Source organism: Pelobates fuscus, chromosome 5 (genome assembly GCF_036172605.1).
Source record: "Pelobates fuscus isolate aPelFus1 chromosome 5, aPelFus1.pri, whole genome shotgun sequence".
NCBI classification, from domain to species: domain Eukaryota; kingdom Metazoa; phylum Chordata; class Amphibia; order Anura; family Pelobatidae; genus Pelobates; species Pelobates fuscus.
This window is the reverse complement of record NC_086321.1, coordinates 280188869-280260957: the sequence shown is the minus strand read 5'-3', so window position 1 is coordinate 280260957 and position 72089 is coordinate 280188869. Positions and strand designations below refer to the sequence as shown.

Below are 72089 nucleotides of genomic sequence, written 5' to 3'. Positions count from 1 at the left end.
GCCATCAGACCGTCTGGATGGAGGAACAGCTAAGTCTCTACCTCTTTCGGAGGTAGAGACCACAGGTACCCTGACAGTACCCCCCCTCTCAGATACGCCCACCGGGCGGAATGAACCGGGACGAGATGGGAAGCGAGAGTGATACGCCCTGCGGAGACGGGGAGCATGAACATCCTCCTGAGGTACCCAACTCCTCTCCTCAGGACCATATCCCTTCCAATCAACCAGATATTGTACTCTCCCCCGGGAGATTCGAGAATCAATAATAGAGTTAACCTCATACTCCTCCTGACCCTCCACCTGAACGGGGCGAGGAGGGGCTATTGTGGAGGAAAATCTGTTACATATGAGTGGTTTCAGCAATGAAACGTGAAACGAGTTCGGGATGCGTAAGGTATTAGGAAGAGCTAAACGATACGCAACTGGATTGATACGGGTCAGCACCCTGTAGGGTCCAATATAACGAGGAGCGAACTTCATGGAGGGCACTTTTAAACGGATGTTCCTCGTGCTCAGCCATACCCTATCACCTGGAACAAAGACCGGAGCCGCCCTTCTACGTTTATCAGCGTGTTTCTTGACCAACATAGAGTTGTGCACAAGGATTTGTCGAGTTTGATCCCACAACTTCCTCAAATTGGCAACATGAACATCAACCGACGGCACCCCCTGGGAAGGGGAATCCGAAGGAAGAATAGACGGATGAAAACCATAATTCATGAAGAAGGGGCTTGAATGAGTAGAATCGCAAACGAGATTGTTGTGTGCAAACTCCGCCCAAGGAATCAAACCGACCCAATCATCCTGGTGTTCAGAAACAAAGCATCGTAAATATTGTTCGATTTTCTGGTTGGTACGTTCAGCAGCTCCGTTAGACTGAGGATGATAGGCAGAAGAAAAGTTTAATTTAATACCAAGTTGAGAGCAGAAGGACCTCCAAAAGCGGGAAACAAATTGGGAGCCTCTGTCCGATACAATTTGAGAGGGTATCCCATGTAGGCGAAAAATCTCCTTAGCGAATATCTCTGCCAATTCGGGAGAAGACGGGAGTTTAGGCAGGGGAATGAAGTGTGCCATCTTAGTAAACCTGTCAACCACGGTGAGGATAACAGTCTGTTTTTTAGAGATAGGTAGATCGACAATAAAGTCCATGGCCAAACAGGACCATGGTTTTTCTGGAACCTCCAAGGGGTGCAGGAATCCACATGGAAGCGTATGGGGTTGTTTGGTTTTAGTACAAACTTCACATGCAGCGATGAACTCCTCAATATCCCTCCGTAAAGCAGGCCACCAGAAGTCCTTAGAGATCAACGCGTAAGTTTTGCGAATACCAGGATGTCCCGCCATCTTGCTATTATGTAAACACTGTAAAAGTTCCAGTTGAAGAGCAGGAGGAACGAAATGACGGCCCGCAGGAGTCTGTTTAGGTGCTAGATGTTGCAACTTAATGATCTCGGCCAGTAATGGAGAATGAATCCTGAGATTCGTATTAGCAATGATATTGCATTTCGGAACTATAGAAGAAAGAACTGGTTCAGGTACAGTAGAAGGTTCATATTGGCGAGATAATGCATCGGCTTTAGAGTTTTTAGAACCAGGTCTGTAAGTCAGTACATAATTGAAGTGAGTCAGGAATAAGGACCAACGAGCTTGTCTAGAGGATAAGCGCTTAGCCTCCCCAATATAGGACAAGTTTTTGTGGTCCGTCAAAATCGTAATAGGGTGTAGGGTCCCCTCCAACAAATGTCTCCACTCCTTTAAGGCTTTAATGACTGCTAACAGTTCCCTTTCCCCGATGTCATATCTGCTCTCAGGCCCAGAAAATTTCTTAGAGAAAAAACCACAAGGGTGTAACGGTTTATCCACCCCTAACCTTTGAGACAGAACAGCCCCAACTGCTGTCTCAGAGGCATCGACCTCAAGCAAGAAAGGCAGAGTCGTATCAGGATGGACTAGAATGGGAGCCGAGGCAAAAAGTTCCTTGAGAGTCTTGAAAGCACCAAGAGCTTCCTTAGACCAGAACTTAGTATCAACCCCTTGTTTGGTCATATTGGTAATAGGCGCAATGATAGAGGAGTATCCTTTAATTAAGCGCCTATAGTAGTTGGAAAAACCAATAAACCTTTGGATAGCCTTGAGTCCTTTGGGCAAGGGCCAGTCTAAAATAGATTGGAGTTTTACAGGATCCATTTTAAAACCCTCCCCAGAAATCACGTATCCAAGAAAGTCTACCTGAGACTGATCAAAACGGCACTTTTCCAATTTGCAATATAGACCATGTTGCAGCAGCTTGTGTAATACCTTTCTGACCTGTCTATGGTGAGTCTCAATCTCCTTAGAGTGTATTAGTATGTCGTCCAGGTAAACAATAACACAATCATGCTGAAACTCCCTAAGTACCTCATTAATCAAATCTTGAAATACTGCAGGAGCATTGCATAGTCCAAATGGCATAACAGTGTATTCGTAATGGCCATACCGGGTATTGAATGCCGTCATCCACTCGTGACCTTGCTGGATTCTCACCAAATTGTAAGCCCCTCTGAGATCTAACTTGGTGAAGATTTTGGAGCCCTTAAGACGATCAAATAACTCGGTAATCAGTGGGATAGGATAGGCATTTCTGACAGTTATTTTATTCAAGCCTCGGTAATTGATACAAGGTCTCAGCGTGCCATCCTTCTTCTTAATGAAAAAGAACCCAGCCCCGGCCGGAGAAGAAGACCTCCTGATGAATCCCTTTTCTAAATTCTCCCGAATATACTCCTCTAGAACCGAGTTTTCCTGAACAGACAAAGGATATACATGGCCCCTCGGAGGCATAGTGCCGGGTAGCAGCTTAATCTTACAGTCAAATGACCTGTGTGGAGGCAAAGAATCTGCATTCTTCTTGTCAAACACTACCCTTAAGTCTAGGTAAAGGTCTGGTATTTGTCTTTCTGTGGACTGAGTAGGATTCTCCGGTATGTTAATATTAGCTAATGGAGAAACCTTGCACAAACACCGATCCTGGCAGCCCTGGCCCCACGAGAGTATCTCTCCTAACTCCCAATCGATAATAGGGTTATGTTTTTTCAACCATGGGTACCCCAGAACTATGGGAACGGAAGGAGACGAAATGAGCAGAAGAGATAAATTCTCCACGTGTAGGATACCAACATTTAAATCAATGGGTACGGTCTCACGAAAGATAACAGGGTCTAGTAGTGGTCTACCATCTATGGCCTCAACGGCCAAAGGTGTCTCCCTTAGCTGGGATGGAAAATTGTTCTTACTAGCAAAGGCTTGGTCGATAAAATTCTCAGCAGCACCGGAATCTATCAATGCCATAGCCCTTACTACTTCCTTCCCCCAAGTTAAGGAAACTGGTAGCAGAAGCCTGTGATCCTTATAATTAGGAGTAGAGGACAAAATAGAAACACCCAAGGCCTGTCCTCTAGAGGGACTTAGGTGCAAGCGTTTCCCGGGCGGTTAGAACAGTTCGAGAGTAAATGACCCTTGGCTCCACAATACATACACAAACCCTCTCTTCTCCTGTGCTGTCTTTCCTCCTCAGAGAGGCGGGTATACCCTATCTGCATAGGTTCAGTAAGCAAAGATATCGTGGAGTCAGGACTTGGAAAAGCAGGAGCTAACCTAAAAGAAGGTCTCTGGTTCCTCTCTCGAGTGTTCTGTCTCTCTCTTAGACGTTCATCTATACGAGAGATGAACGAAATTAAATCCTCTAAATTCTCAGGGAGTTCTCTGGTAGCAACCTCATCAAGGATTACATCAGATAGGCCATTCAAAAATACATCCATATACGCCTGCTCATTCCACTTGATTTCTGCCGCCAGAGACCTGAACTCTAGTGCATAATCCACCAGTGTTCGGTTCTCCTGTCTCAGGCGCAACAGTAATCTGGCTGCATTAACCTTTCTACCTGGAGGGTCAAATGTTCTTCTAAAAGCAGCTACAAATGCGTTATAGTTATAAACTAATGGGTTATCGTTCTCCCATAGTGGGTTGGCCCATCTCAGAGCTTTCTCAATGAGTAGGGTGATAATAAATCCTACTTTTGCCCTATCTGTAGGATAAGAGCGAGGTTGCAATTCAAAGTGGATACTAATTTGGTTTAAAAAACCACGACACTTCTCAGGAGCCCCACCATAGCGTACTGGGGGGGTAATGCGAGAAGAAGCACCCACTGTGGCTACCTCTAGACCTGAACAGACAGGAGAAACAGGGGTATTACGTATCTCCTCTGGTGGGTTATTGGCACAAGCTAATAGAGCCTGTAGCGCAAGCGCCATCTGATCCATTCTGTGATCCATGGCTTCAAACCTAGGATCAGGAGCAGCCAGCTGACTGTTTGTACTTGCAGGATCCATTGGCCCTGTCGTAATGTCAGGATCGGGACAGGGATCCAACACGCAGAGTACAAACAGTAGCCAGATACGTATACCGGACCTTAGAATGGCCGGACTAACGTAAGTAGTACAGTATAGAATGGTCAAAGACAAGCCGAGGTCGAGGGTAACAGAAGACAGGTAAGCGAGAGACAAGCCGATTCAAGGGTAACAGAGATAAGCAGAGTAAGGTAAACAAGCCGGGTCAAAACCAAAAGGGATAATAGAATACACAAGCACTGAGTGACTAGAACAAGCTAGAACCACGACAGGGCAATGAGCTAATGAAAGAAGCTCTGTTAAATACCCTGTTCAGAGCAGTAACCACGCCTCCAAGGCGTCCTGATTGGTCCTGCAGCCATTGACTGACAGGTTGTTCCGGGGGAGTGTCCTGATGACTACTTCCTGCCTAGATGCTGTAAAAGGCAGTCACTCCCTCGCGGCCGGCCTAGCATGACCGGATAGACCGCGGGGAAGGGAGCCATCAGACCGTCTGGATGGAGGAACAGCTAAGTCTCTACCTCTTTCGGAGGTAGAGACCACAGGTACCCTGACAGTCACAAACTCATACAGTTCACTGGTTAAATAGTCGGCTTCTAAGCTACTTTTAAGTATCTGATCCAAGTGGCATTGTAGTTGTGCCGTGGGGTCCTTGGGGATCTGAAGATACGTTTGCCGGTCAAATAGTTGGTTGAGGATCTCATCTCGGTAATGTGCATAGTCCAACACCACTATGCCTCCCCCCTTATCGGCTGGTCTTATCACGATTTTATTGTCACGGGACAACGATGTAATTATTTCTCTGTCCCTGGAAGTACAATTAGAGTGCACCTTTTGCTGTGTTCTGAAGATATCTTTGGCTTCTTTCTCCACTGAGCGCAAAAATTTTTTAATCGTGGCCTGATTAGACATTGGGTCAAACGTACTTTTTGGTTTAAATTTTGTTCTTTGATCCATCTATGTGGATGGATACTTCTTAAAGAAATCTTTAAGTCGCATGGTTCGTCAAAATTTGAACAATTCCGTTTCCCATTGAAGTTGGTTGGGACCATTGGAAGGAACAAAAGATAGGGCTTTGCTGAGTAGACTTAATTCGTCAGGGAGGAGTTTTCTAGAGGAAATGTTGAATACTGGTATCATGGTTGAAATCTTGGAGGTCTCCCTTCCGGCCACATCTCGTGATGAGCCTCTTTCTTGTGCCTGATTTCTGTATTGATTCCTCGTCCGTATCCCTGGGTATTCTACTTGTGTCCCTTCTAAAAAAGGCACAGTACTGGTATTTCTTTCGAGATAAGTATCAGACCCTGAATTGGACTCCCCCAAAGTTTTGTCAATGGTGAATTGCCTCGGTTTGCGAACAAACTTACTCTTTCTTGCAAATCTTGGACGTTCACTATGACCACTCAGCCATCTGTAAACCGTATGTTCTTTATAGTCGGCCGCTACTTTTTCTTGTTTTTCCCTCTTAAAACTTACAAGATCAATTTTGTATTGTTTAACGTTATCCTCCAATTTTAAGAGGGTTGGTACGGCTTCTATGGATGACAAAAGTAAGGTCTGTTGTGTCTCTAGTTCTGTTATTCTTCTGCATATTTGAACCAGATCCTCCCTTACATCTTCAATAATTACCAGCATTAAATCAAGTGAACATTTTCAAAGTAACAGTGATATTCGGCATGTTAGAGAAGTAACTAGTAGGACAGTAAGCATATGGATCTTGGTCCATTACCCTACAAGTCTTCAGTTGAGTCTTGGTGATACAAACTAACGTTAGTGCAGGGTGTCATGCCTTATTTTTGACAGTAATACTGCTTTGGTCTCTTAAGATACAAGGGGGTCACCATATTGAGCAGTATTTCTAAAGGTTTTTAATATTAAGTTCTATGAACTGTCCTCCAGCAGAGTTCATTGTTTTTAATATGAATAATTAGTATTTCTTTTTATTTTTTTCACAGTGGGTGTGTATTACTTTAAGTACATTTATATTATGTGCTGGTTGGAGGCAGACAGTTTTAAAAGCCTTGGTCCGTGCCCAAAGAGCCGCCGAGGCGTCAGGTTGCTATGGATACACCCAATGAACGGCCGGGCACGTGATCGACACATGCGTAATTGACGCATGCGTGATGACGTCATCCGCACGCGACAGGCATTTTCGGCGCGGCAATGGACCGGACGGCTTGTGGAGGTGTGCCTCTAACCAGGTGGGGTAAGTGCATTGTTTGATTGTTGTTTAATGGTACAGTATCTATGTATATTCTGAATACTGGCTAACCTTGTCCTGATGAAAGTCTGATTGTCCAGACTGAAACGTTGATGTTTTAACTTGGAGCATTAAAAGTTAATTTTTACCTGAAGATAAAGACCGTGGAGTGCTATCTACTTTCATATATATATTTGTGTATGCATATTGGTGAAATTCACACTTATTATGTATTCTGCCTAAGTTTTTTTTATCTCTGACTGCTATTTCCTATTTTGTTTTCCGCACCTACATCTTTGGTTTTAGATAGACTGTTGTCGTCCTTTATGTTTTACAATTGTATTTACCTTTTCTCAGGCTTCTCAGGATAATTGTGTAGTTTTTAATTCTGCTGTTGTCACATACACCTTTCATGGTGTTGACAACACACATATGTTAAAGACAGTAGAAACATAGAAACATAGAATGTGACGGCAGATAAGAACCATTCGGCCCATGTAGTCTGCCCAGTTTTCTAAATACTTTCATTAGTCCCTGGCCTTATCTTATAGTTAGGATAGCCTTATGCCTATCCCACGCATGCTTAAACTCCTTTACTGTGTTAACCTCTACCACTTCAGCTGGAAGGCTATTCCATGCATCCACTACCCTCTCAGTAAAGTAATACTTCCTGATATTATTTTTAAACCTTTGTCCCTCTAATTTAAGACTATGTCCTCTTGTTGTGGTAGTTTTTCTTCTTTTAAATAGTCTCCTCCTTTACTGTGTTGATTCCCTTTATGTATTTAAATGTTTCTATCATATCCCCCCTGTCTCGTCTTTCCTCCATGCTATACATGTTAAGATCCTTTAACCTTTCCTTGTAAGTTTTATTCTGCAATCCATGAACCAGTTTAGTAGCCCTTCTTTGAACTCTCTCTAAGGTATCAATATCCTTCTGAAGATAGGGTCTCCAGTACTGTGTACAGTACTCCAAGTGAGGTCTCACCAGTGTTCTGTACAATGGCATGAGCACTTCCCTCTTTCTACTGCTAATACCTCTCCCTATACAACCAAGCATTCTGCTAGCATTTCCTGCTGCTCTATTACATTGTCTGCCTACCTTTAAGTCATCAGAAATAATCACCCCTAAATCCCTTTCCTCAGATGTTGAGGTTAGGACTCTATCAAATATTCTGTACTCTGCCCTTGGGTTTTTACGTCCAAGATGCATTATCTTGCACTTATCCACATTAAATGTCAGTTGCCACAACTCTGACCATTTTTCTAGTTTACCTAAATCATTTTCCATTTGGCTTATCCCTCCTGGAACATCAACCCTGTTACATATCTTAGTATCATCCGCAAAAAGACACACCTAATATCACTAATAAAAATATTAAAGAGAATGGGTCCAAGTACAGATCCCTGAGGTACCCCACTGGTGACAAGCCCAAGCTTAGAATATACTCCATTGACTACAACCCTTTGTTGCCTGTCACTCAGCCACTGCCTTACCCATTCAACAATATTGGAATCCAAACTCAAAGATTGTAGTTTGTTGATAAGCCTTCTATGTGCAACAGTGTCAAAAGCCTTACTGAAAGGCATGATGATGCCTTGACTTTATAGGTAGCAGGAATGGGAAAGAAAAGTAATTTGCATCTTGATACAGAAGAGAAATCATTCTAAGGAAAAATACGGTATTTTAGTTCCTAAAATGTACTATTGATCACAATACGTGAACAGAGAAGAGGGCTGGTAATTGCAAAATAACACCTAAAATAAGCTTTATTAACAACACAAAAGGAATACATAATAATGATATGAGTTTTGAAGGATCTGTTCGTAAAGTTTGGGACATGTCTTGTTAACGTGTATTAAGAATGGAAAAAATGGAGGTCTGTGTAAATATCACTATAGAAAGTATATCTATAAGGTAATAGATGGGGATATCCAGGTAAGAAGAAAATGGATGTTTGGGGGATGATATTTCTGCTTTTGCAGCTCTCGCTCAGTTTCAGGTTCTAGTAGCAAGGCTATAATCAGCACAATGTTTAATATTTGCATTATCATTCAGAGGTTGCGCTTTTGTAACGTTTAGGAAAAATAAAAGGGAATGGTAAATTTACTGTTATTGGCGAGATTAGAATTAATTAAATTAAATATAATCCAGTAAAGGAATCTTAGTGATACCCAGGCATGGAGACAGCCAGGAAAATGTAATTCCTGTATTGGTTTCACAGCGATCTATTAAATGATTTTCACTTTTCAATGATATGGTCAGAAGAAGTACTAGGTTTAAAGCTAAGTGTATTTAGAGTGTTTATGGCTAGTAGACAGGGATTAAGCCTGGTCTGATTGGGAACAGGGCTTAAGTTTGGGCCGGTAGGGCAAAGTTGTTCAGAGTGAAGGTGGCTGAGGAAAAGTTCCAAGTCCCCTAAATTCTCAGGCACAGTAATTCAAGAATAGGCTAAGTTACCATGAAGGCAAAAATCTCCCTCTATCTTTCATTCGCCTTGGCTCCTGTCATCAAAGTATTATTTTTTTTCCCTGTTATAAAACGACATGCTCTTCCTCACCACTGCTTGCTGTGCCTTGATTACATCCTCCATGTTCCATCAGCTTAAGTGATGTCACATTGTCCTTGTGATGTCACTATGCAAGCCTATCCATAGACAACAAACATAGCTGAGGTCCATGCCAGTCTATCCAATACATTGATATAGCAAGGATACACGAGGACACAATTAAAAGGCATGGAGATGATTTAGCTATCATTTAACAATGGAGAAAGATGGCTGATGATTTTAAACCTACCGGCAGCATTGATAAGGTAAGAAAAACAAAACAAAAAACAAATATGGTTTCATGTCATGAAACTTCTGTGCAGGTGACACAGAAATCTATCTTCTTGTAAGCTCTCACCATCCCTTTTGATTTGTGTTTTGGATTGCCTCTCTGCTATTTATAGCTGGATGACTACTCACTTTCGTAAAGTCAACCTCTTCAAAACAGAACTTCTCATAATTCCTCGATCAAGCATAGCAATCTGCTTCTCATTGGCCTCATGCATTCCCAGCTCAACCCACTACAGTTTATAATGAATTTTGCAGCAAGGCTCATTTTCCTATCCTTTCTGCACACACCTCCCCCTCTGTCAGACTTTACACTGGCTTCCCGTAAGATAAAGGGCTCAATTTAACATTCTGGTACTTGCTTAAAGCTCTACATAACACTGCTTCTACCTACGTATCCTAACTAATACACTGGTCTGTGAAAGACCTGTGTCTATCCTCTGTTTGCATTCGCAACTCTGACACCCACCTTCAAGACTTTTCTAGGACAACATCGTTCCTGTAGAACTCAGGAAGGCATATTAATACAACTGTTACTCCTCCTACTGTATCATCAATAAATGTATAATTTCCTGTAGCAAACTACTTTTCCCATATATGAAATACATTTTACACTACTCCTCCTAGAAAGTAAGCTTGTTTGAGCAGGGCTCTCAACACCCTATTTTCCTGTGATTCCAATTTCTCTTGTTGCAGATACGTGTCTGTTAGCTCACCTTTTATAAAATGCTGTGGAATTTGTTGGCACTTTATAAATAATAAATTATAAATAATAATAATAGATTTTCTACTATGCAATCACCTCAATGTTGGAGATGCAAAATTTAGTTACCTTAGCTGATTTATGGTGTTGCTGTACTAGGCTAAAGGCCACTGGCAAGATGTCCATTAGGTTTTTAAAACTGTAATGGGGTTAACTGTATATAAATACAGACAATCCTCACTTACTGACCGAGTTCCGTTCTTAAAACTCACTCGGTAAGTGAGGATGCGCTACAGAGCAGGTCTATGTTCGGGGAAATGTCCCTGAATATAGACAAGTGCACCAGAGCAGGGAATCCCTGAGGTCTACGTTCAGAGAACATTCCCTGAATGTTTATTTTTTTTTATTTGAGGATTAAAATTGCAATTGTAAAACTAAGATCATGATTTACTACAGACTTTTACACTATGGCCCCTGATCACAACAATCTATTGTCCTATTACAGATTTCACCCTCCACATGTGAGTTGCTCAGTAGGGAATGTTGGAACCCTGCCTTGATGATATGAAGACTAAAATTAGGGCCAGATGTTATGTTAGAGGAGATGTTAGAACCATTAAAAAAAAATCCTGAATATGGAAAGAGAGAATCTTCTGACACCAAGAGGCCATATTCATAGACATCATACATAAATAAAAATTACTGCATCCTATTTGTCTGCTCCTCAGAGTCATCTTAGTGTCCATGCGATACGCAAATATTGGTGGAATTTTACAAAAATAACAATCAAATGTTCAGAAATTCTGCCAACCCACACTACTCTCCAGATGAAGTATAAATATTAATGTTAAAATGGTTAAGGCACATTTCCATGCATGGGATGTGGTTCATATAATACAGTTATCAAAGGTAGTTCCTTCAGACACCCTAGGACAGATTCTATATCGTTTTTTTTTTTACCTGAGAATCCAGTTTTGACATCTACATACAAAAGTGTCCCTTTTGGTCGATAAATGTCAGGGAAACTACCACTAAAGACTGTTTCAGTAAATATGTCTCATTATACTACTGCTTTTGTTATTTTGTGTAGGGGTATCCTATTGTGTGACTGTATATATTTCATTTTTTAAAATTATGTTTATTTCCGATCTACACTGTTATCCACATGGCTGCTTGTAGGTCATGTGACCTTGATAACCCATTTGCTTATGGGTATATATTGTGCTTGTGCATGGTGTTTCTCTATGCACAAGTAAAGGGACACTATTGGGGCAGAACCAGCACCAGCAGACTGAAAGAGAAAAAAAAAAAGTAAGATTTTACTACAATTAAGGCAAGGGAGGCCTTTAAACACTATAGGGTTAGGAATAAGTTTGTGTTCCTAAACCTATAGTGTTCCTTTAAGGTTATGGCCTAAATGTTGCTTTTGTATCACTGGTTTTTTTTTTACATTCAAGCCCAATGAAATTACAACTGCATTGTCTTGATTTGAGGGATTGGCGACTTTCTTGTATCTGGAGGGTTGTGCTTAGGACGGGGAACGAAAGTGCTGCAGCTGTAGGAGGTGGAGGGCCTCGTAAGGGGAGGATTAGGGTGACACAGAGCGGGAGTTGTGTCACAGTGGCAGTCTGGCACCAGAATGCTGTGTGTGCTGACATTCAATTCCAATTCTGCAAAGAATTTACATAAGCCAGCCAGGAACTTTGATCTGGGCTGACTAACGACGCTCACAAAGGTGGAGTTGATCTCTGTACAGAGACATACAGACTCCATGCAGCATGAATACTTTATATCAGTCAAAAATGGTCATGATCCTTAAAGTACCCCTTTAAGCCTCTGCAGCCAAGCTACTGTGAAATCAGTATAAACCAAGAGGGACATTCTGCTTAGTATATGGAACAGTGGCAGGCCTAAATGATTGTCAAAGACAGGGCAGGTGGAAGGGTTATGTAATAAATGGTGAAGGGACTGCTAGAGGGGCTGAAATAGGCGACAATGCACATAGTAAAAGTAAGAAGCTGGGTGACTCAGAAGCTAATTTTAGCAAAACCTGTAGGTACCCTTGATACTTATGGACCATTGAATGGGAGGGCTTGTTACATAGATAACCTTCACCCCTACTGACAACAGGTAGGCAGCACAGACATACAATATGTATGACATTTCCATTGTATTTGTCCAGTAATGAAAGCAATCACAACGTACCAAAACTGGTGCTGTGATGAGTTTAACTGCTTAAAGACTGCATGTTTTGCCAGGACTCACTTTTTTGTTCTGAAACCCAGGTCACATAATTCACACTAAAACAACACTTTTTTTTATGTAATACATGATGTCAGGGTATTTATATCGGCAGACATTTTGTGCTATGATAGAAATTAAAAGTGTATATTCTGAAGAGACCAGACTCCATTTTGTTATTTTCAAGTTAACAAAGAGACATGAAATTTCTATCCTTTCTCTAAAACTTTACCAGAGCTGAATGGAATGTATAGTATAAACAAACCAAGTGATAAGAGACTGTCTAAAATGCTAATGGAATAGAATAAATTCTAAACCCAGACATAGGTGACAGAGAAGATTAAATAATTAAATTTTACTTTCTATATCTAACAGATTCCCATTGTATTGAAGCAGTCATTTTAGTTCACAAACTGTCATATTAGAAATTACAGCAGAATTTGGAGACACATAGTCTGAAGAAAGCCCAAAGAAACTGTTAGATCTGACGAGAAAACGTGAGTTATGGCAACATATAGATAAGCAAAAATGACGTCAAAATAGCCACCAGGAAAAGTTAACTCTTTCCTGGATAGGTATGTTTAGTGGGATGAGACTGCCATCTATAGTCCAAATACTAAAATGGTCACCTAGAAGGGAACCACACCCCTAGTGATGCTATTGGTTCATAAACTAGTGACGAACAGAGAATCTGTTCCTTTAAAAGTTAAGACAAAGGGAAGAGAGATTAATTCAGAGAATCAGGGCAATCAGCAATCAAAGATCAAGGGCATGCAAAGGAAGCAGAGAAGTGAGCAGTCGGGGACAATGCAGAGAGGCCTATGACACTCAGAAACTCTTACACTCCATGCAGAGAAAGAGACCCATGACAAACAAGTTCCTGAGACTACCTACCAATCTTATGAAAATATCTACTTGCTGGTAATTATACTGGTTTCATTTAATTAAATTAATTTAAATTTTCTAATAGCATGATATATGACTGGATAAATCACGATCAGATTTCGATATTCAGAAATCTTAATTAACTAAGAAATATATATTTATAACCATTCCATGCTGCAGATGGAATCAGGATAAGTATGTATTAATGTGACATATCACATGTTAGCAGATCGTGATATTTATCCTGCTGTATTGATTTGCTATAAAATAAGATTAAATATCTATTTAGGCAAATTAAAATATCAACTTATAGAACATGTAGATTTCTCTTATTGGATGGATCTAGGAAATAACTAATGACTGGTTTAAATGTTATTTTATTTAAAATTACATAAGAATAGATCTTAAATGCCTAGAAGAGGTCTAGCCAGCATTGAAAGGGTTATTCTGTCAGCTAAAGTTTTTATGCTGCACTCTAAGGAATTCTGTTCTCTCTGTGAAAGACAGTCATAAATCTTCTTGACAGCTAATGTTGTAGATTCTATACTGTATTAACCAGTGGAAGTTTATATTACCATATTGTATTGCATATTCATATTATACTGAATATTCATTGATTATTGTCATGCATGTTACTCATTATTATTTAAATTGTTAAAAATAAATTTATCTATTTTTATATGGGAGAGCATACGTTTTAAAGTAAGCAATGCCTTTTTGCATTTATAGTGTATTCTATCTACACATGCTTCTAAATTAACAGGTGACTGAATGCCTTTAAGTAAACAAAATAGCCACCACTTGAACTTGTTTTCATTTTGTAAAAATAAATACTCAAATAAAAAGCATCAAGTCACATTTCCAGGTTTAGCATAATTGAACTAGAAAAACAAAATGGATGAAGTACTGTACTACCTTCCTTACCATTTTTCACAGATAAAGTTGTCCTATAATATATTTCGCGGCTACACAATTGAGAGAATACAGAATCGGATTCTGAAATCTATACATTTAAAATAAACCAGTCACTCACAAAATGAGTGGATGACTAAATTCAGCACATCGTGCTGCCAAAATTAAGCATCAAATAAAACTAATCCGAAACCACGTCAATGATTACCATTACATGTACCAGCCTCTGCCTGTGGCATTCACAGGTACCTGTGGAAGCTAAATTTGTCAATTTCTCCATGTTGATGACAGAGTAAAAAGGAAATGTACTTATTTCCTAGCAATTTGGAAATCACAAAGTATAACATTACAATTTCTGGTCCATGAAGTGATGCCATGCCATTTGTGCACAATAAGTACACTTTACACTCAAATATTCTAATGTAAGCCAAATAATTTACTTTAAATATGTTGCAACATCTCCTGCCCCTACCCCTTTTTTCATTATTGAAGATAGAGCAAAGCAAGATTTACTTTATAAAATCAATATCTGATGCAACATATCTTCTAAAACGAGCCATTTAAACCAAACATTTGTACATGAGCATTGTCCAAATGTTGTCTATAGCAGATGGATTCAGGAATTAATTCTAGTAGGCACTCAACATGTTAACCAAATCCATGGAACATACTTTGGCATCACATTAAAAAGGCATTGTTCAAATCTATATATGTTTATAGCATAAATATATACAGTATGTCAAGAATCTTTTCAACAAATTACAATCTTGTATTATGTTTTCTTTGTAGAATAATAAGAAAAAAAAAATAGCCTATTGCTTTAAAACAGATCTTTTTTTCTCTCATCTGAAAAGCAGCGATATAACCATTATGCAGGGAAACGTGTACGCAAAAACAAAACAAGTAAATAAGCTTTTTCATAGTCAACGCAAATTAAAAATGTGAACATAAAAAACAACTTTTTTGTCTGTTTATGTTGCTAAACACAGAATGATCCAATTTTATTTTTATTTATTTTTTTAAAGGCAAATAGATGAGGGCAACAAAATGAAAAATGTTTTAAGACATAAATTAATTTGTAGGATTTCTCTTTGCACTTTGTTCGGCTCATCACCAGCCACCTTTCCCTCCTTTCTTTTTCTTTTGCTGCTGCTTTTTCTTGGTACCGCCAGCTCCCACGGGTTTTTGATGTCTGGGTGGAACAACATTGCTGGTTGATGCCCCACTTCCTGCTGTGCCAGGTCTTGGAGATGTAGGAGGGCTGCTTGCTGTTTTACTAGCATCACTAAATTGGTGAATGGAAAATGAACAGTTAGAAAGTGCTGCTTTTAACCGTATCCCCTTCTCTCACCCCCCCCCCCCTTAAAAAACAAACGCCTTATCAAAGTTTCATAGGGATACCACAACAGCCTATATAACCAAGTGAAACAGGCGATATACCAGGAACATGGACAGATTTAAGTCTCCTGCCCATCCATCTACTTGTATAATATGTGCCAAACATGCCAGTGCAATATATACAAATCCTACTCTAAATAGGCAACTACAGAGCATAATTTGTAGGAGATATACTTGTGTAGACAAAACATATATATGATTCCATTCAGCGTTCAGTAAGCTGAAAGAAGCAGTAGTGTGATGTCCATCAGCCTAAGCAGCAGTTTTATTTATTCTGTCAGATGAATTAAAGTGTTGCTTGTGCAGAACTTTATATCCCCTTCAGGGGTTCGTGGTATATGCTCAGTTGCACTAAATACCAAAAGGTAAGCTAGGATTGTAGGGGGTATAGCAGTTGCTTTTTCCTAGTCTGACCATAGCTTTTTGTAGGAAGCAACAAACCTAATTTCCCAAGGTTTGTTTGCTGCTTCCTGCAGAAAGCCCTGGTCTTTTTTTCATGTCTCTGCACAATGCCTATAAAATGCGTAAAGACAACTTAAAGGGACACTATAGTCACCAGAACAACTACAGCTTATTGAATTTGTTCTGGTGAGTAGAGTCATTACCTTTTTGCTGTAAACACTGTCAGAGAAAAATACAGTGTTTACATTACAGCCTAGTAGTAGTAGTAGTAGAGATCGTTCCTGGGTCATGCCTGCCTAAAATGCATCCAAACATTCAGTATCTCCTCCCTCTGCATGCAGACACTGAACTTTCCTCATAGAGATTCATTGATTCAATTCATCTCTATGAGGAGATGCTGATTGGCCAGGGCTGTGTATGAATTGTGCTGGCTCTGCCCCTGATCTGCCTCCTTGAAAGTCTCAGCCAATCCTATGGGGAAGCTTTGCTTGCCACTTCTGCTGATGGCAGTAGGTAGTGGGCAGGTCAAAAGGAAACAGCGACAAAACCTGCAGCTTCAGGCTTGAATACAAGTAGGACATTACTATATTTAGGGAGGCATGAGGGGGCAGGGGGGCTAGATGGTGGTTTTAAAACAATGGGGTCAGGAATACAATTTTGTGTTCCTGACCCTATAGTGCTCCTTTAAACCGTTTCTTTAAATCAAATCAAGCTGAAGAAACCTGCTATGTATATACCACACAATTGTCATCAACACAGGGAAACTTGCGGATGTTTGTGAGTGACACAAGAAAGGACAGAGGACATTTTATAAGATCTATGACATTCTCAAAATATTTGTTTTACTTAACACACTAAACACCATTCATGTGCCCAGTTTATTATGCATTTATTAGACCTTTTTTTCTATGTTCATTAGTAGCAGCAGTCATTACATTTACAGAATATACAAGTAACCATGGTTTTAATTTTATGCTATTAAGCCACAAAACATAGGTTGAGCAGAATGGCCGTTTGACCATCAATACTTACAATTCAGCAGTTGCAGCCGCTGTAGCTCCTTGAGTCCCTTTACCAATCTGATCCTTCTTCTTCCCCTTCTTCTTGCCACGGTAATATGAACGTTCCCGCATTGGAAGCCACCTTTCTGCATCTGGTGTAACTTTAGGGTCATAATTCTTGGGCAGTTTACCTATATCAAGTAATATATTTTTTTTATTAATAAAAAGATTATAGATATATGTGAGAATGAAAATGTAATGCATAACAAGCCTAGTGTTTCTCTTATTAAAATCAAAAACGAAGTGTGTGCTGAATGTCTCCTAACATTTCGGTGGGAGATCTAAGGATGGCGAAACAGACACTTTTTCAATGCAGTAAGTATTAAAGGTTGCCAATTTTAGGCTGTACTTACTGCAATAATTATGATCCTAGCAGAGTAACTTTACTTTTTTCCTATATTGATTTTATTTACTTAAAGTATTTGAAAAAGAATACTTTGTGAATTTCTTTCCAAATTATATAACAAATACTAACCTCTTAATTATACAAAACATGTAAGTGTGTTAATATGTAGGAATGGTACTGGCATATCTGCTATTTTAGTGTTAACAGGGATTATCCTTTTTGGTAGTGAGAAAATCAACGTAAAAAGAACCTGTTCACCTTTAAAGCGGCACTGTCATGCCGAATCCAGTTTTTTTTTTTAACCCCCCTCCCGCCTCCACTACATCCAATTGACCCCCTAGTCACCCCCAAATGCCCCTAAGCCCCCCAGATTACCTATTTTTAAATCTGTATTTTCTGCCCTGATCTTTATTCAGGGCGCCGCCATCTTTGTGTGGGTAGGTGAAGTCCCTGTGGGACGCGTCATCTACCCACACTACACAGACTGTGAGATTCCCGCACATGCCCAGTGAAACACCTGGACATGCGAACGGGAATTTCATCTATTCATTCATTCATTCATTCATTCAGACAGACAGACGAATGAATGAATAGAAAAAATCAGATGAACAAACTAACACTGTGTATCAGTGTTCGTTTGTTCGATCAGTTTATTACAAGGAGGGAGCTACCGGCGTGCAGCTCCCTCCTTGTAATATGTAAAGACAGAAGCGGTGGGGAGCTGTGCTCCCCACCACTTCATAAGCCCCCCAGGTCCCCCCCTCACTCTATGGGGGTCAATATGACCCCCATAATAGCACAAGGGAGATTACAATCTCCCCAATGCCCCTACTCGCTATACCGCGAGTAGGGGCATGTCCACTAAACGGTGAGCAGCCTGTGGCTGCTCACTGTAAAAAAATAAATGGTAATAAGGGGGGGGGGGGGGGGCTACTGTCCTCCCCCCTGCGCGGTGGGTGGGGGCACTAATAAAATAATAAGGGGGGGACACGACCTACTGTCCTCCCCCCGGCCCCCACCCCTGCGCGGTGGGTGGGGGCCCTAATAAAATAATAAGGGGGGGGACCTACTGTCCTCCCCCCCTGGCCCCCACCCCTGAGCGGTGGGTGGGGGCCCTAAATGAACCCCCCCCCCCCTCCATCAAGGTGACTAGGGGTCCCAAGCCCCTAGTCACCCCCCACCCCAAAACATTCTAACCCCTACCTACCCCCCTGACCCTAAAAATAGTGAGGGGGGGAATAAAAGAACAAACCTGTAAAAAAAAAAAAATTAAACTTACCATTTGACGTCTTCTCTTTTCTAAATTCTTCTTACTTCAGCCCCCCAAAAGGCCAAATAAAAATCCATAAACCCGTCGCACTTTAAAAAAAAACAAAAAAAAAACGAGCGCAAACAAAAATTAATCCATCTTCACCCATGGAGGGCACGCCGCGTACTGAGCTCCGCAGGGCGGGTCAAGGCTTATAAAGCCTTGCCCCGCCCTGCAATTAGGCTTAGAACACAATGATTGGTTGGTTTAAGCCAATCAGAGTGCTCTGTGTCATTTTACACAGCGTGGGAAAATTCAAAAGAACTTTCCCACGCTGTGTAAAATGACAGATCACTGTGATTGGATGGTTTTCAAGCCATCCAATCACAGTGCTCTGTGTCATTTTACAAGCGTGGGAAAATTCCAAAGAACTTTCCCACGCTTGTAAAATGACACAGAGCACTGTGATTGGATGGATTTCAAACCATCCAATCACAGTGCTCTGTGTCATTTTACACAGCGTGGGAAAGTTCTTTGGAATTTTCCCACGCTTGTAAAATGACACAGAGCACTGTGATTGGCTTAAACCAACCAATCAGTGTGTTCTAAGCCTAATTGCAGGGCGGGGCAAGGCTATATAAGCCTTGACCCGCCCTGTGGAGCTCAGTACGCGGCGTGCCCTCCATGGGTGAGCATGGATTAATTTTTTTTTGCGCTCGTTTTTTTTTTTTTTTTTAAAGTGCGACGGGTATGATGGATTTTTGTTTGGCTTTTTTGGGGGCTGAAGAAAGAAGAATTTAGAAAAAAGACGTCAAATGGTAAGTTTAATTTTTTTTACAGATTAGTTATTTTATTCCTCACTATTTTTAGGGTGAGGGGGGTAGGTAGGGGATAGAATGTTTTGGGTGGGGGGGTGACTAGGGGCTTGGGACCCCTAGTCACCTTGATGGGGTGGTTCATTTAGGGCCCCCACCCACCGCTCAGGGGTGGGGGCCAGGGGGGGAGGACAGTAGGTCCCCCCCGCCTAATTATTTTATTAGGGCCCCCACCCACCGCGCAGGGGTGGGGGCCAGGGGGGAGGACAGTAGGTTCCCCCCCCCTTATTATTTTATTAGGGCCCCCACCGCGCAGGGGTGGGGGCCGGGGGGGAGGACAGTAGGTCCCCCCCCCTTATTATTTTATTAGGGCCCCCACCCACCACGCAGGGGTGGGGGCCAGGGGGGGAGGACAGTAGGTCCCCACCCTTATTATTTTATTAGGGCCCCCACCCACCGCGCATGGGTGGGGGCCGGGGGGAGGACAGTAGGTGCCCCCCCCTTATTATTTTATTAGGGCCCCCACCCACCGCGCAGGGGTGGGGGCCAGGGGGGGAGGACAGTAGGTCCCCCCCCCTAATTATTTTATTAGGGCCCCCACCCACCGCGCAGGGGTGGGGGCCAGGGGGGAGGACAGTAGGTTCCCCCCCCCTTATTATTTTATTAGGGCCCCCACCGCGCAGGGGTGGGGGCCGGGGGGGAGGACAGTAGGTCCCCCCCCCTTATTATTTTATTAGGGCCCCCACCCACCACGCAGGGGTGGGGGCCAGGGGGGGAGGACAGTAGGTCCCCACCCTTATTATTTTATTAGGGCCCCCACCCACCGCGCATGGGTGGGGCCGGGGGGAGGACAGTAGGTGCCCCCCCCCTTATTATTTTATTAGGGCCCCCACCCACCGCGCAGGGGTGGGGGCCAGGGGGGGAGGACAGTAGGTCCCCCCCCTAATTATTTTATTAGGGCCCCCACCCACCGCGCAGGGGTGGGGGCCAGGGGGGGAGGACAGTCGGCCCCCCCCTTATTATTTTATTAGGGCCCCCACCCACCGCGCAGGGGTGGGGGCCAGGGGGGAGGACAGTAGGTTCCCCCCCCTTATTTTATTAGGGCCCCCACCGCGCAGGGGTGGGGGCCGGGGGGGGAGGACAGTTGGTCCCCCCCCCTTATTATTTTATTAGGGCCCCCACCCACCGCGCAGGGGTGAGGGCCAGGGGGGGGGAGGACAGTAGGTCCCCCCCCCTTAATATTTTATTAGGGCCCCCACCCACCGCGCAGGGGTGAGGGCCAGGGGGGGGGAGGACAGTAGGTCCCCCCCCCTTAATATTTTATTAGGGCCCCCACCCACCGCGCAGGGGTGGTGGCCAGGGGGGGGGGGGGGAGGACAGTAGGTTCCCCCCCTATCTTTATTTAGGGCCCCCACCCACCGCTCAGGGGTGGGGGCCAGGGGGGAGGACAGTAGGTTCCCCCCCCTTATTTTATTAGGGCCCCCACCGCGCAGGGGTGGGGGCCGGGGGGGAGGACAGTTGGTCCCCCCCCCTTATTATTTTATTAGGGCCCCCACCCACCGCGCAGGGGTGAGGGCCAGGGGGGGGGAGGACAGTAGGTCCCCCCCCCTTAATATTTTATTAGGGCCCCCACCCACCGCGCAGGGGTGGTGGCCAGGGGGGGGGGGGGGGAGGACAGTAGGTTCCCCCCCCTATCTTTATTTAGGGCCCCCACCCACCGCTCAGGGGTGGGGGCCAGGGGGGAGGACAGTAGGTCCCCCCCTTATTTTATTAGGGCCCCCACCCACAGCGCAGGGGTGGGGGCCAGGGAGGGAGGACAGTAGGTCCCCCCCCCCTATTTTATTAGGGCCCCCACCCACCGCGCAGGGGTGGGGGCCGGGGGGGAGGACAGTAGGTCCCCCCCATCTTTAACCCCCGCGCGGGGGGGGGGGGGGGGGGGTTATTAGGTGTTTTTTTTTTTTTACAGTGAGCAGCCACAGGCTGCTCACTGCTTACTAGACATGCCCCTACTCGCGGTATAGCGAGTAGGTGCATATTATTTACTAATACTAAGTAATCTTTACTTAGTATTAGTACATTTGACTGAAAGACCAATTCAGGTCTTTCAGCCTTTTAGTAGATAGCTCCCTGATACCGTGGGAATTAGGGAGTTATCTACTAAGCGGCTGCAAGATGCAGCCACAGCAATGAATAGGATCGGAGTTTCATTCATTAGAATGAAATTCCGATACGAACAAAGTACCGAATTGCATCCTAACACCAACTCTTCTCATTCTGTTAGGATGCAATTCGGCAGTTTTGCCGGCGTTCTGTCTAAGTGACAGGACGTTCGGCAATACTGACAGGAAGTATTGTGGGAACAGGGAGGAAAGCTAGGGATCATGGGAAAATTGCTCTGACCAGCGAAAATGAAGCACACTTTGCTCCTCCGCTGGTCAGAGCTGGTCAAGCGGAGGAATCCTCCATAAGGCAAAGAGTCCCTACTTTGTCTTATGATTTTAAAGAAAACCAAAGAAGACAGGAAGAAAAGAATAACAGATCATGAGAGAGGGGGAGAAGAGGAAGAGATTGAGGAAAGGTAAGTTCGGCATGACAGTGCCGCTTTAAGGCCTAGCTGAAAGTGATTGTGCTGGATTGTGCATGCTGCCCAGTATCGATCACTAGGTGATCTGACAGGGAAAGCAGGACATCAGCTTAGGGAACTCCTCTGGATTAGAGGTTGATGTAGGGAATAGGTTTATGAGATTGTTTAAGATTATAGGAATTTGGGGTTGGAGTATACCGGTCTTCAAAATGTCATGGACTTTAACTGCACAGCCGGTCTGAAAGTGATGGAAGTTACAGTTTATATTGTCTTAAATGGGACACTCTGTACCCCTAAAGCATTTCATAGCTTACTGAAATGCTTAATGTGTCCTATTTTTTCATTTTACACAAAATGCAGATTTCAATAGAATTTGGTACTTTTGTACTTTTATTACACCCCGCTGGCTTTCAAGCATTAAATAGGTTATTTTACTTCCTGATTTGGTTAGCTCAATGGAGCTAAACTCAAGAGGCAGGTAATTGTTCAGAGCACGTGCCTTGCAAAACATCTCATTGAGCTGTGATGGGAAGTCTTTGATTGGACAACCACAGAAAGTCTGGGTGGGGAAGAAGGGGAGGGATTACAAAGGCTTCAGACAACTGCAACTTTTTGCAAGCTGTTTTTAGACATACCTCCAATGAAAGAATGCATGTTTTTTCGTTGGGGGACACCTACTAAACACTTTCTTTCTTCTTGTATTTGGGCAGTGGATTGTCCCCTTTATTAAAAAGTCTATTCTAAAAACCATGTGGGCTGTTATTGCAATCATTCACAGACAGGCTTTGATTGCCGTTTCCTGTAACAGCAAGAGGTACCATCTAAGCTACCCAATGCTAAACTCTAATCCAACTGTAATAAACCTGGACTATTGCACGGGGCAAACTGCGTCCAGAGTGATTACAGCACCATGAACAGTAATGGTTACAAGTTTGTAAAGTAAGAATGAATTTGCATACAGCAGGAAGCATCATTATAAAGAAAATGGTGCTCACAAAAACTGATAAATGGAACATATATGACCAACAGTAACAATCTGTGATGGTTTCTGTGAGGGACCAGTCAGGCATATAATTGCAAATGTATTTCCATAGTAAATCAAATAGTGGAAAAGCATACCTTTCTTTTTCTTCTTCTTTTTCTTCAGGTCCCCTTGCCTGTGGATAGAAAAGCATAGGAAAGTGTATTTTGGGGGGGGAATTTACATTTTATTAGTCACTATCTTAAAATGTCATAACACGGCTTACACTTACCTACACCTATTTCTATACAGTCAGCAAAGATGTAGGTTAGAAACAGGGCTTCTTTTCTGAAGTATGAGAAATGTCATCTACAATGTGCTAGCCAATATCTTACCGTTAGTAGCCTAGATCTTTAGGTCTTCAGCATACAATTATAAACTGCCAACACGGCAACGATTTTGCTAGGCATGCAAATATCACTATTATGCAGTATGCTGCACATATAGGGCACAATGTATTACAGAACAGTGCTGAGGATATTGCATGCAAACATATAGTCTCTGCACATACAATGAAAAAGCTAAGCATATCTGGCCAGTATATTTTCTCGTTTTACACCTAGCATGCACCAGTCTAGAGATTTATTTCTTTGTTTAGCATAGCCTGATTGTCACAGATACAATGTAGTTAAACCGTGCAACGTTAGGATTCATAATTATTTTGACTATTTGATCTTAATTTAATCTGTTTTGCATTTTTATTTTAAGATACATGGTTATTCCTCTCATTGGCCTTTGTTAGGCCATCACAATATGACGGACATGTTCTGCAAAGAGTTGTGAATGTTAATTTCCTGCCAGCACAAAGACTTGTACTCATCCAAAATAGCTGCAGAATAAAAGGGGTATTTAGGTTGATTCTTTTGCATACATCCCTCTTTCCTTTCTAGAGGAAATGTTTATTATTGTGAGATTTACACTGCATTCTCTACAATATAGAATCAGTATTAGATACAGTATTTAAAAAGATTCCCCAAAATCATACCCTTGTTCTTTGGTTTGTTCTCCAGCAATTTTTGCTGCCTTTTTCCGTATAAATGTTGCACCAGTAGAGTTTTCCAAGGCATCAACATCCACTTTCAAGGTCATGGTGTCAGAAGGAGGCAAATGTTTACTAAGTCTGATTTTATGTTGCTAAGGAAACTGAAGCATGTCATCAACAGTTGAATGTAAACAATGTATGTACTTTATGCAGTCTATAACAAAAATATGACGTTTACTTGTCAAAAATAAACAGACGTAAACCAACAACATTTGCTAGGCTAGACATGACTTCTTGCCAACACTAAAAGGGTTGTCCATAACAACATCTGCTTTTTGAAGTGGTCATGGAGGAAGTATTGTGTATGAAAGTTTGAAAGACTGCACATCCAGAGATATTTGCCCTTTTGTGCCGGGGTCTAGTTGCAAGTCCTGTACATGTGACTGGCAGCCTGAAATTCTGTGCAAAATATAGGCTGTTGTCAGCATGCAGACACTCTCTGCTTGCAGGTTCTGTGTCTGTGAAGCTTGTGTCTCCACTCTCTCCCTCACTGCAGCTTCAGTCAATATAAATGTAATACAATATATATATATATATATATATATATATATATATATATATATATATATATATATATATATATATATAAACATAAACTTCAAAGGGTCCTTGCACACAAACTCAAATATTTTGATCACCGGGTGCATAATAGCCAAATGCCAATGTATACAATTTGAATAGTAAAAGGCTTGCACTCCATCTGTGGCTTTCTTCAGGATCAACAAATCTCCATCTGTGGCTTTCTTCATGATTTGTTGATCCTGAAGAAAGCCACAGATGGAGGGCTGAAACGTCGATCAGATTTGAACAAATATGCAATAAAGGAATAATTTTTATTACTTCAAAAACTGTGAGTGCAAGCCTTTTACTATACTATATATATTTATTTTTCTAAATTTGATTTCAATGAAACAGTGCAAGACGACCCATTCACTGGAGGCTTACACTCAAATTGAACTTTTTATCTTCAAACTTCAGTGATTCTCTAATAAAGCTATGATTTATGCAAAAAAGGATACACTTTTGCTTTCTCGGCATCTACAAGTGAATAAGCAGAGATGAGCTGAGCCAACGTATGAATGTCTTTTGGATTCTGTCTGTAAAGCAATGAAACACTTTAAAATAAGGTGGAAATATAAACAGTGCACACATAAAATAATGTACAGTGGCTAGATGGTATATACACAAGGAAATACAAGATCATTTGGAATACATAGAATAAGAGGCAATGAAGGCCCAGCTCAAATGAACTTACACGCTAAAGATGGAGTAAAATTACAGGGTTGTTGTACAGTACATACTATTCAAATTAAAATGGGTTGATAAATATATTAATACATTCTTTAAACTGTATATGATCGGTGTACAAATGAATGAGAACATGTAATTTGTTAAAGGAACAAAACCAATTTATTTTTGTAATTAGATGCATTCCGTCTTTATTTTAGACTACAACATTCAAGCTACTTGGAGACCTTTTTTTGTAATTCATACACATGATCACAATTTTCAGATAATTCACAGTGTATTACAGCAATCAGGGTCTTTTGAACCACTGAGCAATGAAATTAAAAATTGTGATATTATTGGCATGTTACCTTGTTGTATTATGCAGGAATTCAGTACCTCTTTTGCATTCAAGCTACAATTCATATATTTGAGAGTTTTTCCCCTGACCTATGCTTTAGAATCCAATTTATCCCAAATTTTAATCCACCACCCTTCCCATTTTGTTTTTTTCTTTCATATATATTTTAAACATTTTCTTATCCAAGTAGTGATTTGCAACCAAGGTGGATTCTGATGAATCACTTTACTGATTGAATCAAAATGAATACTTATTTATTTTGCATTCATTCTGCCTTACACACCCAGACAACCTCATCTCAATTAAATGGTCTGGGTGCAGTGGCCTTGTTTTGGTTCTTCAATGTAAGACATAGCCTTTTTGGAGTTATGGCAATGTTTACATTGCATGGCTAAATAGTTCTCTAATGGCGGTCTTCCTGACAGCCACAAGACGGTGTATCGTGCAGTGAGAAGAGGCTTCTGTTTGGCCAATCTGCTATTAAGGCAAGTTTCTCCCACCTACACATGTGATCTCTGGACCTCACCCAGAGTGAGAGTTGTGACTGTTCCGAACTACTTCCATTTAAGAATTATGGTGGCCACTGTGCTGTTGGGAACCCTGCAGCTGCAAATTGGTTTTCCAGTCTTCCCCAGATCTGTGCTTCAACACAATTCTTTCTGTGAGCTTTGTAGGCAGTATTCCTTCATCATAGCTTGTTTTTTTACTCTGATATGCATTTACAGCTGTGAGACCTTAGACAGATTGAATTAAATCTGCAGCACTGATTTGAATCAATCACAATGCAGAAACATCTCAAAGATATCAGTTCTATAGACACAGGATGCGTCTGAGCTGAAGTTGAAGCACCATAGCCAAGGGTCTGAGTAGTAATAAAGTATTTCAGCTTTTTTCTTTTTAACAAATTTATTACGTTTTCAAAAATCAGTTTTTGTGTGTGTCATTATGGGGTATTGAGAGTAGATTTGTGTGTAAAAATAAAAAAATAAAATAAAAAATAAATACATTTAAAGATTTGTAATGAGGCTGCAACATAAAAATGTGAAAAAAATTACGGCGTATGAAAGTTTTCTGAATGAACTGTATATCCAATACTTGCTTTGGAACTTTACTAATATTAATGCTTTTCTTTAGTTGAGTAAGTTCAAGTAACTATATGATTTACGGTTATTTCTAGTTTACCAAGTTTATTTTGTGCGATTCAAGATACTTGTACCTAGATAACCATTAGAACAGGCTTCCGCAAACTCCGGCCTTCCAGATGTTGCTGAACTACCACTCCCATGATTCTCAGCGTATTTCATTCATAGAATCATGGGAGTTGTAGTTCAGCAACATCTAGAGGGCCGGAGTTTGCGGAAGCCTGCAGTAGAGTATCAAGTCGGCTTTATTTTATTTAGTGCATCAATATTACACAGAGATTTTTTTCTTATTTCTGTCCAGGTGGTTAATTATATTGTAAATAGTTACTACAGTGTATACAAGCTTCCACTTACTTCCATAATTGTTCAAGATCATTGATCGCTTCTTTTTTCCTTCCATGCTTTAGTTTGAAATTAGCAGCTTCTCGTATTAAAGACAAATGTGTTGGAGAGTTTGTCTGTCAAAAATATAAAGAAAGTAAAACAAGAGAAAACACAAAATGTAACACATTTCTTCACACCCTGTCAATATATACTATTGGCTCAAAGTTATTAATGGAATTACTCCGTAGCTTCGCTTTCAAATGAATAAGAGTATATATGCGAGAACCACAAACAGCTTCTCATTCACTTGATGAGAACTGACATAAAACAGCTTGGGCAAGTGAATGTAATCCATAAGTCAAGTTCTCTTGAAATATTTTAAGTTTTGAGAAGTTTATATGGAAAGTACAACTGTTGAATTCCTACAATGTGGGCACTAGGTCTCAATGCCGAGCACAGAGATACCAATAAGCATATCACCAACATACAATAAACTATTATTTTGTAAGCGACTCACTTGATTTTCCTGATACCAGCTAATCGCCTGTGAGAATACTTCAATAGCACTGTCGATATCTTCATCATGGCTGTGCATAGTAACTAGCGCAGACACCTGAAAAAAAAAATTAAAGAAAAACTGAAATATTAAAAACTATAGTCAATTATACGGCCTGTTAATGCCCAGTGTGCAGATTGTTGTGTCTCTCTTACGTAAAAAACTGTATACTAATGGAGATTTTTCATCTGGAACTGAAGAAGTATGCTTAACTTCCTAAACAGAACTACTAATTCAGTAAGCTACAGTTTGTATTTAATAGTGCATAAGGCAAGCTGGATAAAAATCAGCACAGGCAGAAAACATACATAATGCTGTATAACTGCATAATGAACAAACATCGCTGAAGAAAATGAGAAACAAAATACATATGTATTATGCAAACAGTTTTGTATGTAATTACCAAAAGAATCATTAAAGGTACACTATAGTCACCTAAATTACTTTAGCTAAATAAAGCAGTTTTAGTGTATAGATCATTCCCCTGCAATCTCACTGCTCAATTCACTGTCATTTAGGAGTTAAATCACTTTGTTTCTGTTTATGCAGCCCTAGTCACACCTCCCCTGGCTATGATTGACAGAGCTTGCATGAAAAAAAAAACTGGTTTCACTTTCAAACAGATGTAATTTACCTTAAATAATTGTATCTCAATCTCTAAATTGAACTTTAATCACATACAGGAGGCTATTGCAGGGTCTAGCAAGCTATTAACATAGCAGGGGATAAGAAAATCTTAATTAAACAGAACTTGCAATAAAGAAAGCCTAAATAGGGCTCTCTTTACAGGAAGTGTTTATGGAAGGCTGTGCAAGTCACATGCAGAGAGGTGTGACTAGGGTTCATAAACAAAGGGATTTAACTCCTAAATGGCAGAGGATTGAGCAGTGAGGCTGCAGGGGCATGTTCTATACACCAAAACTGCTTCATTAAGCTAAAGTTGTTCAAGTGACTATAGTGTTCCTTTAAGAAGATGTCCTGCATTTTTAATAATGCTGGCATCAGTGCTCAAAATTTCAAGTCCTACATTATAAACCATGCCTAAACTCCTGCTTAGTGTGCAAGACATGGCACACTAAGCAGGAGTGACTTTCTACTTGCCGAGGCTGAATTGTCAATCGCCAGTGGCAACTGGAAATTTTGAACCCTGGCTGACATATTAGAAAACGTAACACAGCCATTGTAGGTCACAAGCTCATACCAATTTATTCATACTAGTTACTCACCATTCCGAGCTTATGCTCGAGTTCTTTAATGCTTTTGAGAATCATGCAGGCCTTGGTGACATTACCTATATGTAAACACAAACAATTTTACAGAGTGTTATTTTCTTTACTAAAACTTGCATCTTTAAAGGGACTCTCCAGGGAGGAGATTTTACTCACCTCGTTCCAGCGCCGGGAGCCTCGTGAAGCCGCGCCCCCTATTTCGTCAAAATGACGAAATAGGCGGGCGCAAGCAGGGAGCAATCAGACGCTTCCATTTGGAAGCGGCATTGCTCCCTTGTGCGCATGCGCGGCTTCGCCGCACATGCGCACATACTTCAGAGGGCGGCATTCATGCCGCCCTCTGAAGTGCTGAGCGCACTACCGCGCATGGCGCTCAGCTCGCGGTCTTTGCCCGCCCCCCTCCTCCGCTGACAGGCTGGAGAGAGAAGGCACGCACACAGTGCCTTCTCTCTCCTGAACACGTCAGACGTGTACCGGGCCTTTTTAGGGCCCTGCGTGATAGGAAGGGACTCTCCAGGCAGAACTTTTTACCCATCTGGTTCTAGCGCCGGGGGCCTCGTGAAGCCGCGCCCCCTATTTCGTCAAAATGACGAAATAGGCGGGCGCGAGCAGGGAGCAATCAGACACTTCCATTTGGAAGCGTCATTGCTCCCTTGTGCGCATGCGCGGCTTCGCCACACATGCGCACATACTTCATAGGGCAGCATTCATGCCGCCCTTTGAAGTCCTGAGCGCACTACCACGGTGTGCGCGGCCAGCTTAGCTCGCGGTCTTTGACTGCCCCCTCTCCTCTGCTGACAGGCAGGAGAATGAAGGCACGCACACAGTGCCTTCTCTCTCCTGCACACGTCAGACGTATTTTAATACGTCTGACGTGTACATGGCCTTTTTAGAGCCATACATGATAGGAAGTCCCTCTGGTGGCTGTCTGAGTGACGGCCACTGGAGGTATTCCTATCAATCAATGTAAACACTATTTTCTCTGAAAATACAGTGTTTACATTAGATTGCCTGCAGGGAGCTATAGATAATACCTGAACAACTACATTAAGCTGTAGTTGTTCAGGTGACTATAGTGTCCCTTTAAAGAAAAAATCTATTTTAACACTAGAGTATTTCCACATACCAGTCACACAATAAAACCCCAAAGCTCCCCACACAGTGCTCCCTCTATTGTATTATATCACATTTCAAATGAAAAAAGTATAGCTCATATTTCATTTTATATGTTGATTCTTCTTATGGGAAGCAGGCTGTAGCAGCAAGACAGAGACCTGCACTATATTAGCCAACATGTTGGTGCCCAAGAGGGGTAAAAGCATGTCCAGTTTGATTTTATTTACCGTGTTAACCCCCCTGGAAACTAAACAGAGAGAATAATAGAATAAAGCTGTAAAATCAATCATATCTATTTATAAAAAAAAAAAAAGCAGTTTACAGTAGTTGTAAGAGGGAATGTGTAACAATTAAAATGTCTTTCTATGGCTTTGGTGACTGCTACTACATACCTTGTGCAAGTTTCAGCTGGGCCATGGTTAGCTTGAGTTGTGCTGCATTCAGGGGATGCTGATCTGCAAATTCCTAGTAAAACAAAACAAAAATGTATTCTCTTCTTACTCATTTAAGGAACAAATGCAACATTTTGCCATCATACATGAACCAGTTTGAAGTGCATTAATAAAGGATCTGAACACACTTAGGATCTATGCACCAGTAAAGACACTCCAGCTGTGTCTGCAGGGCTTAACCCTATAATATATGAATAGCAGAAAAATAAAAAAAATTGATGTCACTCAAACCACAACAAAGTGGGCGAGTGAAAGCTAGACAGTAGTTAAGTATCTTGTTACGTTTAGCTAGATGACCCTATACTCCCATTATAAGTTAATGGAGAAGCCTTAAAAGGCTAGTTACTGGATGACCCTATACTCCCATTATGAGTTAGTGGAGAAGCCTTATAAGGCTAGTTATTTTCTTACTTTGTTTCTAGTTTTGACACGTGTGTATAAATGTACATTTAGTGCTGGTCCAGCTAAACTTAAGATACTTTCCTACTGTTTAGCTTTCACTCACCCACTTTGTTGTGGTTTGAGTGACTTAAATGTTTTTGTTTCCTTCTATTCACTTTTTTTTTTGTTTAACAATTTTTCTTTTTGGTTGCAAATAAATTCTTAAAACAACAATATATTTAATTGGAATTTGGGAGAAATGTTAGTAGTTTATAGAATAAAACAAGTTAATTTTACTTAAAACACATACCTATAAATAGTGAAAAACAAAATCTGTTTGACTACCCAACATGGGACAGGGTGTAATGGACCTATGGCTGTAGTGGTTATGCTTAAGGCTGACACTTAACAATTTCTGATAAAATGTAAAATACTATAGCTAAAATAAGAAAACATTTGCAATGCTCCAAACCGTAATCCCCATCACGATGGATGTTACAAAAGGTTATAAATGCAGGTATAGATTTAGTCATACCTGAAGCAAATCTACTGCTCTTGAGTGTTGCTTTTCTCGACATAGCTGGGCAGCTTGAATGAGTACTGGAAGAAGATACTCTGGATTTTGTGCCTGCAAACCGGTGGCTAATTTTCGACATTGTTCTGCCTAAAGAATGCAGAAAATAGCTCATTTTATGGAAGTCAAATCAATAAGCACAAACATTATACAACTACAAACATTCTGACACAATTAAACTAATTTGAAACCTAAGAAATTAAGTTTTACATTTACATTTCATACCTGATTTGTGTACATTGAAAGTAAAGCCTTGTTAAATTCAATGGCCTGAAGTTGATGCTTAGAAAGTTTGTGCTCCACTCCTTCAGCATTTGTAAGCTTCACTTTCTTTTTAGAATCAAACACATTTTGGTCCTTTAATGCAAAAACAGTAAAAATAAAACAAGTTTTTAGGATTTTTCTAGGAAATAAGCCTCAAGATCTCACTCCATGAAGAAAATGATAATATAACTTTCAGAACACAATTCTGTTCATTAGTGCATGTAAACAGGGCCTGGAAGACAATTGAAAAAATACCAAAACAGTCATGAACTATATTGCTGCAATGTCATAAAAATTCCAAGGGTATCAATATTTGGAAGAAAGTTGCTTTCTGAGATATACCTTGTTAACAGTTATGATGTTATTTGCCACAACAGCCAACAACCCAATATCAGTAGGCCTGTAAGAGAAATAAAGGATTTAAAATTGAATGAGAAACAAAAATCTTAAATCAAAACAATGAGTTTGACGGTAGATATCGTAATCTCACTTTAATTTGATGATTTGATTGTAAAGTTGAATAGCGTCCTCTGATTTGCCTTTCAATTGCAGAACATATGCCATCTGGCCATGAATTATGGCCAACTCTGCTTCTATGTCTTCCTCAGTAAAATCCTAAAAAAAAAGCCAGTATAAAATTGAAACCATTTAGTACAGATTCACATATAATAAGTTCGGAATAGGAGTAAGTCATAAGATGATATGGCAGTGTTTGAAGATTGGATGGACCGTAGCAGAGGGACATTGGATATGTACAAAATAAAACTATTACAGAACTGCAGTTAAAAGATATACCCCCCATGCAACATAGGGACCACTTCAGTGATTCAAATGGCCATGGTGCCTGTAATCTATACGTACAGCATTTCGATTTAAATCGCTACACACAGAGATTATCCACTTTGCTGGCGGAGGTGTAACTCCCCCGACATCAGCATCATAGAGACATTATTAGCCAGCCAGTTCATATGCACAGGATTGCATTAATTGGAGAGTGGTCAGTTGATGCTTTCAGTCAAGGTATGGCCAGTGGGATCAATTTTCGGTTTTTTTCAGGTCTGGCTGACTGCTGGTTTGCCCCATTATTGAGAAACAGGGACAGGTTATGCCTGGCATCATTGCCACTACAGCGGGCTGAAGTGTTTATGATGCTTCAGGTAAAATAGCAATTTTGAATACAAACGGTGACTATTTTAAACTGAAATATATTGTTGCTTTTTAAAAATAGAATTTCAGAAACTAAACATTTCAAATTATTATTTTTGCAGTTTTTTTTTTTCTTCACTACCAATGCAGATAATGTGTAATAAAAATGTGCATGAAATCCAGATTGGTATACTCAGGTCTAATGAAACAGTATCAGCACAATAAAAACAAACAATATACTCACGCTGTCCTCGGAAATGGACTGTCTACAGAGTTCTATGAGAAAGGAGAAAGGGGAAAAGGCAATTTGTCAAGAGTTCAGTTACTCATTTCTTTGCTTTGTACATACAAGTAATTCATTTAAAAGATGGGCTTTATTGTGTTAGGTCTATTTGTCAACACCAACACTCTGAAAGCAATATATGAAATATTTGCTCCATCTGATGACCCTACAGAAGGGGTAAGCAACCCTCGGCACTCCAGATGTTGTGGATTGCAAGTCACCTGATGCTTTGCCAGCATTATGGCAATACGAACATTACAGGAGATGTAGTCTACAACATCTAGAGTGCTGAGGGTGCATACTCTTGCCCCAAAACAATCAGCCACGTTTTCTATTAAGCTTGATTTTGGAAAAGATGAGCAAATTCCCTAGCATCAAGAAGATATTTTCCCTTTCAATTTAAATGTATTTCTTAAATCAACTTAAATCAAAACAGAAAAGAATGTAAGACCCTCACCTTCAGCTTCTCGCAGTTTCTTCATTGCTTCATTTAGCTTTCCCTGACCTATCAGTCCACAAGCACTATTGTAGCAGAGTTCATATGTGGTCTCTTGTAAGTCAAAGTCCTCCTGCAGCAATATGAAAAAAACAAAAGCACAATTACAAATCACTGTATGTAGATTACAAGAGTCAAGGGCCACCAGACAATTCACACATCATTTCATTATAGGATCAATAACAAATATAAATGCATTTTTAATGCTGGAGCTTCCTTAACCTTTAATAGAACGCACCACCCTCACCCATAAAATAAGAAACTCTGTGCAGTCTCTTTTTCAAACGCTCCTCCTTTGCTGACCATAGTGATGGTTGATATTTATCCAATTAAATGCTTTTCATAGAGAAAAACTGGGCACCCAGCCGATCAGATGCTTCTTACGGAGAAGCACTGACTCTAAATAATGCCAAGACTTTAATTTATTGCTTCTAGCGATTATCTGACTGGAAGTTTACATTTGATAAACTGCAGTGGCAGAGTCTTTGCACCAAATACACCACAAGATATAGTGGTTTTGGTGTTTAGTGTCCCTTTAATTAAACCAAAAACAAAACTATTAGTGCCAACTCACTTTATGCATGAAAGTAACCATGAGATCTTTTTTGTATATAAATTCTATACCAGATTCAACTGGTTGGTGCAAATACTTTTATGCAAATTGTGATCATTAAACCAAAAGTACCAGAGTGCCTGGATGCTGTCTTACCTTAAGGGGTTAAACCATTTCCCAATTTCCCTGATAACATTATACAAATATATTCGGGGCCAGTACACCATTATCTGGAAACCTATTCATAAACAGGGCTATACATAGGACACAAGGTCACACATTTAGCCTGGAAGAAATGAGATTTAATCTAAGGCAAAGAAAAGGTTTTTTTACAGTAAGAGCAATAATGATATGGAATTCTCTGCCTGAAGAGGTGGTTTTGTCAGACTGTTTAAACTGCAATTGAATAAATACTTGCAAAAACATAACATACAGGGATATAATTTCTAATTAGTGGGGTAATAGCTGCTTGATCCAAGGAGACATCTGACTGCTATTTTGGGGTCAAGAAGGATTTTTTTCCTAGTTTGTGGCAAAATTGGAAGCGCTTCAGACTATGTTTTTTGCCTTCTTTTGGATCAACAGCAAAAACATATGTGAGGAAGGCTGAACTTGATGGACGCAAGTCTCTTTTTAGCTATGTCACTATGTAAGTTCATTGAAGTTGCCTTGGTGCAGTGTTACGGTCACACTTGGTACTACAATGTTCACACTGCAGCATTAAGACAGCCTCTAGTGGCACTTCCAGCTTTCTAGGCCACATGCTCTGCAAGGGAGATCGGCGCAGGGATCGGGTAGGTAAATAAAGTATTTTTTTAACTCTTTATTGGTCTAGGGCAGGGGTGGGGAACCTTCGGCCCTCCAGATGTTTTGGACTACATGTCCCATAATGCTCTTACAGTCAAGATGCTGGCAAAGCATCAAGGGAGATGTAGTCCAAAACATCTGGAGGGCCGAAGGTTCCCCACCCCTGGTCTAGGGAGTTGGGGTAAGAGGGAGGGCGGAGTGTTTAGAAGTGTTTGCTTACAAGAAATAATATTGAAAAAAATATTACCGTTGTCTCTTTATCCCAAAGACTCAATGCAGCCATGACAGCAGACAAGTTTGTTTTCCTCTCTTCATCATAGTCATCTTGGGAGTTGCGTATGATATCCTGATACACGGACAGACATTCTTTATAGCGTTCCAACCTATACAGCTTGAGAAAGAGAGACAGGAGGATAGAAAGAGGATTTAAGTTGTTTTATAGAATTCAAAATCTGCTGAGCTACATATTGAAGGGCTGGTACTTAGGAACACTTACAACTTGTCCATGAAGCTCTTTCAGTTTGTCAGACTTCTGGGATGTAGATTCTATGGTCTTTAATGCATTTTCAATTCTATTTAACCTGTACTCACAGTATGCCTTTTCAAATGCTATTACATCACTGTGGAGAAACAAAAAAAAATCAAAATGTTATACTAACATTAAAAGAATAAAATTAAGAAATATAAATATGTACATATATTTTAAAATAGCATACATTTCTAAGATTACCTTAGGTATAAAGTTTTTCATAAGTTATTTATTTATCAACAGCAATAGATGTCACTAAACTGAGAATATCAAATTAAAATCTGAATAGCAAACATTTTGCTACAATGCAGGGAGTGCAGAATTATTAGGCAAGTTGTATTTTTGAGGATTAATTTTATTATTGAACAACAACCATGTTCTCAATGAACCCAAAAAACTCATTAATATCAAAGCTGAATAGTTTTGGAAGTAGTTTTTAGTTTTAGCTATTTTAGGGGGGTATCTGTGTGTGCAGGTGACTATTACTGTGCATAATTATTAGGCAACTTAACAAAAAACAAATATATACCCATTTCAATTATTTATTTTTACCAGTGAAACCAATATAACATCTCAACATTCACAAATATACATTTCTGACATTCAAAAACAAAACAAAAACAAATCAGTGACCAATATAGCCACCTTTCTTTGCAAGGACACTCAAAAGCCTGCCATCCATGGATTCTGTCAGTGTTTTGATCTGTTCACCATCAACATTGCGTGCAGAAGCAACCACAGCCTCCCAGACATTGTTCAGAGAGGTGTACTGTTTTCCCTCCTTGTAAATCTCACATTTGATGATGGACCACAGGTTCTCAATGGGGTTCAGATCAGGTGAACAAGGAGGCCATGTCATTAGATTTTAGAGTACTTGGACGCGTGTGATGGAGCATTGTCCTGCATGAAAATCATGTTTTTCTTGAAGGATGCAGACTTCTTCCTGTACCACTGCTTGAAGAAGGTGTCTTCCAGAAACTGGCAGTAGGACTGGGAGTTGAGCTTGACTCCATCCTCAACCCGAAAAGGCCCCACAAGCTCATCTTTGATGATACCAGCCCAAACCAGTACTCCACCTCCACCTTGCTGGCGTCTGAGTCGGACTGGAGCTCTCTGCCCTTTACCAATCCAGCCACGGGCCCATCCATCTGGCCCATCAAGACTCACTCTCATTTCATCAGTCCATAAAACCTTAGAAAAATCAGTCTTGAGATATTTCTTGGCCCAGTCTTGACGTTTCAGCTTGTGTGTCTTGTTCAGTGGTGGTCGTCTTTCAGCCTTTCTTACCTTGGCCATGTCTCTGAGTATTGCACACCTTGTGCTTTTGGGCACTCCAGTGATGTTGCAGCTCTGAAATATGGCCAAACTGGTGGCAAGTGGCATCTTGGCAGCTGCACGCTTGACTTTTCTCAGTTCATGGGCAGTTATTTTGCGCCTTGGTTTCTCCACACGCTTCTTGCGACCCTGTTGACTATTTTGAATGAAACGCTTGATTGTTCGATGATCACGCTTCAGAAGCTTTGCAATTTTAAGAGTGCTGCATCCCTCTGCAAGATGTCGCACTATTTTTGACCCATTTTGCCAAAGGAAAGGAAGTTGCCTAATAATTATGCACACCTGATATAGGGTGTTGATGTCATTAGACCACACCCCTTCTCATTACAGAGATGCACATCACCTAATATGCTTAATTGGTAGTAGGCTTTCGAGCCTATACAGCTTGGAGTAAGACAACATGCATAAAGAGGATGATGTGGTCAAAATACTCATTTGCCTAATAATTCTGCACTCCCTGTAGTCAATTTGGGAAAATGATCGAACTCATAACTTTTTTTTTTTACAGACTCAGTAGTGATTGGTCAGCATTATGCTAGATAAAGTTCTTACTTTACTAGCAAATTCAGACTTATTCTATTTTTTTTCCCTTTTGGTTTTAAAGAATTGTTTTATTGCCATGTTAGCGGGTGGCGAACCTTCTAATCACAAAGCTTTATGTTTCAGTAATGTTTTTTATGTACCGTCTGATTTATATTATATGCATTAAAACCTTTAAGTTAAGACTTCCAAAAAAATGAAGTTAGAAAATGTTTTCCAGCAATATCCACTGAACCACTCCTTAAAAGGTAACTTCTCTCCAACTTAACTGGACAGGATGGGAAGTAGCAGCAGGACTGGTGACAATTTAGGTCCATCTTCTCACCCATGCGTAATGGAGGCAGACTCAGCATTCCTCGTGTTAGAAGCTGGATTCATTCCAAGCCACACTTGTGCATTAACACATTTATTAGAATTGTACATTAATGCAATTCAGGTGGTTTAAACTAATCAAATTTAATCTACACCTGAACAAATTGATCCGTTCGGTATTAACCAGTGGAGTAATCTCTGCTGCTACTTTCTATCTCTTGGGCTGCAACAGGAGTCTGTGTGGCTTATATATGTATAAAATGTACGTGTTTTTACAGAACTTTCATTAGGCACAGTATGGATATTTACGGCAAAGTGAATGATTAATTTGGCTAGGAAATGCTTCAGTATTCGCTTGATTTATTTTTCGTGTTTTCTAATGAATGTTTATTGCTTAGCATTGTCTTTCTGGTGCTTTACTGCTCCCTGCCTGATTGGATTTCGTATAGTGAGTGCTACTGCGGATATCTTTGGAAACCAAGAAAAACACATTTATAACCAACATAATATTCTTTCCCTGGTTAAAGGCCATGACAGTGCACTTTTTCACCCTTGGGATACTTTTTTTACCAGAAGGAGGGAGGCTTTTAATTCTGGATAATTCTTACTTTGGTATATACCCTTGTTGTCAAGAAGGGCTAGTTATAATCTGTTTTATGGTTTTCCAGTCCAATTAAGTTAGAGGAGCCAACCCTATGGTCAGTGCTGCTATGGCCTGTAACTGGGGAAAGTAAGTATGAATACATGTGTGTTTCTTTGTTGTACGTTTACATCATTTTCTTGTTAAAATATGCCAAAATATGTTTATGTAATAGGTACAACTGTGGGCAACTGGTGTAACAGCAGCTTGCATCCTTCACCCTTAATTTAAGCCAATGATGTGTTTACTATTTCCACTGATGAGATGTAGTCATATGCATATTCTTACTACAGGATTAGTCTATTACTGTCCCATTCTTTAGGGGTGCCTTAACTCACTCCATAAAGACTTTTTCCAAATCCAATCCTTTAGGCTCTACAGTCCGTCGTTACTGGTTTGTTTAATAAATTTCCACATTATCATGGAGGCTGCAAAGGGGCTGGGAAAGCCTGTTTTTGTCAAACTGCTCTAAAAACAGACTGAGGAAAAAAAATGGAGAGGGCTGCATTCTAACAACTACAAATAAAACTGTACTGGTTATCATGCTTAAAATGTCCCTTTAATATTAGGCATAACATAATTCAAATATATACTTTTTAAGAGTCAATCCCTTGCAGATAATCAAGCACAGTGAGATCAACAGTTCTACATGTAATGTTTCTCCAGCAATAAGTTACCTTGATAGAATTTTAGTGTTGGTGTGAATCACATTTAGGGCTTCCTTAAAGCTTCCATTCTGAATTAAGCATACTACTTTACAATGTAGAGCCGTTACATCATCTTTTGCCACCTGCAATACTAAAAAAAATAAAATAAAAAATACAATTATTTACCTGACAAGAAGTACAAATTGTTTTAAATATGGTTAAAAAACACACTCCAACACCTGTTATAATGACGCTTGCGAGGAGGTCTTATTTGCGGTCTTACCTTAAAGGGACACTATAGTCACCAGCACCACTACAGTTTAATGTAGTAGTTCTGGTGTCTATAGCATTGCCCTGCAGGCTCAGCAATTTACACACTGCCTTTTCTGAAAAAAAAAAGGCTTTGTTTACATTGCTCCCTAGTAACACCTCCCTTAGACGCCCAGTAGAGATACTTCTATTTCAGTGCTACATTTTGTGCAACACATGCGTTCAGCATCTCCACGCTCTGCATGGAGACAATGAACAACCCCCTTAGAGATGCACTGATTCAAAGCAAATTGGTACAGAGCGGCATTTTGCCATGTATGTGGAATAGTCTTCAACTGATTTCCCACAGGAATGGAAGATTATCAGGATTGAGCTCAGCTAAGGAGCTGGGGCCAGTCGCGGCGAGACCAGTGAAGCAATGTTTTCAAGGTGAGTAAACACCATTCTGAAGGGGGCGGACCCCTAAACATGTAGTCCAGCACTATAGTATCCTTGAAATTGTTGTTAACAGGTTAAATCCATACTATGGAAAATAGTGCCCAATCACCACTCTAACCCTTCACTTCATCTGAAAAAGGCAAAGCGATCTCTCAGTACTCAAAAAGGAAATGCTGTTGTCCAATATCTCCACATGTGCAATAAACAAGGTTTGAAAACGACCAACCAGTTATAAATGTTAACATTGTTACCATATGTTTAAATGCACACAAAAAAAAAAAAACCCTCCAAAAAAACATTGAAAGAATAAATCTTTATCCAACACAATTGTGGTTATTTTAATTTACCACGTAAGTACATACAGCTGCTACACAGAGGGTTATTAACTAAACTCTGAATTGTTGTATTTTAAAACCAAATGGCAAAACTGAAGCAAAAACATCAAGCTGTAACTACGACTGAGCCAACAATATTTTCAGATCAGCTATTTCTGCCGTTTTCAATTTCATTCCCACAAATTTGGAGTTTAGCGAGTAACTGACAGATCTCAAAGTCTACACACACACACACACTTTTAATAGCTTGTTTCGAAATTGAAGATTACCAAGATTATATACTAAACTGAGAATTGTCAGCAAGTCAAAGTGAATTTCAAGTTTAAGGCTACACTGTCAGCTAAGCTCGCTCCTCTTTTAACTATTTTGGTCTAAAATTTAAAATTCCATTTTCACATTAGTAAAATAACCCTGTGAGTTAACCCCCCAACATTCACAATAACATCACTGTCTAAAAGTCTGCTATCAGTATTTATTTTTAATCTGAAATTATTTTGAATCTTGTTTTATTCTCATTTTAATGATTTTATTAATAACACAAAACCCCTAAAATGCATGGATCAGTGCAGTGTCTGCATGTTCCCCATTACACACAGCCCCGCCTCCCCCATTCACTCACACACACAGCCCCCCATTCACTCACACACACACACAGCCCCCCCATTCACTCACACACACACACAGCCCCCCCATTCACTCACACACACACACAGCCCCCCCCCCCATTCATTCACACACACACACACACACAGCCCCCCATTCATTCACTCACACACACACAGCCCCCCCATTCATTCACTCACACACACACACAGCCCCCCCATTCATTCACTCACACACACACACAGCCCCCCCCATTCATTCACTCACACACACACACAGCCCCCCCATTCATTCACTCACACACACAGCCCCCCCCATTCATTCACACACACAGCCCCCCCATTCATTCACTCACACACACAGCCCCCCCATTCATTCACTCACACACACAGCCCCCCCATTCATTCACTCACACACACAGCCCCCCCATTCATTCACTCACACACACACACACACACAGCCCCCCCATTCATTCACTCACACACACAGCCCCCCCATTCACTCACACACACAGCCCCAACCCCCCCCACACACACAGCCCCCCCTTCACTCACACACACAACCCCCCCTTCACTCACACACAGCCCCCCTTCACTCACACACACAGCCCCCCTTCACTCACACACACAGCCCCCCCTTCACTCACACACACAGCCCCCCCTTCACTCACACACACAGCCCCCCCTCCTTCACTCACTCACACAGCCCCCCCTCCTTCACTCACTCACACAGCCCCCCCTCCTTCACTCACTCACACAGCCCCCCGTCCTTCACTCACACACACACACAGCCCCCCCCTCCTTCACTCACACACACAGCCCCCCCTCCTTCACTCACACACACAGCCCCCCCCTTCACTCACACAGCCCCCCCCTTCACTCACACACACAGCCCCCCCCTTCACTCACACACACAGCCCCCCCCTTCACTCACACACACAGCCCCCCCCTTCACTCACACACACAGCCCCCCCCTTCACTCACACACACAGCCCCCCCCCTTCACTCACACACACAGCCCCCCCCTTCACTCACACACACAGCCCCCCCTTCACTCACACACACAGCCCCCCCTTCACTCACACACACAGCCCCCCCCTTCACTCACACACACAGCCCCCCCCTTCACTCACACACACAGCCCCCCCCTTCACTCACACACACAGCCCCCCCCTTCACTCACACACACAGCCCCCCCCTTCACTCACACACACAGCCCCCCCCTTCACTCACACACACAGCCCCCCCCTTCACTCACACACACAGCCCCCCCCTTCACTCACACACACAGCCCCCCCCTTCACACACACAGCCCCCCCTTCACTCACACACACAGCCCCCCCGTCCTTCACTCACACACACAGCCCCCCCCGTCCTTCACTCACACACACAGCCCCCCCTCCTTCACTCACACACACAGCCCCCCCTCCTTCACTCACACACACACACACACAGCCCCCCCTCCTTCACTCACACACACAGCCCCCCCTTCACTCACACACACAGCCCCCCCCCTTCACTCACACACACAGCCCCCCCCTTCACTCACACACACAGCCCCCCCCTTCACTCACACACACAGCCCCCCCCTTCACTCACACACACAGCCCCCCTTCACTCACACACACAGCCCCCCCCCCCCATTCACTCACACACACAGCCCCCCCCCATTCACTCACACACACAGCCCCCCCCCATTCACACACACAGCCCCCCCCCACATTCACACACACAGCCCCCCCCCACATTCACACACACACACACCCATTCACACTGCAACCCCCCCATTCACTCACACTGCAACCCAGCACTAGCAGCTTACTCTTAGTCAGGGATTTCAGGGCCCGGGTGTAATCTCCGTTCTGTCCTGCTTTATTCACTTCGCTCCATAAAGAAGCCAACGAGGCATTGCCAGCAGCCGCCCCGGAGCTCGCCATATTCCACCTCAAAGGGAGTCGGGGGGAGGCAGCCGAAAGTGTGTGAAAAAGAACGTCGGCCTTTGATGACGTAGCGGCAGCGCTGTGGGCAGCACCATGTTTTCTGTGGGCAAAACTCGGTTTGTCTCGTTCACCTGCACAAAGGATGATTAGGTGCTCTCTCGCAATAAAATACACAGACAGCCAAGCTAACAAAGCGTCTGATGGAGGTATTATGCAGGAAGCTCAAATACTTTACTTTTTAACCGGTTAAGAAGTATAATAGTTTATTTTTCCCTTAGTCAAGATGGCTGTTGGTATATTCCCTGACAGATCACATGATCTCAAAGGACACGTTTCAAACGCTCCCCCTCCCGACTCGCACTTCCTTTTTCCGGTCGCGTGCACGCGGCAGCTCCCGTGCTTTCGGCTAATGGGGATGGGATATGATATTATGGGATGGATTGAGAAATGATATGGGATGGGTTGGAATATGGTATTTTGGGATATAATATTGTGAGGTGTAATGGGATGGGTTGGGGTTTGAAATGATGGGGTGACAGGAGAGGCTGCTAGACATCTTTTGGGGAGGGGGGAGTTCAGGTTGTACAATTAGACACAGCATAGGAGTAATTGTGGATAAAATATGGCCCCATAAACCAACCATGTGAGACCTAGTAGCTCTAAAACCCTGAGTCACACCACAGGTGAAAACAAAACACCTGGCACCCCACTGAAGTCTCAGAGATGAAAATATTTTGGGCATTGACCATGGTATATACACGTGTATATATATGAATAGTCCTGCCAGCATAAGCACTCCATTGTGGCTACCACTCTTTTTCCAGGGATGATGATGAGGGATAGATATAAGTAAATGATTTTGTTCCCCCATTTTAATGACCGCACCCAATGACACATTCTATGACAGGCTATTCCGCTCCTTATCAGACACCTGTCTCAGTTTTCTGAAAATAACTCCTGAGCAAAATGTGGATATAGATGAATCTCTGATTACATTTAAAGGAAGATTGCTTTTTAGTCAATTTATCCCATCAAAGTGTTCACGATATGGGATTACGTTTGACACATTATATGAATTTGGTATTGATTATATGTGGGCATTTGGCAATTATCAAGGGAAAGATTGCTATCTTGATCCACTAGAGTGCCTTTATTCTGTGGGCACAAATGGAAAGATTATTGGGATTTCCTTCCCGTGATGAACAAAGGCTACCATCTATGGTTTGACAATTATTAGTGCAGCATTGATTTGTTTAAAAAAAATACTTTGTTTTGAAACCATAGACTGGCAAAGTGCAGAAAAAAATGGAGGTTTCCCTGACAAGCTAACAAGTGGCAATATTTGAAGACGCTCAACAGTACAGTGATTAAAAATAAGCTTACGTGCTCTTAACAAATCATGGTGCCAGATTGTGTTAAAGGAACGGATTAATAAGTAGTAAAACGAAAGTGCTTTGTACAGTATGGAAAAACATGGAGCAAGTAGATTTGGACGATCAGTGCATATTACCTGGTATAAAAAAAAACAACCTGTGATAAACCTAACCAAGATTGCAATCTACAATTCATATATAGTGTTCAAACACGAAGCCACAGGAAAGCCATACTCTACTTGATTTTACATTAAAACTTTTTTTTTGGATATTTTATTTACCCACTTTCTAAGACTTTGCGTCAAGCACTTTGCTTCTGAAATCTCCCCAGCCTGCAAAACGTCACTTCAGAGAAAGTGTTGAGTATGCTACATAAAAGGAGTTAGGAGGGACTTTTGGTATTACTGCCTATCCAGCCCATTTATACCTGGCCTATGTATTACAGACTGTTTAGAGCTAAAGTATTGAGCCAAATAACTGTATGTGACTTAATTTATTGGTTATTCTGGATTCCAGGCCTTGGTTTGTCCTGATTACTGTCAGCTGCTTCTGCTGACTTATTGACTTGTTACACTGAGTGCTCTGAATTCATTGACGAGGTTGTGGGATTTTGTGTGTATATCATGGTTTCATCCCAGAAATAGTTTGGTTGCGTTTTAAACCACATTATTAATATCTGGTGATAAATATGGCCAGTTGTCTAATATCCAGAGGGAGAGGCAAAGAAAATATGAAACAGTTTAATGATTTTGCAAAGCCACAACCAATCAAACGCCTGGATGAATTGTTTAAGACAAAAGAAAAACAACTAAACTTTGTTCCTTGAAAGTTATTTGAAGGAAAGGCTGATCTCCAGAGGTTTACAAATAGAGAAAATACCTGCCTTTGGGCAAGATAATGAAACCTTTCTTTAAAAAAAAAAAAAAAAGTGGGATGAAGTGTTGCTTAATTGTTCCTTTCAATTGATTAATCATCCAATATTCAAAAGAAATGAAAGCGTAAGATCGCCAAATGAAAGAAACTTATAACCACTTATTTTCAACCAAGAAGGGACAATGGGAGCATCAAAACCGTTACTCAGCCCTTCACATGGATTCTCCACAAAAAAAGGAGAGTAGCAACAGATCAGGAGAGGGTGAACAGAAGGGATGCACTCTACCATTAAATGAGGGAATAGAAAGGCATTTGTAATTTAACAAAAAAAACACTAACAAATTTAGAAATTCAAATACTACATAGAGGTCTTAAAGGGACTCTCCAGGCAGAACTTTTTACCCATCTGGTTCTAGCGCCGGGAGCCTCGTGAAGCCGCGCCCCCTATTTCGTCAACATGACGAAATAGGCGGCGCGAGCAGGGAGCAATCAGACACTTCCATTTGGAAGCGTCATTGCTCCCTTGTGCGCATGCGCGGCTTCGCCACATTCATGCCGCCCTTTGAAGTCCTGAGCGCATTACCACTGTGTGCGCGGCCAGCTCAGCTCGTGGTCTTTGCCCGCCGAATGAAGGCACGCACACAGTGCCTTCTCTGTCCTGCACACGTCACACGTATTTTAATACGTCTGACGTATACATGGCCTTTTTAGGGCCATACATTATAGGAAGTCCCTCTGGTGGCCGTCTGAGTGACGGCCACTGGAGGTATTCCTATCAATCAATGTAAACACTGTATTTTCTCTGAAAATACAGTTTTTACATTATATTGCCTGCAGGTAGCTATAGATCTCACCTGAACAACTACATTAAGCTGTAGTTGTTCGGGTGACTATAGTGTCCCTTTAAATTTTCACCCAACCAAAAAGCTAATTCTTTGGAGTTATTTGTACATCTACAAAAAAGTATTAGGATGTTAACCATTAAGAGATACTTTCAAAAGCCTTCGAAAAAAAATTAAATAAGGAAGAAATGGGTCACGTGTATAAGCATGATCATTTCAGAGGAAAATATTTTTTTTTATATCCTGGCAACAGCAAAAGGTCACATCTAGAATTTTTTTTCAATATGGGTAATAGAGAATTTGATAAAATTAATCAGAGTAACATTTTAAAAGCACATTTAACCAAGTAAGAATCTTTTAGGTTTATTAAATTTATCAAATAGAGGAGATATAATAAAATAAGCTGATAAAGGCAGGTGGATTGTTATTATCGCAAAAAAATATTCCCAGAGGGATATAACATTAGAAGATTCAGGACCTAATGTGGAGTTAAAAAAATATAATCCAACATAATAATTCTGAAAGGATTTTTAAAAATGGTGTTATCACAAGTTATCATTTTCACAAGCAATCCCAATTTTTGTATTTAAAAAAACAGAACAAAAAAACATTTTACTAAAAATCCATAAATCCCTTACTGCCCCTCCTTGACTTCCTGTCATAGACATCCAAGTTATCCGCTTTTATTTATCTTTATTTAGAGGAGTATGTACAAAAAGCCATGCTGTATTAAAGATACGAACACTGTCCTCCATGAATTGGTTAACATAGAATGGGAACAAGATTATAGCTGGGCTACCCTAGATGTTTCTTCTATACACTATAATTAAACATAATTTAGGTATTAAAGCAGTAGATTGTTTGTTAGAAGATGAATACATTTCTGCAACGCTGGGTGAGTTTATATTAAAATCTATTGATTTCCTATTGGAACACAATTTTTTCTTTGAGAATGTTTTATATACAGATCACATGGAATGTCATGGGGACCAGGTTTGCCCCCAGCTATGCCAACAACTACATGAGGTATGAGGAATTATCTGTGTGGTCTTAGCATTGCTGGTGGAGTAGCATGTCCTATGACTGAGCTTTATTAATAATGTACTTATTATTTGGAAGGAATCTGAAGATTTATTCCTTGACTTCGTGGGTTATTTATTTTAATAAATTCACATCGAGATGCACAGGAAAAATATACATTTTCTAAATGTGACCCTTTCAAGTAATAGTCTGGAAAATGTCTTCAAAATGACTGTTGGGAACAGTATCGTGCATACAAAGCGGTGTCACCATGAGCTCTGACTCAAAGGGGATCGCTGTAAGCCAACTAACAAGAATCAGATGAACTTGTTCGGAACTTAATGGATTTTAACAGGCACTAGTCATTAAACACAAACGAATACGATAAGAACACTCTGGATAAAGAGATTGTGTTGCAAAATAGATAGGAAATCTCTGCTTGTGGATAAACCTAGTATTAAACAAGGGCATGTAGAAAAGTTGGAACATTTCTTTATTACTAGGCATAAAGCTAAACACTCACTAATAAGAAAGTCATTAGATGTATGCTCCACCACTAGATTGAGGGGTTAGAGCCCTCATGAATTAATTGAGAAACAAAAATGTGGTTTCAATAAAACATAATCTTTAGAAAAAAAAATGTAATTCAAAAGGCAACTTTTGCCAAAGTAAAAATAAAGTTAATTGGATATTTGTAATGAGTTATAGACTCCAAGTAGTTAATATTGATTAGTAGAACAAGAGAAAACAATGAAATACCAAATTAGTTGAGAAGAGTAATAACATGAATAAATGTTATCCCAAAAACCCTTATTTGATATGGATGAGTCCAACACCTGAACACCACCCAAATTTAAGGTAGTGCCCATTATATTCTCATAAACAAAAATGAAACTATTAAAGAGTGAAAGCAAAAATAAACTCGCCTGCTTCTTTAGTCAGGACAATGGACTTAAAAGCCTTACAGAGACCACACCGATAAACACCAAATGTAGGTTTTACACAGGTAGCAGAGTGATATAGGGGGATAAATGGCTGTATACTAAATTACTAAGATTTAGAACCCTCCTTACTGTCAGAGGGCAATCTGGTGATGACACTTTTGGTCAAGTCATCACCCTGCAATATAGGCCAATATTTAGACACAATATTTAATTGGTTTCCAGCCTAGATCGCATCTTGTGATACCTAGATACCTAGAATGATGGCATCCACATTGGTCTGTTGATCTGGTGGATGAGAAGTCTCTCTCGTAAATGCTTTTTTGAGCAATTGTTTAGAATATCCCTTCTAAAAATCAGCCGCTGCTCAAAAAGTCGCCATCACTTAAAAATTCTGTCTGACTCTGAGATCTCATTTTAAGAGTCTACCCTATCATGGAAGGAGGACTTGTTTACCTCCCACACGCTGATGATATCTGTGTTCGGGTACCAGGCCCCTATCATGGTATGGAACATGGGCAGGAGTTTGCATAGCTGGGTGCGCAACACGTGCCCATGGCCGTACCTCGCTTATAGAGGTACTATTTACCATTAAAGGTAAAATAGCTGTTTCGTATTTGACAGTTTTAAATTCAAGAAGTTTGACAACAAAATGACACAGCTCAGAGTATAATTTTGACTGGAATTAAAGGCACTTACAGGCCTCCAAACTCACCTCATGGAGGGGGGGGGGGGTTAGAGTAGAAGGAAACTACGTGAAAACTGGCCAGGTGTGAATTAGTGGTAAGTTTGAGGTCGGATAATTTAATTGCATGTACTGGACATTTGAGGGAGACGGAACTACCTGAGGACACCAAATTTTGTCCACGAAGACAATGCAAGTTTCAGCTAACCTTTACCAGAGATGATAGGATGACCCGGTGGCTTATGCAGGTCTTTGTGGAGTTTTGGTAAACAATATAGAGTCGCCATGATGGGTTTCGGCCTAAACATAAATTTGAATTCCACCTTGGAAATTAATTTATCGAGAGCCTTTGACAGAAGATGACTAAATTTTTTAACAAACTTTTCCGTTGGATCTTTACCTGAATACTTGATAACCCTATGTGTCTCTGAGATGGTCCATGCACACTGACCTTGAATTCTCGATCCATTAAAACTATATTGCCCTTTTTGTCAGAAGGTTTGATGACCAGATTTGTATGTCTAGAGTGTTCATTTAAGGTTCGCTGTTCCGTGCCAGAAATACAGAAACATTGTCATCTGTGGTGACCTATTACTCCGAGAGGCTCTCAATTTCCTGACACACCCATATCACAAAAATAGGGGTAAGAAGGGGTAAATGTGCTTTTGGGCCTGAAAGCGGTGATTGGATCAACAAATTCTTGTTCTTACAGAAGAGATACGATAGTGTGGAGATGCTGGTGGTCTGAGGTCGATAACCTCAGACTCCTAGCCTCCCTGTTGCACCTCTTCGGGAAGTGGGCATGAAGTGCCAGTTTCCTCCAGAATAGTTGTAGGTCTTTAACCCACACAAAAAAGATCAACTGTGGAGTAGGATTAAAGGTTAGACCTGACAGAGGAGAGAGATGTAGAAATTCCAGAAGTTCTATATCTCCTACCTCTCCTTTACGGAAAATGAAATGTGAACATCAAACATCTTGAAAATTTGTCCCTAATGAAATTTTGATACTCATCAATGTTAGTGTTTTGTTTATTTTCCATAGTTATGTAAAGGATCCTCTCTGAAATTTGTAACCTGGTTAATTTATTTTTGTAGTCTAGTGTTTGTCAGACAGTTTTTGCTTCTCAATTTCCAAGACATACATCAGTTTAAAGGAACATTGTAATAAGTGGTCCTGTCATTTAATATGTTCCTCCTTTGTTATTCTAAAAGCTGGCCAGAACACACTTGTTACACTAGTTAGTACACTAGTATTTAAATAAAAAGCATAATCTAACAGACATATTAAAAAGCATTACACTGTTAAAATATCCCTGCCTTCAATTGATTGAAAATTTCACTTGCAGGTCATACCACTAAAAACGTTTTTTTTTTTTAATTCTTTTTTTTATAATGTGACAACTATTTATTTACTTGTAAGTAATCTTTTGCAAAATACAAATCAAAGGTATAAGTGGAGCGCAAAAGTTGGGTTTGGTATATAGTTAACATATACCTTAAGTGGAGCGCTATGGGTGTTGAGGGGTTGTCTTATAAAATCTTTCTTGAATCGTATACGTGAAATACAGATATGAAAGATATAAAAAATACACAATGCAGATTGTCAAACACTGTGGATTAAGTGAGGTAAGGAATGGGTCACTCACTTTTTAAAGAGCCTATATTTTTGGCTCATTAAATAAGACTGGTATACTTTTAGGGCAGCATCCCACAACTGTTACTTGCTGGAATTTTTCCTCTGGAAAGATAAAAACAATCAAGACATCCAATGTGTAGTATAGTTGTAGAGGTATTATAGATAAATATGAATAGGTATTGAGCTCACCTTTTTCAGAGCCTTAAGGTCCTGGCTCTGAGGGTGGTATGCTTTGTGCCACTCTAGGGGGGATGAAGGTACCCCAATGAAGGTACCTGAGGCTTCAATGGACTTTTAACACATACAGTATTTAAAACTGTACTGTTTAACACATACAGTATTTAAAACAAATAAAATAAACTTAGTATTTAAAATCTGATAGCCAATACGCGTTTCACTCCTCCTGGAGCTTCCTCAGTCAGCTGTAGCTTGATCCTCTGTACCTTCTGCCTTTTAAATGTCTCTTCGGTCCCTTGAGTTCACATGTTCCTCTGTTTTTAATCTTTCAAGATTCTTTTCTTTCAGGAAGTGTTCCGGAGGATTGGAGGAAGGCAGATGTGGTTCCTATATTCAAAAAGGGTTCAAAATCCTTGCCTGGAAATTATAGACCTGTGAGCTTAACTTCTGTGGCTGGTAAAATATTTGAAAGGTTATTAAGGGATAATATTCAAGAATTCCTTGAGAAGAATATGGTTATCAGCAAAAATCAGCACGGTTTTATGAAGCACAGGTCATGTCAAACTAACTTGATTGCGTTCTACGAAGAAGTAAGTAGAAGTATAGATCAGGGTGTTGCAGTGGATTTGATCTATTTGGATTTTGCCAAGGCATTTGATACAGTTCCACACAAAAGATTAGTGTTCAAACTCAAGGAAATCGGTCTCGATGAAAATGCTTGTTCTTGGGTAGAACATTGGCTTAAAAACAGAATACAAAGAGTTGTCGTTAATGGTAAATTTTCAAGCTGGACAGAGGTGGCAAGTGGTGTCCCTCAGGGGTCTGTTCTGGGACCCCTTCTATTTAACATTTTTATAAATGATCTTGAAGACAGCATTGAAAGTCATGTTTCAGTGTTTGCAGATGACACAAAACTTTGTAAAATAATACAATGTGAGCAAGATATTACTTTGCTGCAGAAGGATTTAGATAGACTGGAGGACTGGGCACTCAAATGGCAGATGAAATTTAATGTTGAAAAATGCAAAGTTATGCACTTCGGCGTAAAGAATACACAAGCAACGTATACCCTTAATGGAAGCGAATTAGGGATAACAACACACGAAAAGGACTTGGGAATTATTATAGACAACAAACTATGCAACAATGTGCAATGTCAATCAGCAGTGGCCAAGGCCAGTAAGGTATTGTCATGCATGAAAAAGGGCATTCATTCTCGGGACGAGAATATCATTTTGCCTCTCTATAAATCACTGGTAAGACCACATATTGAATATGCTGTGCAATTTTGGGCACCTGTTCTAAAGAAGGATATCATGGCACTAGAAAAAGTGCAGAGGCGGGCTACAAAATTAATAAAAGGAATGGAACATATCAGCTATGAAGAAAGGTTAACAAATTTAAACCTATTTAGTTTAGAAAAACGTCGCCTGAGAGGGGATATGATAACATTATACAAATATATTCGGGGCCAATACAAACCATTGTGTGGAAATCTATTCACAAACCGGACTTTACATAGGACACGAGGCCATGCGTTTAGACTGGAAGAAAGAAGATTTCGTCTAAGGCAAAGGAAAGGGTTTTTTACTGTAAGAACAATCAGGATGTGGAATTCTCTGCCTGAAGAAGTGGTTTTATCAGAGTCCATACAGATGTTCAAACAGCTACTAGATGCATACTTGCAAAGACAGAATATTCAAGGATATAATCTTTCAATGTAGGGTAATAACTGCTTGATTCAAGGATAAATCTGACTGCCATTCTGGGGTCAAGAAGGAATTTTTTGTCCTAGCTTGTTGCAAAATTGTGCTTCAAACTGGGTTTTTTTTTTTTTTTTTTTTTGGATCAACAGCAAAAAACAGGTGTGAGGAAGGCTGAACTTGATGGACGCAAGTCTCTTTTCAGCTATCTAACTATGTAACTATGTAACTATGTAACTATGTAACTATTCTCGTATGGAGATTCATTTTTGTGCGGCCTACATATTTTAGGCTGCAGGGGCATTCCATTAGATAAACCACATTTACTGAATGACAGGTTATTAAATCCTTAATTCTGTACTCTTCATCTTGTTTTGAGTTATTACATTTTGTAATATGTCTTTTTTTATTTTCTTAATTTTTACAGGCTAAACAAATCCCACATCCCAAAAAAACAGCGTTTTTGTTTAATAATGTTTTTTCTTTTAAAAGTGTTTCTGTTTATTTGTAGTGTTTGTTGGTAGACTTTATCTAAATCTGTCTCTTTATATCCTTTTCTATTAAATCTGCCTTTAATTTACTATCCTGTTCTTTAAATTTATCGTCTTCTGTACAATTTCTTCTAATTCGAAGAAACTGGGACTTTGGCACACTCTTTAACCATGGTGCGTAGTGACAGCTTGAGACATGTATAAAGCTGTTTACATCTACGGTTTTGAAATGGGTGCTGGTTTTAATTTTGTGTTCTTCAATAAATATATTTAGGTATAAAAATACTACTTGTTTTTTGCTTTAATTAGTGCTTAAAGATATTCCCCATTCATTGTTATTTATTTGGTGATAAAATTCCTTAAAGTGTCCTGTGCCCCTCCAAATAATAAAAAATAGGTAATCTATATATCGGCGATAGGTCACCAGGCCCTCCACCCAGCTGTGATCTTGTAATCAAATTTGTAATAAATTTGCATAGCTGGGTGCGAACCTGGTGCCCATCGCCATACCACAAGCTTGTAGATAAAAGACATCATTATACCAGAAATAATTACTTGTTAATATCAACTCGATCCCTTCTATTATAAAATCTATTTGTTTATTTTAAAAAGTTGTGATTGTTCTAGGAAATATCTAACTGCTGTACAGCCCTTTTGGTGAGATAAAGTATATAACGAGCTCACATCTGCGGTGACAAGAAGTAGCTGGGTGTATTTTGTACTATGGGCTGTAGACATTTGTCTGTATTCAGACACCCTACTCGATAAAGATCCAATGCCTGAAATTATAGGCCTTCCTGGTGGGAGCGCAAAGGTAGTCATAAACCCCCCAGGACCACTGCCACCAGGAAATTGGGAGACGGGGGAATGGGGAGACCAGATATACACACCTATTTACCTAGCCACACTCCTCAATCATGCAATTGGAGCACACAACTCACAATCCAGACCTCAGTGGCTAAAAATCGAATCTTATTGGTCCCTGACCGAGGGACTTCATTATTTAATGTGGATACCTAGAGCATTGCGCCCAAAGATGCAAGACACTCTACCAACTACGTTCACCATGCTGAAGGCGTAGGATGGCCACGTAGCCAAGTTTTTCTCCGGTATCTCTAGCTACACCACTCAAATGCTTTAAACACTTCATCCCTATGTTTGATAGCAGGGGGTGGGAAGATAAGGGTCTACTGTTTATACACCAAATATGGAATGGAGAGGGCTTGACCGCCTACTCCCAACTTAGGAGAACTTACAACTTATACAAGACGACTTATCTGCAATTGCCATAGCTACTACATGTCAAACAACTAGATCACCTACACTGCCCAGGGTCCAACGCATATCCATAATAGAGATGTGCATGAGCCTCATCCCGCAAAAAAAGTTCTCGGTCTGCTATGATACACTGTTGTGGGATGCGAAAATCACTCTACCCACATACACAAAAGAATGGGGGAGGGATCTGGGCCTGGAAATCTCAGACACCACCTGGACCAGGGCCTTTACAATACACAGATCCTTCTCAAATTGTAACTCCCATGTAGAACTAATTAGGAAAATTGCCACTAGATCTTACACCAGCCAGACTGGCGCACATGTTCACCAACACATCAGACAAATGTTGGAGGTGCGCATCAGAAAGGGGAACGATGCTCCACATATTGTGGGAGTGCACAAAGATTAGGCCATACTGGGATATAATCGCCAAACTCATTTCAGAGGTCCTTACATCCCAATGTAGGCTTCCGCAGAGTTTTTTTTCCTACTATTTATGTTCCTAAAACACATGAACAAAAGACAGGGGGCCATAGCATTTCACTTACTGCTGGCTAGGAAGTGGAAATCCACAAGCACCACCTCATTGTACGAGGTGGTCAGCCAGGTAGCCACCAATGGCAATACAAAATAATGGCCCATATAAGTTCAGACAGATCCAACAAAGGACTAAGGGTTTGGGCTATATTGGAGACATGGTTGGAAGACCACGCTAGCATAGACATTAGCAGCTAGGGACTTCGGGGCCCCACACCCAGAGGGACGAGGAAATAAGCCGCTGCCCCGCGACCAAAGGGCCACGGACACTAGCCAGTGGTTACTTGTACAAAAAAACCATTAACCCCCAGGAGGGGAACCTGCAGAGCCATGCACCATGGCTCACTCCCACCCACTTACTTAACCAGCACACCCCATAGGGATATACCTACCACTTGGACCACATCCGATACTCTGTACTTATCTTCACCCCCTTTTACTTTCCCATACTTTCCTTTCTCTCTACCTCCAGTTTCTCCTCTTTTATGCTTACTATCCTCTACCCTGCTAAGCGCTGGGTGATACTGCAAAACCCGGTGACCTCAAAGATAGGACAGCACCCAAAGGGCACATAACCCAATGTTGACCCAAGATTAACCCCTGGTCTCACCAAAGTGTAGGGTAACGAATAGATAATTGATAATGGAACAAGGGGAATAAGTAGCATAACAGGACAGATTACTACAGATTCACACTGTGTTTTGATTTCTGTGCCACGTTGACACTTGTCATGACAGGGTGTATATTCAAAGTTTTGCCCGACCTAAGCCTACAGAACAAGCTACACATCCATGTCGAGCACCTGCCTTGTCCATATGTATATGTTTGTTTTATTTCCATGTACAAAGTACAAAACTTTATGCATACATGATTTGTTAATGTACTTGACTCACCGGAATAAAGAAATAAAGAGGAAAAAAAAAAAGTAGTCACAAACCCTTTGTGCAAACACAGTGTAAGTATTAATATAAATACTTAGTATTGCTCAAGCAGGGTAGCATGTAGATTCATATGTAAAAGAACCAAAGCAAACTATGTTTAGGTAATGTGCCCCACCTCCTAAACACACAAGTGAGAGTGCAGCGCTATTTAAATATTACTTACCCCTTTTTTCTTTTATGGGGTATATAAACATATGGAAAGAAAAAATATACAGAGAATTGTGTACAATATGTTTTAACAATATATAAAATGAGTTCAAAAGTATATATGATCTCACTCACATGTTATAGAGCCTTTTGGATATAGGCTCTAAAATATGAGCGTGTGGGGCCCTTTAAGGTGGCTTCCAAACCTCCTGCCAATGGTATATTTATGGAATACTTTTTAGGAGCCTGTTTAATATAACTGGTTCCTAACTTTCAGCGTGGTGTCAATTTTCAGGGTGACACTCCCCTATTGGAACCTTGGAAACTTGATGCAAACGAATGTAGATAAATAAATAAAATGTAAGGAATTTATTTACCAAATAAAAACAGAGTATCAATACTCCACAAATAAAAGCAAAGTAGTAATTCAGGTAAAAAGTCCTTGTAGCAGGGTTTCACCAAGACGCATTTCGCCGTGCGGGCTTTTTCAATTGGTGTATATTCCATTCTTCCCGGTTCCATTTTAAATGCCTTGTGGCTCCTCCTCCTTCTGACGTATTTCCTGTATTTTTATTCTGACGCATTCGTTCCGAGATGGACTGTTACGAGGTAGTAGTCTCTTGTTTTAAGTCCTATACGAACTACATTACCCACAATGCTTCTCAAAACACATCCGGTTTCTTGGATCTCGGTGTGATGTTGTAATGCTTACATGTAGTTAAATGGAAAACAACTGCAGATCTCTTAGGTTTTCGATTGATGACCAGGATACTAGAGGATAATAAAGGTACTGTATCTTTAATTGCGTATAACACAGGTACTGTATCTTTAAGTACGTATAACACAGGTACTGTATCTTTAAGTACTTAGCTGTTTGTTAAACGGAGTAAGCAACTTCTGGTATGCATGCAGTATAGAACATAGGAGTTTGCAAGTTCATGGAAACGGAGCAAAATACGAAATGAAAGTTGAAGCAGGAATGATTAGTTTTGGAGTTCGAAGTAATCAGGCTTGAGAGCAGGCTGCAGCAGGAACGAGTAGCAGGCTTGTGAGCAGGTAGTCTCCTATTACGGAGTAAATATATGACTTAGCTTTTGATGGAGAAAGATCAGGTTTCCCTAAGTTCTCCTCCAGGGAGGGAAGATGTCAAGCAGGATGAGGAAGGTCGAGTTACTAGCCCTGGTCGAGGAGAGGAGAAGGAGGGTCGATAGTTTTCCAGTCCGGGTTCGGTGCACAAAGAAGGTTATAGGAATCTTTCTAACCGGGTTGATTTCGCGGTAACGCTTTTCAATAATCCAGCGTCTTGAATCTGGCGCGGTCTCATTATGTAACGTGGGGAGACCGCGTCAGAGAAGGGGGTGTGGCTAAGCTCCGTCAACCCGGAAGAGACAATGTAATACCGGTAGTTAAGACATGACAGTACCCTCCCTGTAAGGAGCACCCATAGGATTATATCAACATGGTTTAGACGGATAGCGTTTGTGGGATGCGGTAATTAACCTGTTTGCATGGATCATAGAGGAGTTTTCCCAAGTGTCCTCATCGATTCCGTAACCTTTCCACCTAATGAGGTACTGCAGGGAGCCACGATGGATCTGCGAATCCAGAATCTTTTGGATCTCGTATTCCTCTTCACCTTGTACCAAAATAGGATCAGGAGTAGTGAGTGCATCTCTATGGAAAGGGTCAGGAAGATGAGGTTTGAGCAAGGAAACATGGAAGACAGGGTGAAGTTTCAAAGTAGGTGGAAGCTTCAATTTCACAACGTTACGGTTGATGATTGACTATATTCGAAAAGGACCAAGAAAGAGGGAACTCAGTTTCTTTGAAGGACGGTTGGTGGACATGTTTCTCAAGGAGAGCCAGACAAGATCACCAACTTTATAAGCTGGAGGAGGTTGCCTCTTGGTATCAAAAAACTTCTTTTGATTAGACCCGGAAGAGGCAATGTAATACCAGTAGTTAAGACATGACAGATGTGTTTTGAGTTTTGGGAGTATACACGTAACGGCATGAAAGAAAGGATATATTTTAAGCAGTTAGTAAGATGTATCAAAGTAAGGACATTACAATTGATCTATTTAATATAAAACATTGAAAATAATATTGCAAATTTATACAAATAATAATGCAAAAAATAATAGCTAAAAGTGCAATACATATTTATGATGCTTAAAATGATAACATTTAGATAATTACCATAAGACTATTCAAAACATTAGTTTTACATTTTAAAACCTCTATTTTTAAGAACATACAGTTTTAAAACTTTTTATAAGAAATGACACAATTCAAAATCCTTATTTAAGCCCTGTGGGCTTAAAGTATTCAGGTTAAAAATCCATTTCATATCACATTTCCCTTGTGTTTTATATAAATATTATTAAACCATAAAAAGTAGGTGCGCAAAATAGATATATCCCTTTAAACAGTAAAAATGTGTACAGCATGCAAACTTGTCATGCAATTAGTTATAAAATCGCAAATGCAAACACTTATTGGGATAACACCATATATCAAGTGACTTATGCAGGGAAGTGCACACTGTTAAAGAATAAATGATAAATACTTGCACAGGTCTGCTCAGATGGTGCGATCTGAAAATATAAAGAGACACAGACCTAGTGCAATATTGTTAAAACAGATAATTATAGCTAAAAAGGAATGTTCCAAACTCACAATTGTGGAGTGGTTGTAGTACCACTCCAGACTATCTCGCTCTGGGAGGATCAGTCCCCTGTGGTCGTGGGATCCGATAAGTTGACAACTGGAAGCAATCACTCGGTATCCGGTCCGTTTAGAAGTAAAATTTCATTTATTTCAACATAAAAAATGTGTTTAAAAATAACAAACAAGTATATTCCTGTTGCTAGTTTGAGAGTTCAATGAGTCCAGAGTTACGTTTTTCAACAAAACGAAAGTAGTAGTTCTCTTACTCTGTCTCCGACTCTCCCAGCCAGCGAAGTTACTTCCGACTTCCGGTTTCCGGTATCACGCAACGCGTTTCGCCCCGCCTCTTGGGGCTTTCTCAAGCGTAAATGTGGGTGGCTCCCAATGTCTCTTAAATAGTGTTTACTCAATAGCCCAATTAGTTTCTTGGCAAGCATCATTACTCGAACCTGTTATGCAATACTCATAAAATGCAAATGTATCTCAAAAAACCAACTTCTAGTGTGTCTTATCATTTGGTTACAATTGGTTAAGGATACATACATATGCCAAAACAATGCCCAGAAAATGGAGAGAGGAAATGTGTTAATACTTTAGAATAGAAATTTGTACCACAAACATATGTGTGAAAAATAATAAAAGCGACAATAATTCTTAAAAAGAGCTTGTCTTTTAGTAAAATAGAAGTAATTTACCATGATGGCTAAATACATATTTAATCAATACATTTTATAAATAAAAAATTAATAAATAAAAATAGAAAAAAGACAGCCTTAAATATATTCACCGGAAAATTTCCCCAATTCACCAGAACCAAAAAAGGGGGATATCTCCTAAACATATACTAATCCATACACGTTATAATCTCTCTATAAAAAGCTAAATATTAGCTATATTAGTCGTATGTCCCCAATGAATGCCAGAGAGAAATTAAACACTAGAGGAAGTTAAAGAAAATTAAAAAGGTCAAAATCGATATTCAGTCCTATAGGGGTTAATGTATCCATATAGTAAGCCCATTTCATCTCTTCCTGCCCGATCTTCTTAATGAAGTCGCCCCCTCTCCAATCTTTGAATACTCTTTTGATCCCGATAAAAGAGAGACCTGAAGGGTCTTGGTTGTGTGCCTCCTTAAAGTGATTGGAGACGCTGTGACTTGTGACCCCCTTCCGAATGTTATATACATGTTCACGTATCCTTACATAGAGAGGCCGTGTGGTTCTCCCAATGTACTGGAGACCACAGGGGCATTCTAAAAGATATATTACATTAGTATTTCGACATGTAATATGCTCCCTTATATCGTATTCCTTTTTATTTTTAGTTGACCGAAATTTGTACACTACTTTCTCAGTCCGGCGTGTGTCTCTGCACCCCAGGCAAGTTCTACATTTGAAAAAACCTTTCAGGTCCCCAAATGCATTGTTAGTTATCGGTGGGATTTTTTCTTTTATGAAACTTCTCACCAATGAAGACTTAAAACTAGGTGCTCCCCTGAAGGTGATATTTGGTTTTTCAGGTAATGTATCACCGAGATCTTTATCCATTTTTAGGATATGCCAGGATTTATTAATCACTCGTTTTATTGCTTTGTGCTCTGAGTTAAAATTAAACACCATTAGATCTTTTGGGGGGTCCTTTCTACTGTTTACAGATTTCTCTAAAACATCCCTCTGTGTTAACTTTTCTACCTCTTGCCATGTTTTGTTTAGAATATCATCAGGATAATCCTTCTCCTTAAATTTATTCAATAGCTCTTTAGCTTGTATCTGGAAGGTATTGTCCTCTGTGCAATTCCGCCTCAGTCTCAATAGTTGCCCTTTCGGGATACCATTGAGCCAGGGTGAATAATGGCCACTATTATATGCCACATAACCATTGGCATCCACTTTCTTAAAGAAGGTTTTGGTCTTCAGTGTATCACCCGCTACGTAGATATTCAGGTCTAAAAAATCAATGGCTGAGGGACTGATATTATGGGTAAGTTCAATTCCCCAGTCATTATGATTAAGGAACTTCAAGTAATCCAAAAAAGTGTCCTCAGTGCCATTCCATATAAGGAACATGTCATCTATGTACCGGCGACAGGCAAGCACGTGTGCACCCCAGCCATGGTCACCATAGATGAAACTTTCCTCCCAATGGGCCATGAATAGGTTGGCATAGCTAGGTGCATACGTGCTGCCCATCGCCGTTCCACGTAACTGCAAAAAAAATGAGGAATCAAACCAAAAATAATTGTTCTGGAGGGACCACCGGATACACTCCAGAAGAAACTTCACTTGTGAGGGGGGTAGATCATGGTATTTCAACAAAAAGTGTTCTACCGCTGCGCATCCCCTGTCATGCGGAATGCAGGTGTAGAGTGAAGACACGTCACACGTAATCAGGAGGTATTCTCCCTTCCATACAAAATCTTTCACCATATCGAGAACGTCCATAGTGTCCTTCAAATATGATCTAGTAAGAGGAACAATAGATTGTAAAAATGTATCTATGTATTTGGAGATATTATAGGAGATGGACATAATGCCCGACACTATGGGTCTACCCGGGGGTTCTTCCAGATTTTTATGGATTTTCGGGAGTATATAAAAGACTGGGGTTCTCGGGGATTTGATATTTAAAAATTCGTATTCCTTTTTGGAGAGGATCCCTTCCAGTCTACCCTTGTCTAGAATTTTTACAAGAGACTTTCTTATCTCCCCTAATGGGTCTTTCCTCAGTTTCTCATATATCGCCCGGTCCTCTAATTGTCTATTGCACTCTGCCACATATTTTGTTGTGTCCATCACCACCAAGCTCCCGCCTTTATCTGCGGGTTTGATGATGATCTGTTCATTTTCTCTAAGACCCTTCAATGCCTGTCTCTCATCAACAAGTTGATTCCATACAGGAGCAATTGCAACCTTGTGTGGGAACAGAAGACTTTAATGAATTATCAGATAGAACTAAAAAAAGTCTGGATAAAATAGAAAGGGAAATCAAAGATACCAAATTTAAGAAATATAAGAGAGATAAGAGGGATTATGAGGAGGGGAGGGTCAGAAACTTCCAAAGAGAGAGGAATAGCTCTGACATAACCCCACAGAGGCATTACTATAGACGCCAGGACCGAGTAAAATTTGTTACAGAAAAGCCCACCCAACCAAAGATAACCCCGTGGAGGGAAAGGGAGTCTAAGCCCCATGAAAAAGAAAAGAAGGACGATTGGGTACAAGTTGTCAAACGGGGAAGGAAATATAGCCAAACTGAACGTAATTATCAGACGAATAGAGATAATGTTAGATCTCAAAAAGAAAGGAGGGAATATATGCCCCCTAATAAAAATACCTTTCAACACTACACGTCTTCCAACAGGAACACTTATCAAAATCGATATTCAGTCCTAGATAAAGAAGAAGGATCTGATTTTTTAGACAGAACACCGATGAGGAGGGAGTTTCCAACAAAAAGAACCAGGACGGCAAGCCTAGAGGATGTAGAGGAGGGAAACCACAAAAAAGAAAAGAGATACAACCGATAGTTCCGGTTGGCATTACTAATATCTCGACTTATACGCTGAGTGATAATGAGACTAAAGTGCTTAATAAGGGACTGAAGTTTGCTCCATCTAGAAAGTTCGACCCATTCACAGCGCACATTGATGTGCTGAAATATGGTAGAAAACTATCTGTGACGAAGTGCCCTTCGCCACTTTGTCCTGGAGAGGCCTGCTTGCCTGCCTCCTCCCCTGCGACTATGGTCCTGGACTATATTGCACTGTAAACCCTGTATTCAGGCATATGGACTTGTATTAGACTGTCTTTTTCCCTTTATCTATGCTGTAGGTTTGGACTACTAATATAACCTAACAGCCAGGAGATTTAGGCGAATAGATTGCATAAGAATCACATTACTGGAGAATACAGCCGTTCGCATGATTTCATGCGAATTCTTTGTGCTCTGAATAGGTGGCCGCCATTTCGGGACTTTTCCACGTGTTCGCGGCCATCTTGCGTGCGAACAGCGGTGTTTGCCTGTGAACGCATGGAACTGAAATCGGAAGCACAAACAGGCGAATACCGCTAAGACCTCCAGACATCCAGAAATACCCACGGAAACTACCGAACGACCGGCCGTTCGGTAGTTATACTTAACTTAGTATGGGGATTCTAGCGACCACAAAGATGCGAATGGATGGCAAGAATTTCGTCTATTTTACCGTGCGAACGGAGACCGACCGCAAGGCCAAAACTCATGGAACTATTTTCGGCTAGTTGGTCTGTGCGGTCGGTCAAAACTTTGCAGCCCTGTATCTCCCGAACCATCCATCCGAATGGGCTGATTTTTGGACAGACTGTTCCCCTGAACAAGGGCTATTTGGGGATACCAGATTTAAAGCTGTACCCCGTTTTTGGGGTACATCCAGAACTTGGGTAAAATAATGTATGTTTTAATTAGGTTATGTGTTTATCTGAGGGGAGGAGACGTGGGGGTGTTACCATGCATGTGATTGGTCAATTTCATCCTCCCCCTGGGAGTGTCCTGTATGTACCTGATCCTAATAAAAAGCAGGCTGGGTGTTCCAGTCCTCAGACCTCTTCTGACCCTCAATACGTAGCCTTGTCTCGTTATTGGAGGGAACTGCTATATCACACTGGGGATTGCTATGCGCTGCATATTCCCCTGAGCTCTTAATCACTTAGCTCTTGTAAGAGCTTGTTCCGGATACGCTCTCCTGGAGGAGAGGTCTTCCCCACACGGTCCTGGAGGACAGAAGCCGATCCAGGGTGGAAGGAAGACGGCGCGGCTCCAGTTAAGCTACGGCGGTTGTGGAGCCTGCGGTGGTTGTGGTGTCGTCTGCAGTGCTTGGAGTCCTCTGAGAGCGCTAGGAGCATCCATCAACGGAGGGTACTCGGTCGGGGTACACGGAGCTCCGTTACAGTGGTGGCAGCGGTGGGATGGCGTCCTAGTGCGAGGAGAAGCAGCTCAGAGACACGGGTAACGTTTGGAGTTACAATTGAGGGCAACGCTAGCCATTGGGCAGCGCCCCTGGCTACAACAGGATGGCTTCCCTAGGGCGAGGAACAGCATCCTGGGAACACCCAGCAAAACTGGACTATTGGTATAGTCACGTACAGTTTGACGCTATGCTGAAGCGGCGGTTGGCTATCTACGGGCCCCTTCTAACCGAGGAAATGATACCAAGAATGAGGAGAGAACTGGCGGAGTATCTGCAGATGGAAGCAGAATATCGGGCAGTGAGGGCAAAGTATTCCGTCCCTGCGCCCCAACAACAGCGTGAGTTACAGGGGGCCGAAGGGGCCGTCCTTCCCCCCCAGCAGCCGTGTGTCCTACAGAGAGCAGAGACAGTTGGTCCCTCTCTACAGCAACAGGACCATGGTAAGGGAGTGGAGACAGGCGGTCTCCCTCTCCAGCGGCAGTGTGTACCCCAGGGGGCCGAAGGTGCCGTCCTTCCCCCCCAGCAGCAGTATGTCCTACAGAGAGCAGAGACAGTTGGTCCCTCTCTACAGCAACAGGACCATGGTAAGGGAGCGGAGACAGGCGGTCTCCCTCTCCAGCGGCAGTGTGTACCCCAGGGGGCCGAAGGTGCCGTTCTTCCCCCCCAGCAGCAGTATGTCCTACAGAGAGCAGAGACAGTTGGTCCCTCTCTACAGCAACAGGACCATGGTAAGGGAGTGGAGACAGGCGGTCTCCCTCTCCAGCGGCAGCCTGTGTTTCCAGGAAAGGAGCACAGCACCCCCTCTCCCCAGCGGCAGCTTTCCCCAACAAGGGGAGACACCAATCCTCCAGACGGCGCAGATGGGACCGTGGTCTCTGTGCCTGACCTACAGGGATGCTGGACAGCCTTTCCAGATCCCCAACTACCCTCACCGGGACACCCAGAGGAGGGGGTAAGTACAAATTCCCCTCCCCAGCTAACTCCTAGCGTGGCACCAGGGTTAACGGAGGCGATGCTAACCCCTCCTGACGTCCAGGTTCCCTTAACTACTGAGCCGGATTATGGTCTCAGTACCCCAGCGGAAGAGCTGGCAGCTGGACAGAGCGCAGTCGGCCTCTGCCCTACCTTTGTCCCTGGTCCAGAGCCTGATGTCCTGCAGGCTACCCCAGCAGAAGAGCTGGCAGCTGGGCAGAGTGCAGTCGGCCTCTGCCCTACCTTTGTCCCTGATCCAGAGCCTGATGTCCTGCAGGCTACCCCAGCAGAAGAGCTGGCATCTGGGCAGAGTGCAGTTGGCCTCTGCCCTTCAAGTACCCTCGGCATGTGGCCTCATTACCACAGCCAAATACCCAGGTGCAGTGGCTGTGTGTTGTGGGTGGGCTGTTCCTGTACTTTGATGTTGTGGGGGGGCCACTCGGACATCTGTTTATTGTGGGTTGGTGGATCGACTAACGGAGGCACTGACCGACAGAAGGTCAGGTGCCTGGTTAGTCTTCCCCCCAAAGGGGAGATGTGTGACGAAGTGCCCTTCGCCACTTTGTCCTGGAGAGGCCTGCTTGCATGCCTCCTCCCCTGCGACTATGGTTCTGGACTATATTGCACTGTAAACCCTGTATTCAGGCATATGGACTTGTATTAGACTGTCTTTTTCCCTTTATCTATGCTGTAGGTTTGGACTACTAATATAACCTAACAGCCAGGAGATTTAGGCGAATAGATTGCATAAGAATCACATTACTGGAGAATACAGCCGTTCGCATGATTTCATGCGAATTCTTTGTGCTCTGAATAGGTGGCCGCCATTTCGGGACTTTTCCACGTGTTCGCGGCCATCTTGCGTGCGAACAGCGGTGTTTGCCTGTGAACGCATGGAACTGAAATCGGAAGCACAAACAGGCGAATACCGCTAAGACCTCCAGACATCCAGAAATACGCACGGAAACTACCGAACGACCGGCCGTTCGGTAGTTATACTTAACTTAGTATGGGGATTCTAGCGACCACAAAGATGCGAATGGATGGCAAGAATTTCGTCTATTTTACCGTGCGAACGGAGACCGACCGCAAGGCCAAAACTCATGGAACTATTTTCGGCTAGTTGGTCTGTGCGGTCGGTCAAAACTTTGCAGCCCTGTATCTCCCGAACCATCCATCCGAATGGGCTGATTTTTGGACAGACTGTTCCCCTGAACAAGGGCTATTTGGGGATACCAGATTTAAAGCTGTACCCCCTGTTTTTGGGGTACATCCAGAACTTGGGTAAAATAATGTATGTTTTAATTAGGTTATGTGTTTATCTGAGGGGAGGAGACGTGGGGGTGTTACCATGCATGTGATTGGTCAATTTCATCCTCCCCCTGGGAGTGTCCTGTATGTACCTGATCCTAATAAAAAGCAGGCTGGGTGTTCCAGTCCTCAGACCTCTTCTGACCCTCAATACGTAGCCTTGTCTCGTTATTGGAGGGAACTGCTATATCACACTGGGGATTGCTATGCGCTGCATATTCCCCTGAGCTCTTAATCACTTAGCTCTTGTAAGAGCTTGTTCCGGATACGCTCTCCTGGAGGAGAGGTCTTCCCCACACGGTCCTGGAGGACAGAAGCCGATCCAGGGTGGAAGGAAGACGGCGCGGCTCCAGTTAAGCTACGGCGGTTGTGGAGCCTGCGGTGGTTGTGGTGTCGTCTGCAGTGCTTGGAGTCCTCTGAGAGCGCTAGGAGCATCCATCAACGGAGGGTACTCGGTCGGGGTACACGGAGCTCCGTTACACTATCTATCAAAAAATTCTTCCTCAACTCCAATAAAGAATATAATAAGGCTGAGAGGGAAGATCCGTTCAAACACTCCAATCTACAAAACAGGTCCACCTTCTACCCAAGTTATTTAAAACAGGGTGCAATAGAAACCTTTGAGAGGGTGGTCTCACAAGATCTAAAGAAGCTGCAAAAGAGACAACAAGAGCCGAACCTCACACATGATGAGAGACAGGCATTGAAGGGTCTTAGAGAAAATGAACAGATCATCATCAAACCCGCAGATAAAGGCGGGAGCTTGGTGGTGATGGACACAACAAAATATGTGGCAGAGTGCAATAGACAATTAGAGGACCGGGCGATATATGAGAAACTGAGGAAAGACCCATTAGGGGAGATAAGAAAGTCTCTTGTAAAAATTCTAGACAAGGGTAGACTGGAAGGGATCCTCTCCAAAAAGGAATACGAATTTTTAAATATCAAATCCCCGAGAACCCCAGTCTTTTATATACTCCCGAAAATCCATAAAAATCTGGAAGAACCCCCGGGTAGACCCATAGTGTCGGGCATTATGTCCATCTCCTATAATATCTCCAAATACATAGATACATTTTTACAATCTATTGTTCCTCTTACTAGATCATATTTGAAGGACACTATGGACGTTCTCGATATGGTGAAAGATTTTGTATGGAAGGGAGAATACCTCCTGATTACGTGTGACGTGTCTTCACTCTACACCTGCATTCCGCATGACAGGGGATGCGCAGCGGTAGAACACTTTTTGTTGAAATACCATGATCTACCCCCCTCACAAGTGAAGTTTCTTCTGGAGTGTATCTGGTGGTCCCTCCAGAACAATTATTTTTGGTTTGATTCCTCATTTTTTTTGCAGTTACGTGGAACGGCGATGGGCAGCACGTATGCACCTAGCTATGCCAACCTATTCATGGCCCATTGGGAGGAAAGTTTCATCTATGGTGACCATGGCTGGGGTGCACACGTGCTTGCCTGTCGCCGGTACATAGATGACATGTTCCTTATATGGAATGGCACTGAGGACACTTTTTTGGATTACTTGAAGTTCCTTAATCATAATGACTGGGGAATTGAACTTACCCATAATATCAGTCCCTCAGCCATTGATTTTTTAGACCTGAATATCTACGTAGCGGGTGATACACTGAAGACCAAAACCTTCTTTAAGAAAGTGGATGCCAATGGTTATGTGGCATATAATAGTGGCCATTATTCACCCTGGCTCAATGGTATCCCGAAAGGGCAACTATTGAGACTGAGGCGGAATTGCACAGAGGACAATACCTTCCAGATACAAGCTAAAGAGCTATTGAATAAATTTAAGGAGAAGGATTATCCTGATGATATTCTAAACAAAACATGGCAAGAGGTAGAAAAGTTAACACAGAGGGATGTTTTAGAGAAATCTATAAACAGTAGAAAGGACCCCCCAAAAGATCTAATGGTGTTTAATTTTAACTCAGAGCACAAAGCAATAAAACGAGTGATTAATAAATCCTGGCATATCCTAAAAATGGATAAAGATCTCGGTGATACATTACCTGAAAAACCAAATATCACCTTCAGGGGAGCACCTAGTTTTAAGTCTTCATTGGTGAGAAGTTTCATAAAAGAAAAAATCCCACCGATAACTAACAATGCATTTGGGGACCTGAAAGGTTTTTTCAAATGTAGAACTTGCCTGGGGTGCAGAGACACACGCCGGACTGAGAAAGTAGTGTACAAATTTCGGTCAACTAAAAATAAAAAGGAATACGATATAAGGGAGCATATTACATGTCGAAATACTAATGTAATATATCTTTTAGAATGCCCCTGTGGTCTCCAGTACATTGGGAGAACCACACGGCCTCTCTATGTAAGGATACGTGAACATGTATATAACATTCGGAAGGGGGTCACAAGTCACAGCGTCTCCAATCACTTTAAGGAGGCACACAACCAAGACCCTTCAGGTCTCTCTTTTATCGGGATCAAAAGAGTATTCAAAGATTGGAGAGGGGGCGACTTCATTAAGAAGATCGGGCAGGAAGAGATGAAATGGGCTTACTATATGGATACATTAACCCCTATAGGACTGAATATCGATTTTGACCTTTTTAATTTTCTTTAACTTCCTCTAGTGTTTAATTTCTCTCTGGCATTCATTGGGGACATACGACTAATATAGCTAATATTTAGCTTTTTATAGAGAGATTATAACGTGTATGGATTAGTATATGTTTAGGAGATATCCCCCTTTTTTGGTTCTGGTGAATTGGGGAAATTTTCCGGTGAATATATTTAAGGCTGTCTTTTTTCTATTTTTATTTATTAATTTTTTATTTATAAAATGTATTGATTAAATATGTATTTAGCCATCATGGTAAATTACTTCTATTTTACTAAAAGACAAGCTCTTTTTAAGAATTATTGTCGCTTTTATTATTTTTCACACATATGTTTGTGGTACAAATTTCTATTCTAAAGTATTAACACATTTCCTCTCTCCATTTTCTGGGCATTGTTTTGGCATATGTATGTATCCTTAACCAATTGTAACCAAATGATAAGATACACTAGAAGTTGGTTTTTTGAGATACATTTGCATTTTATGAGTATTGCATAACAGGTTCGAGTAATGATGCTTGCCAAGAAACTAATTGGGCTATTGAGTAAACACTATTTAAGAGACATTGGGAGCCACCCACATTTACGCTTGAGAAAGCCCCAAGAGGCGGGGCGAAACGCGTTGCGTGATACCGGAAACCGGAAGTCGGAAGTAACTTCGCTGGCTGGGAGAGTCGGAGACAGAGTAAGAGAACTACTACTTTCGTTTTGTTGAAAAACGTAACTCTGGACTCATTGAACTCTCAAACTAGCAACAGGAATATACTTGTTTGTTATTTTTAAACACATTTTTTATGTTGAAATAAATGAAATTTTACTTCTAAACGGACCGGATACCGAGTGATTGCTTCCAGTTGTCAACTTATCGGATCCCACGACCACAGGGGACTGATCCTCCCAGAGCGAGATAGTCTGGAGTGGTACTACAACCACTCCACAATTGTGAGTTTGGAACATTCCTTTTTAGCTATAATTATCTGTTTTAACAATATTGCACTAGGTCTGTGTCTCTTTATATTTTCAGATCGCACCATCTGAGCAGACCTGTGCAAGTATTTATCATTTATTCTTTAACAGTGTGCACTTCCCTGCATAAGTCACTTGATATATGGTGTTATCCCAATAAGTGTTTGCATTTGCGATTTTATAACTAATTGCATGACAAGTTTGCATGCTGTACACATTTTTACTGTTTAAAGGGATATATCTATTTTGCGCACCTACTTTTTATGGTTTATTTCTTACTTGGTGAATTGTATCAGATCCCCTTGTAGGTTGCTGCATTCATTGGTTTTAATTTTTTCTCCATATTTCTGCGCCATCCTATTCTATTTACATTCTATACTATATAAATATTATTGTCTAAAGTGTTTCGGTACTGGTGCTTCACAAGTACTGCCCGATATGGTTTCTCCCACATAGATTAAGCCACACAGGCACATCAGTAAATATACCACATGGTCCGAGGTACATGTATAATAGTCATTAATCGGGTATTTTCTACCGGACCGTGGATATTCAAAATTCTCCTCTTTAATTACACTATTACAGTGTATACATCCTAAACAAGGGAATGTACCTTTCTTTGGCTCAGAAAATAACTTTTGTTGTTTCTTATTGCTGCCTATGTCTGCTTTGACAAGGCAGTCTTTAACATTTTTAGCTCTCTGGTATGCAAATATTGGTGTATTCTTAAATTCTAAGGGCAAAGGTTTATCCCCCTCAAAAATGTTACCATATCTTAAGATTTTTCGTAGTTACTTATTCACTGGAGTATAGGAATCCTAGTGTTGGTCCTATCCCTGGAGTGATGGAGTACTTGTTCCCTTTTTAGATTCTCTACTCGCTGTTTTTGTTTGTTGAACAGTACCACCGGATATCCACGTGTAATAAATTTATTACACATATACTCTAGTGCAGGTTGGACCTTCTCTTCCTGCTACACTATTCTGCAAACTCTTAATTATTGGCTATCCTTAAGGTGTTGTGGATGTTAGCTATTGTATTTAAGGAGATTGTTACGGTCTATGGGCTTGGTGTATAAGTCACTATGTAATCTATCATCGATCCTATAGATTTAAGTGTGCAACAACGGTACTGAATATTTATCACACGTCATCATAAATTTTATATTAGGTTTTAATTGGTTGAGTTGTTGAAAAAAATTCATCCAATTGTGTTTTAGTGCCACCCCAACATACGAAAATATAATCTATAAACCTTTTCCATAATAGACAACAAGAAAATAAGGTAGTAGGTAAATGCCCCTTTCCTCAAGATGATTCATATATCTATAAGCGAATGTAGGGGCTACGTTGGAACCCATTGTTGTACCCTTAACTTGCTTATAAAACATGTCCTCAAATAAAAAGTAGTGTTCCTTCAGAACTATTCTTAGTAGGTCTAGTATGTATGTGTGTATTTTCTGGTGTGTGTATGGTGCTATTTCCTCACCTCTGTTAAGTATCCAGTCCACTGCTTGTATGTCGTTTTCGTGATCTATGGATGTGTACAAGGCTTTCACATCAAAGGTAACCAACCATAACTCTTCAATATCCCTAAGGGAAAAAATCCTCTATAAATCTTAGAAACCCTATGGTGTCTTTGATATAATACTTCTGAGTAGACACATATTTTATCAAAAACTTGTCTAAAATCTCTGCTGGGGGTTGCAATATGGAACTATGGGTCTTCCTGGTGGAAACTGAGGGTTCTTATGTATTTTGGGTAGTGTATAAAAATGGTTGAATATTTAAGAGTCATGTACCTATATTCCCCTTTCGTAATTATACCCTCCATTTTGGCCTTCTCATTAAGATTTGGTAGTTTTCAGTCTGTGTGATTTATCTCTGTCAATGGGAAGATAGTATTACTCAGCTGAGCTCTAATCTAATTTATGTAGTAATCACTGTTCATTATTACTAAGGCTCCCCCTTTGTCCGACGGCTTAATAATAATGGAAAGATAATTTTTTTAAATGAATTAATGATGTCCCACTCCTTTCTAGAAAAATTAGGTGTCTTTTGTATGTATCTCCCAATGTTCCTGTATCTCGTGCGTGATTTCTGTATATCCCTTTTAACTAAATTTGTGAAGATATCTTTAGATTGGTTAGTCACGCTTGGTGTGTAAGTGCTTATTGGTTTCAAACCTGTTTTGAGTGGAATCGTCAGATCCCTTAGTCCTTGTGGAGTCTCTCCTGGTCTAATGGTGTCTTCAAATGTCTCCTGTGTAGTGTACTATGTGATGCTGAGACTGAAGTAATGGTCATAGTAGAGGTTGCAGACCACTGTGATTCACCTCCTGTTGAAAAAAAAAATTTGACCTTCAACTGTCTAAAAAAATCTATATAAAGAAACATCATAATCATGCCAGATGGGTTTAGGGGTAGGGACAAATGAAAGTCCTTTGTTAAGTGTATTCTCTTCTAAAGGAGTTAGTGGCCTACCTGATATGTTATGAATTAGGGTCTCTCCCTTGCTCTCTCTTCTGCTGAGCTTCTTGTGGACACACCCCCTCCTGGTTGGTTTTCGTAGTCTAAAGCTCTCCCTAAAAACACTGTCTCTGATCACGAGTAGACAGATGAGGAGGAAGATGAACCTCCAGAGGCTGAATGCCATTTAGATGTTGCTGATCACTATTGGGTCTGTACTGTCTATGCTGGTTCTGCTGATACCAGGTATAAACCTGAATACTTCTCTAATACTCCTTCCAAACTGCTGTGAATGACAGGAAAAAAGACTGCTTGATGGTAAAGGGTGAATCTATTTATATTCGAATATATAATTATAAGAAAAGCTCAACTGGAAGTGAGTGAGAAATAATGTGGTATGAAAGGTACTGGGTGCTCTTTAAGGAAAAAATCCGTCCCCACACCGGATATATATACACAATTGATATAGTAATGATCCCAAGGCACATCAAGGTTTTGACTGTAAAAATAAATCAAATAACTTTGACAGAAAAAAGTGCATAAAATAGTGCATACCACAATAGCTCTTAAGCTCTTAAGCCTTCCTCAGGGGTACCTCTCACTGACTGATCTACGCTCCCACTTATATACTAGTTCAAACCAATAAACCTAAATGTGGTCAGCTGGATATGGGGAGGTACCTTCCATTAGTGTAATGATGTATAGGATCTTCTGTATAATGCCAGAGAATGCTTCCGGGTATCATTGACATCATGACGCACAGATGACGTCATTATGTGAGAACGTGATCACGTGTTCCGGCAACACAGTAACTACAGGAAAACATAGTGGCCAAACTTGATACAAGTCAAAAGAAATTAGTACTAATGCATAGCGGCTATTTATATATACTATCTATTGACCAGTTTATCTTAAGTC

General features: G+C 41.1%; 1 protein-coding gene across 1 annotated transcript; it reads right to left on the bottom strand.

Annotated features, from left to right (window-relative positions):
* Nucleotides 1-15155: 15155 nt before the first annotated feature.
* SRP72 (signal recognition particle 72) lies at nucleotides 15156-42637 on the bottom strand. Its single transcript, XM_063457283.1, has 19 exons — nucleotides 42466-42637; nucleotides 39029-39149; nucleotides 35492-35615; nucleotides 35243-35386; nucleotides 33597-33708; nucleotides 33101-33132; nucleotides 32201-32325; nucleotides 32053-32110; nucleotides 31672-31803; nucleotides 31408-31536; nucleotides 30432-30504; nucleotides 28921-28985; nucleotides 27656-27751; nucleotides 27169-27272; nucleotides 25104-25181; nucleotides 24028-24162; nucleotides 23141-23178; nucleotides 16999-17158; nucleotides 15156-15451 (listed from the first exon to the last, which is right to left on the bottom strand). The coding sequence occupies exons 1-19, from the start codon at nucleotides 42578-42580 to the stop codon at nucleotides 15277-15279; spliced, it is 2016 nt and encodes a 671-aa protein (XP_063313353.1). The 5' UTR covers nucleotides 42581-42637; the 3' UTR covers nucleotides 15156-15276.
* Nucleotides 42638-72089: the final 29452 nt, after the last annotated feature.

Coding starts and splice junctions, on each gene's coding strand:
- SRP72 (XM_063457283.1), bottom strand. CDS start 42,580: ATGGCGAGCTCCGGGGCGGCTGCTGGCAATGCCTCGTTGGCTTCTTTA. Junction 39,150..42,465: donor CCTGAAATCCCTGACTAAGA/GTAAGCTGCTAG, acceptor TATTTTTTTTAG/TATTGCAGGTGGCAAAAGAT. Junction 31,804..32,052: donor ACATCATAACTGTTAACAAG/GTATATCTCAGA, acceptor TTTGCATTAAAG/GACCAAAATGTGTTTGATTC.